Source organism: Lepidochelys kempii, chromosome 20 (assembly GCF_965140265.1).
Source record: "Lepidochelys kempii isolate rLepKem1 chromosome 20, rLepKem1.hap2, whole genome shotgun sequence".
In the NCBI taxonomy this organism is placed as follows: Eukaryota; Metazoa; Chordata; order Testudines; family Cheloniidae; genus Lepidochelys; species Lepidochelys kempii.
The window spans coordinates 4,656,206-4,727,398 of NC_133275.1; the positions used below are offsets into that span (position 1 = coordinate 4,656,206).

The 71,193-nt window shown below is 49.3% G+C and overlaps 1 protein-coding gene across 2 annotated transcripts; it reads left to right on the forward strand.

Annotated features, from left to right (window-relative positions):
* Positions 1-950: 950 nt before the first annotated feature.
* Positions 951-51,971, forward strand: FAIM2 (Fas apoptotic inhibitory molecule 2). Of its 2 annotated transcripts, XM_073318640.1 has the most exons (13): positions 951-1,234; positions 4,841-5,030; positions 13,105-13,208; positions 13,967-14,031; positions 14,558-14,611; positions 17,945-17,995; positions 18,732-18,771; positions 20,142-20,179; positions 21,425-21,512; positions 22,344-22,439; positions 27,209-27,262; positions 30,366-30,511; positions 51,953-51,971. In XM_073318640.1, exons 1-13 carry the CDS (start codon positions 1,220-1,222, stop codon positions 51,954-51,956), a joined length of 945 nt encoding a protein of 314 aa, XP_073174741.1. In that variant the 5' UTR covers positions 951-1,219; the 3' UTR covers positions 51,957-51,971. The 2 variants fall into 2 exon arrangements, with proteins under 2 accessions (XP_073174741.1, XP_073174739.1); XM_073318638.1 differs by lacking the exon at positions 51,953-51,971 and having other exon boundaries at positions 953-1,234; positions 30,366-35,970.
* The last annotated feature ends 19,222 nt before the right edge of the window (positions 51,972-71,193 follow it).

Sequence of the window (71,193 nt, forward strand, 5' to 3'; positions counted from 1 at the left end):
TCTCACCCTGAACATTCCAGCTGTCCAGTTGAATTCATCTGTGTAGCTGAATTCATCTGTCTTCATTCAAACTCTGTTGTTTCTAATTTCCCTCCAGATGATCGATCATGTTAATAACAATCGCTCCTAACGCAGCAGGCCACAGAGCTGGGGCCCCTGAATGTGGGGCTCCGACCCTGGCTTGTGAAGTCCCCGCTGAATCCCTCCTTGCGTTACAGGGGTGGGGCTGAGTTGGGTCTGGGAGTGGGGGCTCCATCCATTGAGCTGTGGGGTCCATGACCCCCTGCCTGTGTCACAGAGCTGGGTCTGAGTTGGGGGGTCTGTGTGGGGGTTGCACCCCGTTGCGGTGAAGTTCCTGATTCCCTCCCTATGCCATAGACCCGGGTTTGAACTGGGTGCGTGAGTGGGGGCCATGAGGTTCATGATCCCCTCCCTGCGTCACAGAGCCGGGGCTGGGATGACACTGGAAGTGAGCCGCACCAGGGCGCATTTCACTCCTCAGTCTCACATTATAGAGCTTGTCTCTGGCCTTCCTTTGAGCCCGGAGCAGCTCAGGGGCAAAGCAGAGCCTTTCACTCCAAAGCCGTCCGTCCCTCTGCCAACAGGGCAGATGGAGACGGCATGTGCGACTGGCAGGGCCGCTGGTTTTGGCTGGACGTATTCCTGGGGAGGTTTCATCACATGACATAATCCTTCATTAAAGATTAATCTTTAATGCCTAGAGATGCCAGGACAATCCTGGAGGGCTGGTCACCCTAGCGACGGTGTTGCAGTGCCTTGGGGAATTACTCCCCCCCCCTCCTCCCCGGGCTGCGATTGGCTCTGATGTGATGTAGCAGAGAAAGAGATGCTGCAGGAAGAGCATCCCTTCTGCATCCTTCCACTCCCCCCCCCCTCCCAGCTCCATCCTGGCACTTGCTGGGTGGATTTTGTCCTGGCACGTGATTGCATCCTCCCCCCTTTTTGCCTGGCTTCCTTCCCCCGTCCTGTGGAGTGGAAATGGTACAGTCCTTTCTCCAGCAGACTGGTAGCTCGGTGGATGTTGCTGGAACGTAAGAGCATCAGCACAGGCTGGCTTGACTGCAGCGAGCAAACCTATCACCAGGCGGGCACAAGAGAGGCAAGAGGCGTTCTCTCTCTGCTGCTCCTAGAGCTCTGCACAAGGGTTGGTGCCCAACTGTCGGTGTCCCAAGCAGGAGAGCATCATCCGTGAGGCACGATGACCCAAGGGAAGGTAGGTCGGGACCCAAACACCAGGCTAACCTTTCTACCCCCAAACTTTGCAAAGGGGGAATGGGACTCTTTCGGCCCAGGGAATAAAAATCGTAGCGTTGAGATGGAGCCGAGACCTGGGCGTCCTTGCACTGCCCTGCTGCATCGTGCATGAGTCGGGGGCCTATAACAGAAGGGATCCGGCAGGGAAATGGAATGGAGGGTTATATCACTGGGAGGTTATAGGGTGAGTGTCCCGATACAGTCTGTATTTGTGCATAGCCCCATGGTATCCTGCCCGTGCCAAGTTGAGATCCATCCTGGCGCTTTGTGAAGGTTATTTTTTCTGTACCACCAGCAGATTGGCTAAAAAGGAGAAGGTATAACCCCTCGTCCCCTGGCATGTAATTAATGGAATGGGGGTGGGGGGAAGGGGGTTGTGCTTTCCCACCCTCCCACCCACCCACCCCTTCGTCGAGAAATCAGTTGCCATGGCAATGCAGCATCCTCTGGTTACCACATATATATATATATATAATCTTGGATACTTCTGGGCTGCAGGATTCTCTCTGGCTGAGTTTTAGTTCTGAGCCCACACGGACATGATGTGCTGTCACTGTATGTACCAGATCAGTGGCTGCCTAGATGTAGATGGTGGCCAGCTACCCCGCTGTCTGTGCTGCAGCCCCATATGAGCTGGTTACATAACCCCCGGCCGATATGTATCCAGAGGTTACATAACCAGCAAGAGGTCTGTCCTGGGACAGCGAGATATGTTTTCTTTCTGGGTCACTATGGCAAGGATGCTCCTTGATTGGCAGGGGGAGAGTCAGAGCCAGTATTCTGCATGTGGTCGGTACATGCTCTCTCTGATGGGATGCAGTGGGAGTCTGAATACAGGAGAGGGTAGATGCTGGGGTGGGTACCAGCTCCTTAGACAAGAAATCATTGCATGAAAAGACCATTTTGCAAGGACTCTGTTCCTCTTCCTCACCTTCCGTGGGCTTTTCCCCCATTTGAATGAGGTCATCTCATCCTGGCTCATGTGGCGTTGATGCAATGTCTGCCATTGGTTGATGAGGGACAGTTGTCATCTCTGATCGGTTTATACTGGTTTTGCCAGCTGGCGATTGGTTCTTGTTGTGCTGTGACGGATTTATAGTGGCTTTTTCTAGCCAATGATTGGCATTGTTTGAGTTCACCTGTCCCGTCATTGGTGCGGTCTGAGTTGAGATTGCCAGTGACTGGTGCACGTTGAGATGACACAACCAGTGATTAGTTGATATTGGGTTTATCTAGTTGTTGGCTGGTGCATATGGAGCAAGCTTAGCCTGCGATTGGTGCGTAGTGAGCTGGTGTAGTCTTTGAGTGGTGTTTGTGGATACAAAGCAAACTGTGGGGCTGGCATGTAATGGGCTGGTACCATCTGTAGCTGCTTTGCCCTGTATTGTGCTCATTGTCTCTCTCTATACAGGTACATATCCTCTCTATGTGGGTACATTTTTGGCTCTTTTATAATTTTGGGATTGTTTATGAGCCCAAGCCTTCTTCCCTTAAAGTCAATGACAAGCTATCGTTGATTTCAATTATCCTATTCAAGGATATTATTTCAGTAACTAGGATGGCGAAAGATTTCTTTTAAAAATAATAGCAATCATACTCATCATAATACCTACTTATATAGCACTTTTCAATCCCAGATTTCAGAAGGCTTTGTGAACTCGGTGAGTACCATTATCCCCGTTTACAGATGGGGAAACTCAAGCACACAAGAGGGGATGTGACTTGCCCAAGGTCACCCAGCAGGTCAGAGCTAAAAATAGACCCGCGTTCTCCTGGGTTCCAGCCCAGTGCTCTGTCTGCTAGGCTAGAATGCTTCCTATGCTGGGCCACGTCAGGGGTGGTGCAGGAATATTTAATCCTGACCCAGCACAGAAGTTATGGGCTTGATGCAGGAATTACTAGGTGCAATTCTCTAGCCCAGGCAATGCGGGAGGTCAGAACGGATGAACATAATGGTTCTCTCTGGCCTTCAAATCTATTATTTAAATGGTAGTTTCAAAGAAACTGCTGATGAAAGTGGATCTGCTTTATGTCCAATTGTATGGGCCCCATTTGAGAACAGAAACAGAAAGTTCCTGGAGTGCTGGCTTAGAGACTGATGACAGTGGACAAAAAACACCTCAGGGCTGATCTACAAATATATTTAAGGTGCCTAACTCCCATTGAAAGTCACTTTTGAAAATCCCACAAGGCAGCTATCTGCATCTTTAGGTGTCTAAATGCCTTTGTCAAGTCTGGCCCTAGGTGACTTTCAATAGGACGTAGGTTCCTAAATTACTGAGATGTTTCTGAAAATTTTACTCAGTGTAAAGTATGGAGGCCAGAATTTTCAAAACTGTCAAGTAGAGCTGGTTGATTTTTTCTTGTCTAAACCTTTTCCTTGTGGAGGGGAGGGAGGATATTTTTTTTTTTTGCCCAAATGAAATTTTTCATGGGTAAAATGTTTGGGTTTTAGTAAAAAAAAAAAAAAAAGGGGGGGTCGTGGTGATGGGAATGGTGGTTTCTTTTTCTTTGTCGAAAAAGTGAACTTTTTTGTAGGAAATGCAGGGGAAAAAATCAATTAAAAAAAATGTCCCGTGGTCATTAATTCACATTTGGCATCCAGCGCTAGTGCCTAGTGATTTTAGGTGCCCACCATGAGATGCCCTAAGGCAGTGAGACTCAGACTGAGGCTTGGGAGCCGCAAGTGGCTCTTTAATGTGTCTCCTGCGGCTCTTTCCAGCACATGATATTAAAATACTGTGTGATTTAATTATTAACCAATCTAAGTTATTAACCAATCAGGATGCTTTTACTATGTTATTAACCAATTGTAGTTGATAAAATAATAATACGTGGTCAGTCATTTAGCTGTGAGAATAATAAATATATATAGTCTATGAAGCAATCAATTCACATGACTATGGCTTTTTTGGGTAATGTTGATCGCTAATTTGGCTCCTGAACCCCCGAGGCCTGATTATCACTGCTCTAAGGGTTCTGATGGACAGAAGACTCTCCCTCAGTCATTTCCACTGGCTGTGCCTCCTCTCACGCTCCGTTGCTTATAATTTATTATCCTCTGTCTCCTCCCCAACTGATTTATGGTTTTTTCCTCTCCTCCTTTCCTCTCTTTCTATCCCTGGTTTGCCCTTTCTTCCCTCCATTTCTCTTCTCCCGCTCCCCTCTTCTCTCCTTATATGTCCCTCGTTGGCCCTCTCTTCTCCTCCATTTTGGCCTCTCCCACTCCATATCTGTCCCTTATTGGCTCTCTCTCCTCCTCCATTTTGACCTCCTTCCACCTTCTCTTGGGATGGGGCCTGGCGTGAGGTTCTGTTCACCCTCCACTTTCCAACCCTGAATGTTACTGAGTGTACCGGACTGAATTCACCCAAAGGCAAGATCCAAAGCCCATTGAAGTCGATGGGTGTATTTCCAATGACGTTGATGAGCTTTGGATTAGGCCCAAACCACAGATGAGTTGCCATCTGTGATGTGTCAGCTGATGGTTCCAGCTGTGAGGTTGTTCTTATTCCCTGTCATTCTGTTGTGGCTATTTTAATCCTGATTTCTCTTTGCCACGCAGCTCTCTGTGAATAACAAGCCTCCTAACTCCGAGGGACAGCAGGGACAGGGAGAAAAGAAGGACAATGCAACCGCCCCCTCGGCACCTCCGACGTACGAGGAAGCAACTTCAGGGGAAAGGATGAAAACGGAGGCATTCTCCCCTCCACCGTCTGTGCCCCTCCACCCCAGCTGGGCTTATGTGGATCCCAGTGAGTACTCGCTTGCCCTGCATTGCTGTGAAATTCACTCTGCCAGTTTATTGTCCCTGTTTTACTGATGAGTGAAGCTGAGGTGCAAAGACTTGGCCAAGATCACAGAGCAAGTCAGTGGCAGAGCCAGAAATAGAATCTGGGAGTCCTGAACCCCAGGCCTCTGCTCGAATCAGTAGACTCCACTCCGTCTCGGAGCAGGGGATAGAATCTAAGAGTCCTGACTGCCACTCCCCTGCTCTAACCACTAGACCCTACTGTAGGGGTGGCCAGCCAGTGGCTCCGGAGCCACATGCGGCTCTTTAGCGGTTAATATGCGGCTCCTTGTCTGGGCCCCGACTCCGGGGCTGGAGCTACAAGCGACAAATTTCCAGTGTGCCGGGGGGTGCTCACTGCTCAACCCCTGGCTCTGCCACAGGCCCTGCCCCCACTCCACCCCTTCCCACGCCCTCCCCTGAGCCGGCCGTGCCCTCACTCCTCCCCAGAGCCTCCTGCATGCCACAAAACAGCTGATCGGGAGGCGCTGATCGGCAGGGCTACCGGTGGCGGCTGGGAGTGGGGGTGGGGGCTGCTGCTGACGTGTTACTGTGGCTCTTTGGCAATGTACATTGGTAAATTCTGGCTCTTTCTCAAGCTCAGGTTGGCCACCCCTGCCCTACCCCCCTCTCAGAGTGGGGGACAGAACTGGAGTCCTGACTGTACAGCCCCTGGTAGGGCTGATTTCTTAGTAAGCGAATAGCTGGTTGTGTTATAGTGAATCTTGGGTCTTGTCTTTGGTGGCTGCATCTGACTCCTGGCTTGTTTGGGTTGAATTTCCAGGGGTGTGTGTGTGTGTATGGGGATTATTTCTGTTACATCCTGTAACTGCATCAGTAGGGCTCCGATGAGCGTCCATGGAGACCTCCTGCTGCAGGGAAGCACAGGGCTACTAAGTCGCTGGGCTGTTTATCTGGAGCTCCCTGGTGACACTTGCACCTTGACTGCCTCTGAATCTTTCTCCCTCATCCCCTTCTGCCTCGGTGAACATGTCCGTAACAGAGAGGCGATAAATAACCTGTAATTGCGAGTTACAAGGTTATAAATACACTGGGGGATTGCTTTGATCTATCGACTCCAGACCCATGCAGTTTATGAGCCTGGCAGGATTCCCACGCTGCAGCTGTGTGCCCGGTTGTACGTGCCATCATATGGAGTCCCCCCCACATAGCCTTTCCCTGGCAGCTCCCTTGCTGGCCACCACTTTCCTATTATTCCAGGTCCCTTTCCTCTTTCTCTGATCTCTCTGACCCCAGCCTGGCTGCAAGCTGGGGGATCCTATCCTCGGGCTGTGTGTGTGACGTTGCATTGTGTTGCATTGACAGGTACTGTGTGACGTACGAAGTACCTAGAGGCAAACCTAAAGGCACTGAGCGGCGCACAAAGATGCGGCTTGGTTTATTTTGGCGTGGCAGGCCAAACAGTTCCTGCCCTGCCCTTGAATAGGCAAGAGCACTGGGTTCCCCTTATTAGCAGAGTGGCCAGATCGTGAGGCTCTCACACAGGTTAAATTCTCATTGACTTTGAGTGTTTGCCTTGGTAAGCAGTGAGTTAATGGGCAAAGCAGGGAAAGAAGTGGCAGCATCTGGGAAGCAAGGAGGGAACAGCACGGGCTCCGGCTTGTACTTTCCCCTGAGGGTGCTCAACACCCACTCCGCCCCAGGTCCCACCCCCACTCCACCCCTTCCCCCAGGCCCCCACCCCTGCCCTGCCTCTTCCCACCCCCGCTCCACCCTGGCCCCACCCCACCTCTTCTCCACCTCTTCCTGCCCCCTCCCCCGAGAGAACCCCCTCCCCGCTCCTCCCCCTCCCTCCCAGCACCTCTTGCACATTGCGGAAGAGCTGATCACGGCAGGCAGGAGGCGCTGGGGGGGGGGTGGGGAGTTGATCTGTGGGGCGGCCGGTGGATGGGAGGCGCTGCGGGGGTGGGAGTGAGCTGGTTGCCAGTGGGTGCTGGACCACCCGCGGAGTTGGCGCCTGTGGTGAGCAGGCTTAAATGGCAGGATGGCCTCGTGCAGGGGTGGTAAATTATTTTTTTGTTGAGTTCCAAATTTCTTGGTCAGGGTATAGTCAAGGTCCAGGCTCCAGAGAAAATAATAATAAAAAAAATAACAATAATGATAACAAGTAAATAAAAAGTTTTCCGGGTCTGTTCAAAAGTGTCTGGTGGGCCAGATTTGACCCGCAGTCTGCCTACCCCTGGCCTAGTGTTTAGGGTGTGAGCTAAGGATCTGGGTCAAGTCCCTGCTCTGCAACAGCCTTCCTGGGTGACCTTGAGCAAGTCACTGAGCCTGTCCGTGCCTCAGTTTCCCATCTGTACATTGGAGCTCATATAGCACCCTCTGGAGCGGTGTTGGGAAGATAAATGCATTATAGATGGAGAGGGGGGATTTGATAGCAGCCTTCAACTACCTGAAGGGGCGTTCCAAAGAGGATGCAGCTCGGCTGTTCTCAGTGGTGACAGATGACAGAACAAGGAGCAATGGTCTCAAGTTGCAGTGGGGGAGATCTAGGTTGGATATCAGGAAATACTATTTCACTAGGAGGGTGGTGAAGCACTGGAATGGGTTACCTAGGGAGGTGGTAGAATCTCCTTCCTTAGAGGTTTTTAAGGCCCGGCTTGACAAAGCCCTGGCTGGGATGATTTAGTTGGGGTTGGTCCTGCTTTGAGCAGGGGATTGGGACTAGATGACCTCTTGAGGTCTCTTCCAACCCTAATCTTCTATGATTCTACGAGGCATTCAGATTGCAGGGTAAGAGGAGCTGTATGAGAACCATTGGGAGGTGAGCTTGCAAGCCTGGATGACAGGGCAGGTGGCAGTGAGGGAAAGAAGGAGGAGAGGAGAAGCTCTTTGGGGAGATATGAAGCTGTGGTGCTTGACACTCTTGTGTGATGGCTGTGGCCAACCCAGCAGAGACAGAACAGGGCTAACCAGGTTAGTCTGTATAGCTTGAGCTGGCAGCTGTAACAGACTCATGTCCTCTCTGGCATGGAGGGGGGGGTGGGCGGGCAGAGCCGGCGCTAGGCATAAGCAGACTAAGCAATTGCTGAGGGCCCTGAGCAACTCAAGGGGGGACCCCATCTGCTTTTTTATGTCTTGCGTGTGGGGCCTCCCTCGAGAATATTCCTGCTTAGGGCGCCCAGTGGGTGAGCACTGCCTCTGGAACCGGGGGCAGGGCACACATTGACAAGGGGGTTTAAACCTTTGGAACTCACTGTCACAGGGGGTATCCTTGAGACCGGGATTCTAAAATAATAGACCATTCATAACATGTGCACAACATAAGAGAATTACAAGGGTAACAGCACTTCAGGCCGCAGAGCATATGACAACAGCTGTTCTTGAGGGCTCCCTGTGGACCACATGGTATTGCACAAGAGGCTCCGTGCAAGGTGGTGTTTTTCACCTTCCCATGATGCCATGGGCACTAAGCTCACTGGTGGGAGCTGGGATACAGACTAGACAATTAATTGATCTTTAAATATTCATGGTAAATAGGCCCAGTGGCCTGTGATGGGATGTTAGAGGGGGTGGGATCTGAGTTACTACAGAGAATTCTTTCCTGGGTATCTGGTTGGTGAATCTTGCCCACATGCTCAGGGTTCAGCTGATCGCCATATTTGGGGTCAGGAAGGAATTTTTCTCCAGGGCAGATTGGAAGAGGCCCTGGGGGTTTTTAGCCTTCCTCTGTAGCATGGGGCCCGGGTCACTGGCTGCAGGATTCTCTGCGCCTTGAGGTCTTTAAACCATGATTTGAGGACTTCAATAGCTCAGACATAGGTGAGAGGTTTATTGCAGGAGTGGGTGGGTGAGATTCTGTGGCCTGTGTTGCGCAGGAGGTCAGACTAGACGTTCATAATGGTCCCTTCTCACCTTAATATCTATGAATCTAGATGGTTGACTGGGTTTGGCAAATCCAATCCCTGAGCTTGCTGTGAGTGACATTGGAGGTGGATTGTGTAGCATAGGCTGGTGCTAAGATGTGGTACGTTGGATTATGGAGGGCTGAGTTGAATTTACCCGCACCCTGGGTCTGAGGCCGAGAACAGAAGAGTTACTGGACTTCCAGCAGCGAGGACTGCAGGCTGAGGCATTTGGGAGACAGGGACTCAGGATCCTGGGTTCTATTTCTGGCTATGCCAAATGTTCCCCGTGTGACTTTGAGCAAGATATTTAGGCACCTACGCCCCTCTCTGTGCTTCAGTGTCCTCATTTGTAACCTCCAGATGTTGACACCTGCCTGCAACACGAGGGGACTGTGGAGCTAAATTCGGAATTGCTTGTAAAGATCATGGAGAGCTTTGGATGGGCCGGGCTAGGGAGATGCAATATGGCCTTGGTAATCTCTTGGTAAACACTTCCTTCTCAGTGCCAGCGACTCTCTCCATTTCCCTGGGAGGTGCTAGAGAGGTGCAATATGCTCTTAATCTCTTGGTAAACACTTCCTTCTCAGCACCAGCCGCCTCACCAGCTACAAGATTTTTGTCATCTGTCCACACCGTGATTATTATCAACAGTGCCATCGGCTTCCAGTCAACTCACTTATCGTATTTACATCTCAGTGAATTATGTGAGATTGATCAGCCTCTGGCATTCATGGTACTTCTCTATCATCATTGTCTCTGTATGTGCCTGCCTGCCTATGTATCTGTCTAATTATGGTATTTCTCACTCTGTCTACCTGATCTGATGTACAGTATAGGATGGACTAATGGTTTGAGCACAGAGCTGGGAGCCAGAGATGACTGAATTCTAAACTTGACTTGTAGGCCTGTTCTGTGCCTCAGTTTCCCCATTTCGGTTATCCCTGACCCTCTCTCACTAGATGGCATTGCCTAGTGGCTAGAACACTGGACTGAGACTCAGGATGCCCAGGGTTTATTCCTGGCTCTGCCACTGGTCGGCTGGGTGACTCAAACAAGTCACTTCCCCTCCCTCAGTTTCCTCATCTGTAAAATGGGGATAATGATACTGACCTCCTTTGCAAAGTGCTTTGAGATCTAGTGATGATAAGAGCTAAGGATTATTATTCTGCAACAGCATCACTGGTTGCCACGGCTACTGTTACATCACCTCCTGCCCCCTACTGTCAACTCAGTCATCCAGATAGTCCCATGTATCTGAGGATTTCCCTGCTCTTAACCTTCCCATACATCAGGGGTGACATTTGCTGCAGGCCTGGCTCATGTGCACTAAACCTCAGTGATGATCCACGGGGCAGGTTTGGTTTTAGAATCATAGAAGAACCATAGAATCATAGAATATCAGGGTTGGAAGAGACCTCAGGAGATCATCTAGTCCAACCCCCTGCTCAAAGCAGGACCATCCCCAACTAAATCATCCCAGCGAGGGCTTTGTCAAGCCGGGCCTTAAAAACCTCCAAGGATGGAGATTCCACCACCTCCCTCGGTAACCCATTCCAGTGCTTCACCCCCCTCCTAGTGAAATAGTCTTCCCTGTTTGGGTGTCCTTATAGGCAAAAAGGGCCTCTTAATGAAGAGCTCTCCACGCAGGTGGTTTGGGAAAAGGTGTAGAAGGGACCTGGGTTCTCTCTGATCTCGGCTTAGTGCCAACTCACTCCATGACTGTGGGCGAGTCAGTCAGCCTCCCTGTGTGTAACTCACACCAGGGGCAGGGCAGAGGCCCTCCTTGAAAAAGCCGTCTGTGCCTCTGGGATGAAGTTATCTCCAGGGAAATGGGCTGTCACAAGAAGTGAGGCAGGCACCTGTTAATCTCAGGCCATTAGACAGCGCCAGGGGATTGCAGAGCTAGTTTAGCAGAGTGCTGTGGGTGACAGGGCAGATGCATCCATGTGGGAGTATTTAACATTCAGTGAAAGGTGAGGCTTCCGGCCATGGCTGGAAAGTAAGGGTATAATCTGAGGCCTCAGGGTAGCTATTAAAGATCCCATGACATAGTTCACCCTGTGTCTTGGCCACACTTCCAGTTTGGATAACTGGTTTCCACTTCTATAAATTCGCCCCAGAAACAGGATTCTGCTCCGCCTCTTGTTTGCTGTTCAAGAGCTGCTGCCCCCCCCCCCCGCCCCGGACACGTTTGAAACTTTCTTTTGATTTCATTAAAAACCAGTTCAAAAGCACGAAAAATGTTTTGACTGGATCGAGACAAACCAGTTTGTTGGATACAAACACATTTTTTCTTTTCGCTTTTCGACTTGCCGAACTTTTTCAAAAAAGGCTCGTTTTCTGTCCGCCTGGACACATTTCCCCGCTCCTCCCCCGACTTTTCAATCCATTCGTCCCCCTCGTCCCCCGTTGTCTACCCCCAAGCCGCAGGATACAGCCCGACGGTCAGGTCCTGGAGCAGCCTTCAAGTGGACCATTGATCTCCTGGCGTGGCAGAACTCGTCTGGGCTCAGTGGCCATTGCCGCCAGTGTTCCGAGGTTAACGGCTCTTCAGCTGAGTTTGTTGAACCAGAACGGGGACACACTTTTTCTTTTCTATTTTTGAGTTGTGGCTTCGTTAATCAACAGCTGCTTTTTTTTTTTTTTTATTACATTGGATTGTGACTGTTTATGTTGTCACATTCGGCAACTCCCAAACTGCTCGCTTAACAGACTTAAAACTTTCCATGCTCAAAGGGGAGGAAGGGGAAGGTTTCCAGAAAGGTATTCCCTTTCTAACAGTTACAGACCGCGGAGAATACAGGGCCCAGTGCTCAGCTCATCAAAGGTCTTTTTATGCCTCTCCGGCAATGTAAAGTGGACTCACAGTGGGTTTAAACTACCCCCTGAGAATCTGCTTTTGTGGAGGGCTTTGCCAGCTTAGGAGGTGGGTAGGGAGCCTGGCCAGAGGACACTATGCTGTGACAATTATCTCTTTTTCAGAGCCTATAGGGAGCCATGAGAGGTTAGGGTAGCCCAAAGGCTGCTCTAATATATACTGAGACTGGGCAGAGCCCTGCACAGTCCCAGAATACAGAGTGCAATGGTGGCCTAACGCCCTCTCGCCATGCCCAAGTTCAGGTAAAGATAATTAGGTGGGCAGTGTTCTCCAGGGCTCCCATCTGCGGAGTGGGTCACTGTATGACGTCAGCATTTCTGCTCCAGGACTCCCTCCGTGGGCTGAGGCACAAGGGTGTATGGGGCCATTTCTTCTTCTGTGGGACCCCCACCCAAATGTGGTACAAGAGAAGGTGACCTGGGGCTCATCCTTGGGGAGCATGAGGAGTTGCCTCGCTCGGCCTTGAGATCCCCATCCCCACAACACACAGCAGCTGAAATGTCTCCCAGCAGCCAGTTTGTCCAACGTCCTGTTGAAGGGACTCTTTCCTTCTGCTGAACGAAAGATGCCAGGCAGGCCGGTCATGTCCCACAGCTCCTGGTTGGCACCTGATTTCTCTGCCTCGGGGTGCGTTACAATGGAGAGGGAAGTCAAGCTCCGGAAGGCAACCGGTGGCTCTGCATTAAGTCCTGCCCGCCCACACCCTAGCATATGCAGTTGTTGCAGGGGGGCATGCTACTGTTCCGATCCTTTCGGGCCAGGGCAGGGCAGCTCCCAGGAGATCTGCACCTTTAGTTCTCCTCCTCTGCAGAGTGGCCCTTAACACTGTTGGAGCGTGGACAGCAAAACGCTTGTGCCTCTCAGCTAGGAGCTCCTGGGGAAGAGTCTTTTCTTCTCTTGCCCTTTCCTTCGGTCTTGATTTGTGTCTCAGGCCAGACATGGACTGAGGTAGCATCTGAGCTCAGGCAGGATTGGGAGGCAGTGGATAATTCGGAGTCAAAGCTACAGGAAGATGTCCTTGATATGGTTGGCTGGGTAGGAAGATCAAGGGCTCAGGAAGACAGGGTCTAAGCTGGGATGCCTAGCAGAAGTATCTCCCTAGGCTGGCAGTCCAATGTGTGTGGGAAACCTTGAGGTTTGTGTGTGGGGGGGAGTAATCCAGGCCTGCTATAAACTTTAATCCACCCCTGGTTTCAGACAACACCCCAGTGCCCCCTGGGGAAGAGGCAGGGCACAGTTGGGGTGAGGAGCAAAGCTGGGAGGTGTCATCTGATGTGCCTTTCTCTTTCCAGGTGCCAGCCCAAACTACGGCAGTGGAGGGTACCCAGGGGACACGGAGCTACTCACGACCTTCAACTGGGATGACAGAAATGTGCGCAGAGTTTTCGTCAGAAAGGTACCACCTGGGACAGCCTCCCAAGCTTATGTAGGGATGCGCCAAACCCTGGCTGAAGCTAATGGGCCCCAAGAGGAGGCGGGGAGGCGGCGGGGGAGAATGAAGTAAGACACAGCTCCACGGTCCCTGCCAGCACAATGATGCGCTAGCCTGGTGCAGGGCTTGGATGGCTCAGGCTGGTGAGACCCAGTGAGCGCCGTGCTGCAGGGCCTTAATGCTAATGTCAATCGGGGCACGTTCAGATCTGCGTCTGAGCTGCCTGGCTCAGGCCCACCTCTGCCCACTGTGGAGGGTGAGCCCCGAATGGTTAGTTAACGGTGTCCTGTTGGATCCTGGTGATACCGCAGGGCCGTCTCCATCACGCGTTTGGAACACATGTTCTTCAGGAGTATTAGGGCAGCAAAATGGTTCCTGGGCCAGATGGCGTCAATCAGCATAGCTCCATTGAAGTCAATGGATCTGACCCCCAACTGGGGTAAATCTGTGGAGCTCCAGTGAAGTCAATGGGGCCAGATCCCCAGCTGGTGTAAATTGGTGTTGCTCCACTGAAAGCAATGGGCCAGATTGCCAGTCGGTGTAAATCACACAGCCTAATTGATGTCAATGGAGCCACGTACATCACCTGAGGAGCCGACCGAGGATTTCCATCAGCGGAGGCTCCAGCCTCCTTCCATAGGGGAGCATGGGGGCGGAGTCTGCCTCTAGCCAGGCGTGACTGTTGACCCGCACTGACAAGATGCTGTGGTTTCTCGTTTCAGGTCTATGCCATTCTTATGCTCCAGCTGTCTGTCACAGTCAGCATTGTGGCTCTCTTCACCTTCTGGTAGGTTTCTGAGTTAGCAACAATCCTCAGCTCTGACGTCTTACTTGTGCACATGGGTATCTTTTCCTTGGGTATCGGTCACTCAGGTCCTTGAGTAGCTTTCACTTGGTCATTATCAGTTACTTGGCTACCTGGATAACTTTCCCTTGAGTGCTGTCCGTCACTCAGGTACCTGGAAATCTTTTCCATGGGTATTAACTGGCATTGATACCCGTGTATCATTTTATTGAGCGTTATCTGTCACTCTGATACCTGGATATTTTTCCCTTGAGCATTGTCAAGTCAGCCCCAGATATGCGGGTATCTTTCCCTTGGGGAGAAGCTTATCTATACTCAAGTAAGCAGGTCTCAAGCTCCCTGTAGCTCGGATAACTTAGTGTTTTGGGTGCGCATAGATCAAATTACATTTAGATCTCGTACTAGATCACCGTCACTTGGAAAAGTTCAGCAACTTGACTGTGAAGTGATTGCTGTTCCATGTCCCGTGAATGACCCCCCCACACTTTTCTTTCTCTTTCTCCTGCAGTGAGCCAGTCAAAGGTTATGTCCAGTCAAACCCAGCGTGGTACTGGGCTTCCTAGTAAGTATCTAATGCCTTTTCCCATTCAGAAATGGTAGAACCGATTGTGTATGGCTGAGTTTATTTGGAGGCATTTTTAGAGCCTGCTGCTGCATCTGAACACCTACCCCACATGCAGGAGAGGAAATTCACCTTTGAGACGAGAACAAACATGAGCTTGTGAAAAACAAGAAGTGTACACAGGAAACCTCAAAGTAACCTTAGCTGGAGTGTTTGCTGCTGTGCTGAGATGAGTGCAAACAAAACACTTAACGCTATCAAATGTACTGCAGGGCACTTTAAACAAAATATTGTTAGGTCCCACCAGGCAGCCAGTTTTGAAATATCACCGGTGTTGCTGAATTCAGTAGAAGCCAGAGCTGAGAGGATTTTCCAAGCTGCAGGGTGAAATGTTCAAAAGCGCCCAAGTGGCTTAGAAGCCTGACTCCCATTGACTTGAGGTCCTAAGTCACTTAGGCACCATAGACAAGTTTACTCATAATCTATCACTTTTTAAATTGATGAGAAAGACCAGGTGGCAAAATTCCACTGTGCCTTCACAAACAGGAGGTCAGACTGGATCAGAGGTGGGCAAACTATGGCCCGCGGGCCACATCCGGCCTGCGGGACTGTCCTGCCCAGCCTTTGAGCTCCTGGATGGGGAGGTTCATCCCCGGCCCCTCCCCTGCAGTCCCATGTCCTCACTGCTATTTTTAGTGAGCCAGTTAGGTCAAGCTAGTGTGGGTATGTCTACATTAGCTGCAAAATCACATCCCTGGCCGCTTACTTGTGCTTTGCCTGTTGCCATATTGGGGCCAGATCCTCAGTTGGTGTAAATGGAAGTCAAAGCTGCACAGATTTACACCAGCTGAGGTCTATCTTTCTGTCAGCCATTAAAGAATGCAACAAGCATAAAGGAAGAACGGAAAAGTACGTATGAGTCTGGATTGGAATGCACTGGATTCAAGCTCAGATCCCACCCACGGCGCATGCTGACCAGTCATCCGGCCTGAATAATCATGGAGAATGTATCTTTTTAGCTGAGCCCCGAGGTGTTAAAAATATTTGCCCATGTAGCATTTCCTGTGTCCTCTGCAAGGTTAGTGTCTGCATGCTGGCAGTTAATTAAGCAGGTGGAGTGTGAGATGCAAATGGCCATTAACAGGCCACGCTGAACCTGTTTCTTGTTAGTTCACACCCAAAACCCAGAGGTGAGAAAGTTGGAGAAAGACCCAAAATAGCAGCAGAAGGAGGAAGCTGGTGATGATGCAGTGTTCATGCCCTTAAAGGATAACATGTTCTCCTTAGCACTGGGAGCAAGGTTTGGTAGATCTGAGAGAGCCCCTTTTGAGAAGTGTGGATTCAGATCCTGTTCCAGATCTGAGCTTCTAATTAGGACCCATACTTGTTATCAAGGCAGGTTCCCCAGATATCTCTCCAGCTGCCTTTCCATCTCCTGGCCTCCTCATTTGTCCATATTCTTCCCTCGCAATTCAGGGAACATACCTGATGCCAGTCAGTGTTCTTTTGCAATCCCTACTTTGGGGAAAGGATCCTGGATCATGGAACTTCTGTCTTTCCTTTCCTTTCCTTTCCTTTCCTTTCCTTTCCTTTCCTTTCCTTTCCTTTCCTTTCCTTTCCTTTCCTCCACTCTACTTATCTATTCTTTCTTTTCTTCCTTCCTTCCTTCCATCCACCCACACATCATATCTCTCCGCTATCCATTCTATTGATCCTGTTGCTTTATTTATTCCCTCTGGGTCTGATTCCCATATATACTAAGAGCCCGTTACACCGCTCTGGCGGTGGAAAGGGGCCTTACGGTGGTGTGATTGTAAAGTCCATCCTCTTAAAGGTCCGTTTATACTGCCAGAGAGGCAGAATGAGGCCTGAGGGTAATGAAAATCAGGCCCTCTCTCTCTCTCTCTCCCCCTCCCCCTCTGTCTGTGGGAAGCCTCCTTCCACTCTTCCATGATTATTCCAGTCCCCAGCACTTTCTGTGGCTTCTTCCTGCAGGACCAGACCACAGATCTATCAATGGTGCATTTATCAAAGACTGTGAGGTTTGCCTCCCCGTTCACGTTCCTTATTTATTAGACACATGAGCGGCCAGTTTTCTGATTACCATCAATGCCTTTGGAACCTGCCTTCTCACCTACCGCTGGGTTGCCTGAGGCACTAGAGGTTATCGGTTTATCGTTACAGGATAGCTGTCGACCCTGTGGAAAAACACAGGGCCGTGTGATGCTCTGGGGAGGGATGGAGGATCCTTTTGTTGCTGGGAGAGGGTCAACTCTCTGGAGATGGTCAGTTCTGGAGATGGTCAATTCTCTGGAGGCGATCAGCTCTGGAGATGGTCAACTCTCTGGAGATGTTCGGCTCTGGAGATGGTCAGCTCTGGAGATGGTCAACTCTCTGGCAATTTGGCTGCTTGGTTTGTGGACCAGTTTAAAAGGTTTTGGGCTCTGTGCGGTATTCTCCCCTCAGATTCCTTTTCTTGTTGAATTTATTATTATTATTATTACTTATTTATGTATTATTGTAAAGGAAGGAGAGTCTGGTGGTTGGGGCACTAACTTGGGATTCAGGAGACTTGGGGGGCTGAGTTCTTGCCCTGCTACAGACTTCCTGTGTGACCTTGAGCACGTCACATAGGCCTAGATCCTCAAAGGTATTTAAGTGCCTAACACCCGGTGCCCAAGTATACCTCTGAGGATTTGGGCCTTCCTCCCTCTGAGTCCCAGTTCCCCTTCTGTGAAATGGGGGTTTATAGCACGGTTCTGCCTCAGAGGAGTGTTGCAATTGGAGACTAGGGCAATGGATGCCATACAAATACCGTAGGGTATGTCTACACTGCAAAAAAAACCCCGCCAGTGCTGAGTCTCAGAGCCTAAGTCAACTGACGCAGGCTCGCCCTCTGGGACTAAAATAGCAATATAGACATTCAGGCTCAGGCTGGAGCCTGGACTCTAAGCCCCACCCCTCTTGCCGGGTTTCAGAGCCCGGGCTCCAGCCCAAGCAGGGATGGTCACACTGCTCTGTTGAGCCCCGTAGCACAAGTCGAGTCAGCTGACCTGGGTTCTGAGACGTGCTGCCGTGGCGCTCTTTCTGCAGTGTAGACGTACCCTAAGAATAGGTCTTAAACCTCCTCCTTTCTCCAATCTGGATCTGGATGGTAAAGCCATTTCCCAGGGTGTTCTAAGGGAGTTCGGCTGTATAGCACCCTGGTGCGTCAGCAGCAAAACGCAGCAGGAACAATCAAGCCCGAGAGCGCTCCCTCTCCCATGTCAACCGCATTCAACACCAGGTTCTTCCTCCGTCACCCATCCTGTGTGTCTCTCTTCTTTCTCACAGTGCAGTGTTCTTTGTGACATACTTGATCCTGGCTTGCTGCTCCGGACCCAGGTAAAATACTTCCTTCTGCTTTAAACAACCCAACGAACTGACGTACTGGTGCTTGCCTATCATGGCTCCAATCCCGTCTGTTCCTGACTCAAGGGCTGCAGCACAAGCCAAAGTTGTATCTCCGAGCAGACGCAGCCCAGATTCTGCACTGTCTGTAGCAGAGGGGTTGCAGGCATGTCTGAGTGCGGCGGTATAGCAGGGGTAATGCAGTTATGTCTCCTTGCCAGAGATTCACGGGGGCCACGTGCTCCTAGCCAGCAGACATGATGCAGCTGTGAGCTGGTGCACGGAGCAGTTGTGTGTTGGCGCATGGCGGGGTTGTGTGCTGACACACGGGGCAGTTGCGAGTCGCTGCGTCAGAGCTGCAACTTGGGAGGAAAAGTCAAAGTTGGATTGTGACTATAATAGCAGAGGTGGTGCTGTTGCATCTGGGTGATGCACCGCCATAGACACTGTTTATTATTATAGGGTGAAAACGCTGCCGTCTTGTCCCAGAGCTGGGGATTCCTGGTTGCTTCGCTGTAATAAAGCGGATCCATCTGTGTTGCAACGTAGCAGTCCCCTGGGCGCAGCGCTATAGTTACCCAGCAGAATTAACGTCCCGTTGCCTCACCGGCATGTGCTGCACGTCTAATTCATTATGTAATTCGCGTTATGCAACCCCTTATGCAATGCCTTTAAACCACTCTGTTCTTTGGATAGTGTTGCTGACTGGCTCTTTTCACCTCACTTGCAGGAGGTACTTTCCATGGAACCTGATCCTCTTGAGTATCTTTGTAAGTAGGGTACCTGCACGGTAACTGACCTGCCCTTTTGGAGTGTCGTCAATTTCACAGAGATTAAGGCCTCCAGAAGGGACCATTAGGATCATCTTGTTCACACAGGCTGTAGAGATTGGCCCAGTAATTGCTACCTTAAACTCAATCCCTGCTGGTAGAACTAGATAAATTGAGATGGGGGGGGGGGTGCTCTGTAAAAAAAATAAATAAATAAAATTTAGGAGGAGGCTGGCCCAGTGGGGCAGAGGGGTATCTGGGTCCCATGCAGCCATGTGGAACTATGAAAGCATCATTCTTAGCCCTACGCATTGGGATGTACCCTCTTAAACCCCGCTTAGAAGGTTAGCATCCATCATCCAGAAACAGTCTCCATTAGGGCACCTGTTAAAGAGGTTTCGCTGCCTTCTTGACCACGCTGGGTGCCACGACTGGAGGAACTGAAAGACGTCTGCAATAAATGGGTGCCTGTCTCTGGATGGAGCCGAGCATCTGTCCGTAGTAAGCGAATGCAGCTTGCAGCGCTGCCGTAGCTGAGGGGGTGGATGGGGAGCAAAATGGGGCCAGATTCAGGAATGCCAGTTTCATCTTGGTTCCCAGCCTGTGGGATTGCAGCACCGCCCCATCGCAGCTGCCAACTCCGGTCTCTGGGTCGGAATAGCTTCTGCTGCCCCTCCGTGACTCCTAAGTGGTCCACATAACTAGGGTTGCCGACACGGTCATATTTAAAAACTGGACACTCCAGCAGGAGTGCCGGAACCTCCCTTGCACCCCTTTTCCTCCTGAGGCCCCACCCCTGCCCCACCTCTTCCCCCCAAAGCCCTGTCCTTGCCCTAGCTCTTCCCCTGAGGCCCCACCCTCGTCCACTCCTCTTCCCCCTTCCCCCAGTCACTCGCTGCTTTTCCCTTCCCACCCACCCCTTCCCGGGTCAGGAGGGACTTGCCTGCAGAGTCGGGGCTGGGAGCTGCAGCCACCCAACGAAGGCAGGAGGCAGCCCTGGATGAATAGGGGCTGGAGCGGGTGGTGACCCGGTGTCTCTCCACCTCTTCTACGTGCAATAACCGGACTGTGGGTGTCCGGTCAATAGATCTGACCGGACACTGTCAGGTCCCCTTTTCAACCTGACTTTCCAGTTGAAAACCAGGCAACCGGCCGACCTACAAGTAGCCTCACCACTGGGATAGGCCTGGACGAAGCCTACAGCCTTAGTGGCCAAGGGAACTGGAAAGCCTTCTGCAAGACCACCATTCTGCCTTCACCCCCCTGCCTCCATGAAGGACAATTATGGGACATCTCTGAGTAATTATTCATGGAGTAACTAAGTGCGTCTCCCAGTACTAACGGTTTCTCTTTCTCCCCCCCATCCCTAGACTCTCTCCATGTCCTATCTCACTGGAATGCTCTCCAGGTAGGTCAATCCGTTAGGCATCAGATTTCTTTTCCTTAGTTCGGCTCCATGTTCCAGCTCTTCCCTACAGCCCCCTGCCTTGGCTTCCCACGTTAGAATGATCTGAGCAACACCGGCCCTTTGTTCCTTTCTGAGCTGCTAACATAGCCAAGCAAAACCTGACCCTTCCTTTGACACCAGCTGCGACCTCCGGAGGAAGCCGGTGTGAACTCCATGTGTTTTGCCAACAGCTGGCTGTGGGGAAGCTCAGATCAACTCCAGCCCCAAAGAGAGCCCGCCCGCCACCACGCGTCGTTGCAGCGGCATTGGCTTTTGGGGAGTCCACTGCCACTCCTGTTGCGGCATTTCCAAGCAGGAGGTGCTGTCAGGAGAGGGGTGGGAATGCTGGCTCAGGGCTCTGCCATTCCCATCCTCTCCCAGCCGCTGTGTAGGGAGCAGAAGAAGTGTCTCTGGGACAGTCCCACCTCTCTTAGTGCAAAGCACAGAGGGACTATTAACAGATCCAGGCTCCTGCTGGAACAAAGAGGGATCGAGGGAAGCAAATTGCAGGCTCAAGGCTGGCCATGCCAGCAGTTTTCTTCCATCTATAGCAGAAGGAGAATCCACACATCAGTCATTTCTCAGGCTTTTCCATACCTATCTAGCCAGGAACCCCCACTGTTTATGCAAAAAGAACAGGAGGACTTGTGGCACCTTAGAGACTAACCAATTTATTTGAGCATAAGCTTTCGTGGGCGACCGCCCACTTCATCGGATGCATAGAGTGGAACATATAGTAAGAAGATATATATTTATATATACATAGAGACAACATGAAAAGGTGGAAGTAGCCATACCAACTGTAAGAGGCTAATTAATTAAGTTGAGCTATTTTCAGCAGGAGAAAAAAAACTTTTGTAGTGAGACTCAAGATGGCCCATTTAGATAGTTGACAAGAAGGTGTGAGGACACTTAACATCCATGCTCAAATAAATTGGTTAGTCTCTAAGGTGCCACTAGGACTCCTTTTCTTTTTGCGAATACAGACTGACATGGCTGCTACTCTGAAACCTGTCAATATGTGTAATGACCCAGTCACTGTTTATGGGAAGAGCAGGGTAATCTCAACCCCTGGTGCTTGTTTGCCTGACCCTTGCTTTATCAGCACACCTCTGCTAAGCCCCCCTGGGAGCTCCTAATTAGCTCTCTCCTTCCATCCATTTGTGGGATCTAATTAGAAATGGGGTTTCTGTGTTCCTTTTGCAGCTATTACAATACCACGTCAGTTCTCTTGTGCCTAGGGATCACAGCCTTGGTGTGTCTTTCCGTCACCATCTTCAGCTTCCAGACCAAGGTGAGACTATCCCAGCCTGTTGGGCAGGGGATGCATCTCAGAGCGGGGAGGGAGATCTCGGTAGGGAAAGAGGAGCTGACATTCATGCAGCAAATGGTTTGGCCAGGAAGTATGTATCTGGGAAAGCGGCTAAAGGCCATGGGGGTGTACAGGAGGGAATGTCTGACAGGGATGGGGGTTGTAGTATGGGTCCTGGGGGGTCTTGGATTTTGGGTGCGGTGGGATGACAATGCTGAGGTGCATAAGGATTGGATATAGGTGGGGAACTGTATAATAATTATAGGATTTGGAGTTATAAGGTCCAGAGTGTGATGGGTGCTAGGCTACAGGATTTGGGGTGTAGGTGGGGTATGTTGAGTCCTGGGCTATAAGGTTAAGGGTACAGGATTTGGGGTAGGCTATAAGAGTGCTGGGCTATAAGAGAGGGTTTGGGGTATAGGTGTGGGTATGAAGGGTGCTGTGTATAGGTGGGGTCTGATGGGTGCTGGGTAGGGGGCTTGGGGTTGAGACAGGGTCTGATGGGTGCTGGGGATGGAGTTTGGGGTCTAGGTGAGGTTGATGGGTGCTGGGTACGGGATTTAGGGTATAGACAGGGTATGGAGGGTGCCAGGTTTGGGGTGTAGGTGGGGTCGATGGGTGCTGGGTATGGGGTTTGGGATATAGGTGGGCTAGTGACTGACAGGGCGATGTGTGTGATGCTGGGTGAGTGGCTGGGCAGGGGGCATGAAGGAGCCAGCACCTTGTCGCTGAGTCCTGCCCTATCAGCCTTCACCTTGCCCACCGCCAGCGCCCCGAGCCAATCAAACCGACGGCCCCTTTTTACCTCCACAGTTTGACTTCACCTCCTGCCAAGGTGTCCTCTTCGTCATGCTCATGGTGCTGCTCTTCAGCGGGATCATCCTGGCCATTCTCCTCCCCTTCCACTACGTAAGTGACCTCTCCTCTCTGCGGACCCCAGGCTGCTACCATGGTGCCTTCTCCACAGGGAGGAGGTGCTTGCTGCTCAGCGTCAGATGAGGATGGCCCATGGTGCAAACCACGATGCAGCCTGATTCCTAGTTAGGAAGGACAGCCTCTCTTATTTGGGCATGGGGGTTAAAGGTGGGGAAGGACCTCCCTCCCCCACTTTGGCTGCTTCCTTGTCCTTCTCCAAACTCCGGGCTAAGCTCATCCCTTGGAGTAATTTGGATGCGTCTCCTGCTGGAGTCAACAGGTTCTGATCTGAGTTACAGCTGTGTCTACCCAATGGCGTCACACTGGATTGACACCAACGTAATCCAGATCAGAGTGACTCCGGGGGTACGTATGTGATCTGAGCAGCATTGCCTCTGGAAGGAGCGAATATTTCCCTCTAGCGGCCTGTAAGTGGGTGTGTCCCTCTCGCTACCCATCAGTATGTACATAGGCGCTGACTCCGTGTGCGCTCCGGGGCTGGAGCACCCACAGAAAAAAATTCTGGGTGCTCAGCACCCACTGGCAGCCCCATGGGTCAGCACCTCCCTCTCCCGCCCTGCTCCTCCTGCCCACTGGCGCTCCTGCCGAACAGCTCCTCCCCCTCCCTTCCAGCGCCGCCCGCCCGCCGTGATCAGCGGTTCCGCGGCCTGCAGGAGGCGCTGGGGGGAAGGGGAGGAGCGCGGGCAGGAAGAGGCGGGGGAGGGGGTGGGAAGAGGTCGGGCAAGATGGGGGCTTGGCGGAAGGGGTGGAGTGGGGGTTGGGCCTGGGGCAGAGCGGGGGCAGGAGGAGGGGGGGCGAGGTGGGGGCTTGGAGGAAGGGGTAGAGGCGGAGCAACCCCAGGATCTTAGTAAGTCAGCTCCCATGGGTATGTATGTAACTATTGCTACCTTTAGCCACCCGTAAGTGGATACATCCCCATAGATGCCCATAAGTAGGAGAAGTGTGGGGCATCTAGGCACAGCGAGGCTAGACAAACGAAGTGATGGCTCAGGGTGATAAACGAAGACTCTGAGTGAGCCAGAACCCACAGTAATTTGCCCCTTTATCAGCATTTTCCAGCCGCTGTAGAATTTCCAATGAGGATAAATTGCTGAACGAGAGCTCCCGCAAGGAGGGGGTGGGCGGAAGCAGACACAAAGGCTTGGAGTTTGGGGGCGCCGTCACAATCAATCGTGTTAATAATCGGGCCACCAGGAAGTGCAAACAGCTGAGCTGCCAAACCTCCCATGGGTCAGAAGCAGCTGCCAAGCGCGGGCGAAGGCAAAGGCAAGGAAGACTGGGGAGTCGCCCGGGGTGTCCTATCAAGGAATGAAGCATTCCAGCTCCCCACTCAGAAAAGAATTGCTCCAAGCCACTGTACGTTGGTGTTGCTGATTGGTTCAAACCAACTGGGTGTAAGATTGGAAGCTCTGTGGGGCAGGGACTATTATATTGTTCTGCGGTTGTCCAGTGCCTAGCTCTGTGGGGTCCTGGTCTGTGACTTCAATGCATATAAAAGTAATGAAAATAACGAATAACTCCCCGATATCCAGTCCTGCAGCGGCCCTTTCTCCTCCCCACAGGATCTGAGTAACTCCCCCTGAACCCCATGGAGTCACTCTGGATTTACATCAGTGTCACTGAGTAGCAGCGACTTGAACTGCTTTGGGGAAAAAAAATCCCCTCCCCACCCCCGCTTTGCTACTGCAGAGTTGAATAAACAGCCAGACCTTTTAAATCTCGGAGCTGAATATCAGCTTAGCGATTGTATTCAGAAAAAGCTAACAGATAAACTCAGGAAATTGCCCGTAGCTGGTTGACGCTGGGAACTGAAGGAGGTGATAGACAAGCCAGGTGCTGTGGGCAAATGTGATTCATTGTATCTAGCCCCATCCAGGGGGCAGCAGTGTGCCCGAGTGGTGGGCATACTAGACTGGGTCTCAAGAGACCTGGGTTCTATTCCTCCTGCTGGGTGATCTTGGGCAAGTCAGGGCCCCTCTCTGTGCCTCAGTTTCCCCATCTGCAAAATGGGGCTAATGATCCGGCCCTCCTTTGCAAAGTGCTTTGAGATCTACAGTTGAGAAGAGCTAGTTTATTATTATGCATCTAGTTTTCTCATCTAGTCCCATACACATCTATCTAGCTAATTTTCCTTCCTATGCACTGAACCAGATTATGTCCTAGGGATTTTTGGGAGTAGCAGCCCAGAATACCTGGAGGTTCAGGTCTCCCCTCCCCACCCCTAAATCCTCTAAGCCGTATAAAGCTCCATTCCCTTGTGGGTGGATGTCAGCCGTCAAAGATGGACATGGGGGACTTACTAGAAATGGCCCCAGTACCGCATTTCAGACTGTCCAATGTTGAGAAGTGGTGAGTAAAGAGCTGGGGTTGTGGTTCAGGTCCACATCGAGAACTAACCCCACATTGGAGGGCATCAAGACTGGGATTTTCAAAGTACCCTAAAAAAGTTAGGCACCCAAATCCCTTGAATATCAATGGGATTTCAGTGCCTAACTCCCTTAGGGTATGCCTACACTGCAGTTGGAGGTGTGATTGCAGCATATATAGACATACCTGAGCTAACTTTAATCTAGCTCATGCACAAAGCAGTTGCAGTGAAGGTGTAGCAGCCCAGACTTCAGTGTGGATGGGCTGAGTACGTACACACAGGCCCAGATTGCACTGAACCCCATGCAGCCGTGGCTCTACTGGTCCCTGAGCTAGCTGGAGTCAGGTTCGTTTGGGTTCGTCTGTGTATGTTGCAATCACTCTTGCGACTGCAGTGTGGGCATTTTTGGAAACCCAGCTCATGTGTTTTCGGTCCCTTTTGGATTAATGCCAGACGTCCTCATTCGGCCCCAACCTCTGCCCTTTGTGACTTGCCTGGGAGTGGCACTGAGCCTAGGCTGACACTCGAGTAACCGATAACGAGATCTGCTCCAACTGAATTAAAGGATTTGTTCCTTCCTGGGAGATTGGGTTGGCTGAAAATGATGACCTTTGCCCCGGTGTCACCGAAGCGAAAGGTACCAGGAGGTCCTGACTCCCATTCTCCCACTCTAATGACTACACCATATTCCCCTGCCCGAGCTGGGAAGTGAAGCCAGGAGCCCTGGCTCATAAATCAGCTGCTCTAACCAGTCCAGCACACCCCACTCTGAAAGCTTGGCTTAGAACCCAGGAGTGGCTTTCCTGTTAGCTGCTTTCACCACTGCACCGTGCTGCCCCCTCAAAACTGGGTGTAGATCCTTGCGCCCAGTTACATGCTTTAACCACCTTCCCTTCTCAAAGCTGGGAATGAAAGCCTGGAGTCCTGATGGCCAGTCCGCTGGTCTAACCACGGCACCACACTCTTCTTCCCATTCTGGGAACAGAACCCAGGAGTCCAGAGGCCCAGTCAGTGACTCTGACCCTTGCCCTGTATTCCCCTCCCCAGGCAGAGAATAGAACTCAGGAATCCTGATACTTAGGCCCCTGTTCTAGCCACTAAAGCACTGGCTACTGATCAGTGTGTTTGCATAAAACCAGCCATATCCCAGGGCCACGTGTGTGCGGCCAGCTCTTGTCACGCTCACCTACCTCGCCACCCTCCTGCCATCACCCCTTTGCCGCCATGTTTTCTGTCTCTTTCCACTCCGGCGGATGCTTCTGGCACCCGACGCTGTTCACCTGCAACAACGGTGTTGGTTGTTCCCGACCGACATCCTGCTACAGGTGGCTAATGACGGTGATTGATTGCAATGCGGGGGAGGAGGTGCTGGCATCCCAGCCTTTGACGTCTTGCTCTCGATCCAGGAGCTTTTATTTTGCAATTCTTCTGCGCTGAGCGCTCAACAGACGCTGGGAAATGTTGACAAAGGAGGACGTTGCCCAGAGTCTGGCAGCCTCCATTAATCGCTTTGGGTACCGCAGTTGTTTACTTGTATCTGACTGGGCTCTAGCAGCTTTCCCAGGGCTCCCCAAGCAGCTGGGCACGTTCCTCTAGGCTGGAGACGGCTGCATTCATCTTTGATCGCAGCTGCTTTAAGCAACTGTCAGCACTGGCCTCTGAATGGAACCTGTTCTTTCTTGAAGGCCACGTTCTTTAGCTGATGACTTGAGGACATGTAGCTACGAAGGCCAGTGATTTCAAAAGGGGCGTCTGATGTGGGGTGTCTCAGTGTGAGATGCCATGGATGGCAGAGCATTCGCCATGCCAGCTGAAGTCAATGGCAGCCTGGGGTGTGCACAAAGTGGGGGGAAGCAGGGGCACCCCCAATAATCGTCAGGGGCACAGAACTCCTCCGGCCCTGGGGGTGGGGGGCAAAGGGGGAGAGTGAGCTCCTGCCGGGGCAGTGTGTGTGTGGGGATGGATGAGGGAAGAGCGAACTCCGACCAGGCCTGAGGGGTGGGGGGAGAGGTCCTGCCTCTGAAAGTAAGCCCTGGGTGAATCAAGTTGGGCACCCAAAATCCTGATCCATGTGGTCCCTTTTCTAACTGTAAGGCCTAGGTGTGTGTGAGATCATGCCACTTCTTACGGCTCATTGTGATCCTTCTGTCACTGGCTCCTGTGCTCAGTGTGATCTGGTGGTTCCTTTGCTGGCTTAGGCGACCTGGGTTCTACTCCCATCTCTGCCACAGCCTTGCTGGGATACTGTGGGCCAGTCTCTGTGCCTATGCTTCTTTCCCAAAACTGTGTCCTCCATGTTGTGAGTCAAGCCCTCCCTTTTTGCTGGTCGGGTTTCTCCCTAAAGCTGACTGGTGTATTTGTCTCTTTCCTTTAGGTGCCGTGGCTCCATGCTATCTATGCCGTGCTGGGTGCAATTGTCTTTACTATGGTAAGTGACGCCGAATCCCAAGGAATGGGAGATTGAACTTGGCCAAATCAATCAATCAATCAATCGGGTAGCAAATCGCCTGTCCCTTGCAAGGCAAGACGAGCAGGGGGAAGGAGGTGGGGTGTTTGTACTGCAGAGCAACAGGGACGTGTTTTGGACTTTCCCTTCAGGAGACCTTCATGTCCAAAGGTGGATGACAAATAACAATCCATGGGATCATCTGGGCCTAGTCCCTAGTGTGCCTGTGTCTTTCCCACCACATCAGGGCAGCGTCTGGCCTGGCTGGTGGCCCTGGTTTAAGGCCAGTCATGGTATGGAATAGCGACGGGAGTGAGGTTCATCAGCACAGCTGGGAGAGTAGTTCAGGATGGAGGGGCCTTGGCAAAGCGGTGTGTGTCTCTGGGGGTGAAGCGGTCAGGATTGGGGCAGGGAGGCAGCGAGGGGGAAACCTGCTGGTGACGGAGCAGGCTGGGAGGAACTCTGCAGAGCTCCAAGAAGCAGAGACCTTCAGTGTTGCCCAACAGGGGCAAGAGAATGATTTGTTTGGATATTGATTGGGAGTGGGAGCTACAGCTAGACCTTCGTTACCTTGAAAGGGGATTGAACTTCTAAATTCCTGCCTGGAGGGTGACCCAGACCGAAACGGGCCACTGTGGGGCCAAGGAAGCCCAGTCACAAGGGGGCGCTGGAGGGAAGGGCCCCCTGCAATCCTGCATCCTGCCCCAAGGTGGGGCCCTTGACAAGGGGCACTAGCAGAGCTGTGGGTGCGGGCAGCCCGAGACTAGAGTAGCAGAGTGTGACACGGGGGCAGGATGGACATCGCTTGGCAGAGCCATGTGTAGAATTTAGGACTGAGATAGCAGGCGGAGAGGGGTGCTCCATTGCAGCCCGGGAGGGGTGGACGTGGTGTCAGAGCTGTGGGTCCCATGCAGATCTCCCTGCCCCCACTCCCGAGGCCCCTACCCTTTTGGGTCAAAAATACTTGCTTTATTATACCAAAAACAAACGTTGGGCCCGTACACGAGGGAGCTTCCAGGCAGCTTATCGAGCAAGTGTTTCTCCAGAGCGTACATTAGCAGAACCACGTTTGCCGTTCGGAAAGCAGGAAGCACCCGCTGAAGGTGCCACCCCAAATGGGGGGTCAGGAGGACAGCTGCCTTGGGGCGAGGCTGTGCCATCTGGGCCTGCGGGGAAATACAATAGCAGTTGAGCAATTCTTTTAATAGCTAATAAAGTCAGTTATGAAGAACTCAGATGTTTTACGATCGCCCTGTAAAATGTGCCCAGGGTTAAATGGGATATAACTGGCTCGTAAACATATACAATCAGACCCTCAACTGCTGAAGCTGATGGACCGGGCCTCTCGGGCCAATTATTATTTCTGTCACAGAAGCCCTTAGGAGACCCAGACCCCATTGCGCTGGGCATTGCATCTTCACACACGCTGCCCCAAAGAGCATAGTGCAACCAGAAAAGGTGCAGGGATGCGGCGAAAGTTGATAGATGAGACAGACGTAAGGTGGTAGGGGGAATTGGAGGCTCAGAGGCCAGCCCAAGGTCACACAGGTTAGCAGCAGAGCCATTCAGGTCCCTGATTCCCCACCTCCTAGACCGGGCCCCCTCTCTGCGCCGTTTGGCAAAGTCACCCAGTCACCGTGGGGGGAGGGGAAGGGTATAATTCTTTATAGCTGTAGCGTGACTGTGCCTGGAATGTTGTGCTGGGTTTGGGACAGCACGTTACCAGGCGGGTATTGCTCAAGTGGGAGGAAATGCAGAGAACAGCAACAGAAACAATCCCGGGGCTGGGGGAAGGGACTCGCAAGGAAGAATCAGGCTCCTTGGCCAAGCGGCAGCCAAGACGGGGGGGCTCCGGGGGTGAGGCGATGGAAGTCCCTGAAGGTAGTTAGCACCAAGGAATTGCTGGGGGTGGGGTATAACCGGGAGGAATGGAATGAAACTAAGAAAGGAGGTAGCATCAGCATAAGTTGCTTGACCATGAGACCTGTGCTGCTGCGGAGTTGTCACCCCAGGGGACGTGGCCAAAGCTCCGTGGGTTAGAACCTGCAAACTGGACAAGACAGAGCCCTCGGTTGTACGCGATGTGGCTCGGGGCCAGGTCACTGTGGTGAGAGAGGGCAGCCCTGCTGGGTGCAAAGGCACTGGCCTGATGGCATGTGAGTTGCCCTGGGGTTATCAGAGAAGTCCGTGGCAGAGGTGGAGTGGAGCCAGGCAAAAGTTTAGTAATAACCTGAAACTCATAGAAACAGTTGCTTAAGGATTGCAAAGCTTAGGAGGTCATGAGTTTCAGTAGCGAGCCTGCAGGGTCCCTGGTTCTAGGCCCCCCTCACCCTTGTCCCCCTGGAACACAGTGACCCTGATGCTTTCAGTCACTCCAGTCCCCTTCATCTGCATGTCACCTCATCTGTTGCTGGTACCAGACTCTAGCAAAGTGGGTGCATGCCAGGGTGGCACTCAGACAAAGAGGTTTAGCTGACCAGTGCCTGGCTGCTGTTTAGCCTGGAAATTAAGATTGGGTTCTCAACTCCCACATGGAGAGAGCCCTCCCTCCTTATCCTCAGCTGGAATTGAATTGCCCAGCGCTATGGGCAGGGCTGGAGTGAAACCAGTTTGGGTCACTGTTGTGACCTGCTTCCATGAGCCATACTGGGAGCTGCATCCTTAACAAAACAGCGCATAATTCCTCCTGCATCTTCGACCACCTTGGGAATAATCCAATGCACTGCGGGATAATGGGGTGGTAGCCTGGCCAAATCTCCTTTTGGAGTGTAGCAATATTTATCCACTCCCCTACACAAGTCACCCAGCAGGCCAGTGGGAGAGTAAGGACTTGAACCCAAGTCTCCTGAGTTCCCATTTGCTGCTTTGCCCGCTGGGCCATGCTGCCTCTCCATGATAAAGTTTTGAAGTGTTGTCATGGGGTGGTAAACAGCAGCTGAGTTCCACCCAAGAACCAGCTGCATTTTAATAGTGGGTATAATTAAGCAATTCTCGTAGCTGTTGATTGGGCTCCTTGGGGGCAAAAGGGTCCTGTGGCAAGCATGCGATGTCTTTGTGGGTCTGTTTTCCCTCTCTCTCCCCTCAGTTCCTGGCATTCGACACGCAGCTGCTGATGGGGAACCGCCGGTACTCACTGAGCCCAGAGGAATACATCTTCGGAGCCCTCAATATCTACCTGGACATCGTCTACATCTTCTCCTTCTTCCTCCAGCTCTTTGGCTCCAGCCGGGAGTAAGTGCAGTGAGAAAGCGTCTGTCCTCGCCCGGCGAAACAGAAAAATGTTAAAAAAAAAAAAAAAAAAAAAAGAGGGGAAAATTATAGCCAACCTTTCTGGTCCCTTTGCCAGCTCCATTCCATCTACTGAGCAACCTCCCTGGTTCCTTCTGCAGCCTGTACATATGCTGTTAACCCTTTGTGACCCAGAAAGCAAACTGGAGTGGAAATGCTATGCTTCCTCCCACCCCCTGAAATCAAACCAGAGCAGGGTCGGTAGTGCCGGCAGGGCAGAAGTCTGGGCTCTCCCATTTGCAAAGGTTCCCCTTCTGGCTTCGGGACATTATTGCATGTAGGCACGGTATGCTGTGTGCTGCTGAGATGCAGAGCCTGGCTGTGAAAGGGGAAAAGATGGGGGCTGGGAATTTGTTGGGGTCCTGGCAGGAGAACCAGCAGCTGAACAAAAGAAGGGAGTAGGTTAGGGTTCCAGGATTGCAAAGGTATCCACCTTCCCGCCTCCGTGCGCAATCTGAGTCATGTGATTCCAGTAGAGACGCAGCCTAGAAGTGAATGGCGCCTCTTGGTAGTCCCGCTAGCAGTCATCCACCTGCTGCGAGAAGAGCAGCCCCCTAAGAGACATCCCCAGCACCCTCCAGGCCTTCCTGTGTCTCCTTTCTACCAGACCACGAAACTGAGAACCCCCTTTCCTCCCATAATGCCTCCCAGGCCAGGCTGATCACTGATGTGGGACTCACCTACCCAGCCAGCTGCCTCAGGGGGTGAGTAGATTGGAGCTGTCTGAGGGATGGGCCCCAGGCGGGATTGCAAACAGGTGTCAAGGGGTCATGATACCAGCTTGCCCTTTCTATATCACTAAATGGGGAGGGAAGATAGGTCCCAGTTAGATCCTGGCTAGATGGGAGCCAGGTCCTGGAGTCCTAGGATGGAAAAGGTGAAGCACCAGCCTATGCAAAGCCAGGAATCCTGTGTCCCTGGGGAAGATGGCGAGATTGGACGAAGACCCTAGGGACTCATGGATTCATTAGTGTCCTACAATAATGGCTTCGAACTCTAGATGCTCCATCGTACAGTGCATCCGGGGTCACCACCACCACGAATGCAGTTGTATTGCTTGGTGAGCATGCACAGCTTGGAAGGGCAGAGAGGTGTCTGCATCACACCCTGGTGGTACTGCACGGATGCCCCCATGCAAGCTCCCCAGACTGCAGATTGGACAGCAGGTGCTGGAGAGGTCTTCTTTCTAACCACTGGAGAGCATCACATCCACCAGCAGGGTTGGGTGGCATTAATGCTCTTGAACAAGATTCCCTGACCCCCTCCGTCCTCCATCGCAGCAGGGCAGCAGAAGGTTCCTTCTCCTGAGGCGACTTCTGAGATGCTGAAACTATGGAGCTTGTAAACACTGACGTTACATGAGTCACCCAAGAACGGGGTGCCAGCTGCAGGTCCCTTAAAGCTGGATCTCAAGCAATTGCCAGGCCTGCTACGTGTGAGCTGGCACAAAGCATGACGAGCTAGATGTTTCTTGCACTACCCTTTGCTGGTGAGCAGATGTTTCAGCACCTCTCCTCAGAAGGCACTTAGTACTCAAGGAACAATAGCTGACGTGCGGCCTGTCGCTAAGGAGAGAGAGTCTGATGAGTTCTGCAGGGACAGAACCAAATGAAGTTGGACCAAATACCAATATCCCCGTTTAAAAAAGTCCATTCTACCAGCGTGAATAACGTGGCAGAGGAGCTGATCTAGGGTTATCCTGCCCCATTGTTACATGTTCAGGGGAACCCAATGCAGTTTTGAAGAAGGAAACTGAGGGATACACCCAGGAGTACCCAGGAAATACCCACATCATTTAGTGAGGGCTACCGAGGTGGCATTCCAAGAAACCACTTGGAATAGAGTGCCAGGTCTTAGTGTGCTTGTGCCAGGTTGTAGGACCCTGAGGACAAAAAGAGCTGTCCTGCTGACTCATCCTGGCAGCTAGATCAGGTGGATCCTATTAGCCTCAACCCAGGATATAAAAGGAATTTTTGAGTGTCTCCCTGAGACAGAGAAAGCACTAGGGTCAGGAACAGAGGAGGCCCTTCAGGGAGCAGTTGCAGAAACAGCAAAACTCATGCGCAAGCTCCGGTGAGACGTTTCTAATTGTTGTTATGGACCTTAAAGGTAGAGGGGACACTAGGAAAAAGGGTAAGTTTGGACTTGAGCCTGGATGTGTGAGGAGAAAAGGGGGAATGCCCATGCTGCTGACACAGAGTGGCACCCTGAGAAATGCCCACTATCCGGATGGATCACTGAGGATGACCCAAGAACCACCCAGGCGGGGCTCTCTCTCACAGAACTAACTGAAATGCCAGGTAGTGAAAGCAGCCTCTTTGCTATTCAGCTATCCAGGCCCTTATTTTCAGCTCCCCTGCCCTCCAAGCTGGGCCCTTTGGACAACCCCGAGTGCACCAGTATCTTTCCATCTTTGCCCTGTTAATATCCCCCATTTGGAAATCAACTGGCTAATTAACGGTAGGGCCCCAGGCTGAGATAAGATAAGAGGCATTTAATGCTTATTTAAAAGGCGATCTCTCCCCTGATAGGGCCCTTTATCTGAAATCTCCCTGGGAAGACCAGGGCATGTGCGTCAGCAGGTTGCTTCTAGCCATTCCAACCCGCTGGAGGGGGAACCTGTGCCAAGATCTCCATACTGTACATTCCTTCTCTGCTGCTGTCCTGCTTCCCAGGCATGCACACGCCTTCCACACGTGCCTCGGCCCCGCGCTGGGCGAAGCAGAGGAAAGTTACTGTGCACAGGGTTGTAGGAAGTAAATCTCATGTTCCTTTACTGCGCCTCTGCTGATCCCTTATGTTCAGAGATAATCCTGCTCTTCCCACACCCCTGTCCCTCCCGGTTCCTTATTGCCTGATCCAAGGACATCACTTTTGTACACATTCAGGACACAGCGCGGGCACTCTACCAGGGGGATGGGCGTCTGTGGAAGGCTCCATCTGCAGGGACTTAGAGATGCGGCAAAGTGCAGCCCCTCTGAACTTCACAGCGACAATGCGGGAGAGTTGATGGTGTCGTTCTGGATTTACAGCAGTGGGGACAGAGCACAGGATTTGGCCCCTCTGGGTTGTATGTCGACATGTCAGTTGGAGGTGTGATTGCAGCTCGGGTAGGCATACCTCTGCTGGCTTGAATCTAGCCAGCGGGGTTAAAAATAGCAGTGAAGCCCTGGCAGGGTGGACCCCGGCACGGGCTAGCAGTGTGAGTACATACCCTGGCTTCCAGGTGGGCTTGAACAGCCCGTACTGCTGTTTTTAGGTGTGCTCGGTGGTTGAGGGCAGGCCTACCTGCCACCATTACAGTATAGACTCCGGCTGGGTCAGCATCCTGAGAGATCTGCTGGCAGAAAGTGGCAGCTGTTTACTCAAGTTATACTTCTTGGTAATAATAATTAGCACTTACCGTCTTCAGAGCTGTTTACAGACATATAGGCCAAAATCATCAGCAGTGGCCAGTGAGTTTTATTATTATTATTTTGTGTTGCCGTAGCCCCTGGAGCTCACAGATCAGGACCCCATTGCTAATGGACGGTTAAAATGCTACGAGTTTGATTCCCTTACATTCTGGGGAGATCAAAAGAGCAGAAGAGATAAAGTGCTGGCTGCAGAAGCTTTCCAAGCCGGGACCCAGTTCACCATGGCCCTGCGACATGACTCTTCATTTACACCAGTGCAAAGTGGGCACAAAATGCAGGTGTAAATGATGACACATGGTGCAGGTTTAGCAGAGAAGCAGGCCTGATTACTACCAGGTGAAAGGAGAGAGCTGGGTTCATACTGGTCCCAGCACAATTTGCTTCTTAACATATTCGCCCTGCCTGTCTCCTTGAGAATGAGTTCTTACAAAAGACAACCCCTAATCCACAGATTCCTTTATTTATGAAATCCCTATGGCCTGCAAAGGAAGCTGCAAATAGGCTGTTATATATTGTAGCAAATCCATGATCACATTGGCTCTTCCTAGATGTTGCTGCACTGCACGCAGTGGCCATTTAGAACTTCACAGTGACAGTAGGGATAGACCATGGATCTTTCTAGTCCAAAAGCCCAACCCACTGGGTGAAAGGAGAATCTCCATTAGATGCTGGCAGTATAGGGCCTATGACACACATATGAATTATGTTTCTATCTTGTAGAGTGTGGTGGTGCACGTATATATTAACTGGGTCAGTGCAATATCTTGCACAGGATGCTGCAACCCTTAATACAGAGAGGAGGGTGGAGGAAAGGAAATAAGTGCCCTGACAAAGAAAATTATTGAGCACTTGGAAACAGGGGACAGATGGTTTGAGGGATGCGATTACAGGGGAGAAATTGTCTGGATATCCCCCTCACCCCCTAGTCGAACCCTCTCTGCAAGGATCTTAGCAGAAACTGAAAACACAGTTTACCTCATTACCTACCCCCAGACAGCTACTGCAGAGAAGGGCAAATGCTTCCCTCTGCACCTAGGCCAGGGCTGATTTTTTGAGGCATTAGCAACCTCCTGAGTTGCAATCTTCCAGCCTGAGAAGGACCCGGATGTGGACAGTCACATACTTTAAGGAAAAGTCCAAATCCAGGTCCAAACTTTGCAGCTGCCTCCCGTCTCTACAATGGGTTGAATCAGAACCCTGAATCCAAATGCCTCCTGGACTTCGGGAGAAATTTGGATCTGGCTCCTGGTCCAAACTTTGCCCCCTCTCTCTACAAGCGGCTTGATCCAGATGCCAGGTATACTTTGGGAGAAGCCCTGATCTGGATCCCAACGTGGCCACTTGGCCCAATCTCTTCTGCAGTGTGGAGTGATTCACCTTTCACCACCAAGGCCTGACTTGCTGCTACTGCAGTGGAAAACACCTGCATGGCACCTGCTCGTCTCTCTCCAGGGGAAAACAATTAAACCAGAATAGCTTGCTGCCCCTTTGTGTTTCTTGGTGGAATTGCAGGGGCTCTCATCCTTGCATGTCCCATCTGTTCCGGTTGCTGCTGTCACTGATGCTATTTAGCCTCCTCTGTGGATTTCAGCCGATCCAGCTCTCCAAGCAAGGGCCTGATCCTGTTCCCCGTTGAAGCCAGCAGCAAAAGTCCCTGGCGCTTAGATACAACAGGGATGAGGAACATGTTAGCACCGAGAGGGACGAAGTCTCTGTTGGTTTCAGTGACGCAGGATAGGGGCCCTAAGGGAGACATATCAGAGGGCAAGGGCTGGGTTTTCCCTACAGGGGCTTGGGTGATGCGGGATTGTTTGTCTCCATCCATACAGCTCTTCTTGCTCTGCACTTGTTCTCGAGCCTCGAAATCCCAGCTCCACCTGTGACCAGTGCACTCCTCCCTCCCTCCTTCCATTCCTTTGATTCTGTTGTAAATAAAATTTTGTATTTTCTCTGGACATTGCTAATAAATTGTTGCAAAACTGGGAAGATCCTTGTTTTTCTTTCTGGTGGAGGCGAGGGTGGAGGCAGAATAATGTACAGCAGGCTTTGTAGATTAGTTGTTGTTTTTTTTTTTTTTTAAGGCCAGAAAGAACCTTTAGATCATAGATTCTAAGGCCATATGGGACCACTGTGATCATCTAGTCTGACCTCCTGTATAAAACAGGCCAGACGATTTCATCTGCTTACTCCGGGATTGAGCTGAGTAACTTGTGTTTGACTAAAACATCTCTTTCCAGAAAGGCATCCAGGCTTGATTCAAAAACTTCAAGAGATGGAGAATCCACCACGGCTGTATCACTCTCAGTGTTAAAACAAAGAGGGCCTTATTTCTCATTTGACTTTGTCCAATAATCACCCTCAGTGTTAAAACAAAGAGGGCCTTATTTCTCATTTGAATTTGTCTGGCTTTAACTTCCAGCCTTTGGTTTCTGTTCTGCCTTTCTCTTCTAGATTAAAGAGCTCTTTAGCAGATGATATTTTTCTCCCCCTGAAGCATAGGCGCCAGCTTCCTCTGGGCCCACGGGGTGCTCAACCCCTCGCTCAACCCCAGGCTCTGCCCCTTCCCCCACGCCCCCACCCGCCCCACCTCTTCCCACCCAGTTCCGCCCCCTCCTCCCAAGCATGCCCCATGCCCACTCCTCCCCGTCACTCCCAGAGCCTCCTGCATGCCTCAAAACAGCTGATCGCGCAGGCGGTAGGCGCTGGGAGAGAGGGGGAGGCACTGATCGGCGGGGCAGCAGGCGGGCGGGAGGTGCAGGCGGGAGGGGGGACCTGGCTGCCAGTGGGTGCCAAGCACCCACAAATTTTTTTCTGTGGGTGCTCCAGCGCTGGGGTCAGGGCCTATGCCCTGAAGGTATGTATGCACTAACCAAGTCGCCTCTTCTTTTGGATAAACTAATTGAGCTCATTATATATAAAATTTTATTCTCATAGCAAAATGACTAAGAATTATTATTTTATCAACTACAATTGGTTAATAACATAGTAAAAGCATCCTGTTAGATTGGTTAATCGTTAAATCACGCGGTGTTTTAATTTCCTGTGCTGCAAGGAGCTGCAGGAGACATTAAACAGCCACTTGCGGCTCACAAGCCTCAGTCTAAGTATCACTGGTGTAGGGGTGTGTGTGTGTGTGTGTGTGTATATTGCAGTTATTAAATGTGAAACCTATCATGGGACAGAATTCCTAGAAAGGTAACTGACCTGGGTCATTGCCATATAAACATCATTCTATCCATTACCATATATGAGAGGGATAATTAGGAACTCTCAGTGCTGAAGCCTGTTATGATCCTCAACAGAGTAAATTGCTGATGACTCAGGCCGCTTTCGACACACACGGCTTCTTGCGCAGCAGTGCTAAGTTAGCTCGGTTTCACCCTTGTTGTGCCAAACGCAATGTATAAGAGCCGATGATTTGCAGTGAGGGAAGGTGCGTGCCTGGGCTCAAAGGAACTGCCATCTGGGATTGAAGCAGTGGTAGGACAGAGGCCAGTATCAGCTGGTTCAAAGGCAGGTGCAAGAAATCCTAACGTGAGTTAAGGGGGTACCCTGTTTACTGGATTCCCCCTCAGTTAAAGGTTGGCTTACACCCTCAAGCATGAGGGCTTATATCACTGTGCACTGAGGGGTGTACTACCTCGAGAAGGCATGGTATGGAGCAGACAGCCAAGAGAGCTGGGGTGCAGTCAAGGAGCCCCCGGCTCTGGGCTATATAAACTGGGAAAGGAAGCTGAGCAAGGGAGGAGGGAGTAGGAGCCATGCTGGCTGCTATAGGGTGCAACCCCCCCCACCCCCACCCCCAGGTCACTAGCCTGACCTGGGCCCTCGTGACTTTGTTCAGAGTAGAAGTTTGGTTGCTCCAACTCAAGGCTCTGTGGTAAGGACCATGTGATCTGGGTTCAGCGGCTCCTCCCCGGCGTGATGCCGAAGGGAAAGGGAGAAACCTGCCCGTTCAGTTTGTTAAACATAAAGGTACGGCTACACTGTAATTAGACGCCCGTGGCTGGCCCGTGCCAGCTGACTTGGGCTCGTGGGGCTTGGGTGGAAGAGCTTTTTCATTGCAGGGTAAAGGTTTGGGCTGTAGGACCTTGCGAGGTGGAATTGTCCCAGAACTCAGGCTTGCAGCTAGAATGTCTACACTGCAAATAAACAGCTCCTTACCACAAGCCCTGTGAGCCTGTCAGCTGGCACAGACCAGCCACATGGTTTTAATTGCAGTGTATACATACCCGGATCAGCGGGCAGCGATTGATCCAGCTGGGATAAATCTAGCCTAGATGTGATAAATTGACCCCCGAGAGGTGCAGGCGGAGTCGACGGGGGAGCAGCCGCAGTGGACGCACCACGGTGAAAACACCATGGTAAGTCAATCTAAGTATGTCAACTTCAGCTACGTTATTCACATAGCTGAAGTTGCATAACTTAGATCAATTTCCCCCACCCCTCCTTCCCCCTAGACCAGGGCTAAGAGAACTAGGAACTTTGCTAGCTGGGGTTGGTTCACAGGCCTTCTTAAAGGGGACATGGGTTTTTTTTGTTAATTTGTTTTTTGCCTCCCCTTTCTCAGATTCTGTATACCCTTCTCCATTTTTATTTACGCGTATTCAGTATAACAGCGGATGGTCTCATTTGCCCCAGAATTCTCCAAACCTTTTCGAATCTTGCTATGCTTTAGTTCACAATATCTTAGGCCAGTGGTTCTCAACCAGGGATACATGTATCCCTAGCGGTACACAGAGATCTTCCAGGGGGTACATCAATGCATCTAGATATTTGCCTAGTTTTACAACGAGCGACACAAAATGCACTGGTGAAATCAGTGCAAACTAAAATTTCATACAAACAGTGACTTGTTTATACTTCTCTATATACTATACACTGAAATGGAAGGAAATGAATTAGAATATGAATATTGGAATATTTTCTAATTGGATGGCAAAAATAAGAACGTCAGCAACTGTTCAGTACTCGTGCGCTGTGACACTTTTGTATTTTTATGTCATTTTTAAGTGAGGTGAAAGTTGGGGGTACACAAGACAAATCAGACTCCTGAAAGGGGGACAGGAGTCTGGAAAGGTAGAGGGCCACTGGCTTAGGCCAATGAGTTCCAGTGGCGAATTGAAAAGAATTCCTTAAAGGCACAGAGCACTCCTCATCTCAGAGGATCCAAACCCGCAAGGCACTTTCCCCAACCTCTGAAATGCAGCTGCCTCTGGGGGTGGAAGGTAGTAGCCGTCTAAATAGCACAGCAATGCATGACAGAAAATGAGAACAATATGGAATCCAGCTGAAACTAAAGAAGAAAAGGCATGTAAAAGCAGGATGGAATGACCAGCATTGCCATTGGCTAAGGAGAAATAATACCAACATGCAAATAGCGATAATTCATTGATTAACTGAACCAGTCCTTGGGAATAGGTCCTGAGAAGAAAGGCAGATCTTGGGGGATTTGAGAGAAGCTGAGTGAGTTGAGAAGGGGAACATTCCATTCGAATAACTGGATGCCACCTGTTAAATCTGGATTTATTGTGGTTAATACAACAGGAGCATCGACGAGCCCTAACCAGGTTTGATTCCCCCCTGTTTGTCACTTGCCCCACCCCCATGCTGAGACTGCATGGGCTTTACCACTCCAATCTGTGATGCTAGTGTGCTTAACATTCCCGTAACATGTAGATTTAAGCATGCATTATACTCAGGGGTTAGTTCTTGTATGGGAAGTAAGTGATCCTCTACTGAAGCTCCGGGAAGGTTTTCTTTGCTGCCACATGGCATGATCCAATGCCTCCTGTAGCCACTGTGGTCCAGATCCTCAAAGCAGGTATTTAGATTCCTAACTGTGGTTGCTTTCAGTGAGCATTAGGCACCTAAATGGTCATTGGATCAGGTTTATAGGGACCTGAAACCCTTGTATGGTGCGGCCACACTTTGTGATTTCCCCTAACCCTCTTCCTCTATGTGATGGGGCATCTGCTCACACTGGCCCATAAGGGGTTAATAGAGCCGTAGGGAGCCTGCACAGGAGGCAGCCAATTAGAGAAGGGCTGTGAGGAGCAACCAATCAGGGCCAGGCAGGCCCATATAAGAAGGGCTGCAGGGCAGAGCAGCTTCAGTTGCTCCCTGGAGCTTGAGGAGGGACAACTGGCTTCTTTGCAGCAGGAGGAGGAAAGATGGCACCTTGGACAGACCAGTGCTGGGCAGGATTGGGGAGTGAGAGAGAACTCCTGGATGGCTGCTAAGACTGGCATAGAAAGGCCCGGAGTTAAGAGCAGAGAAGGTGCTAGAGCTGCGGGGAATTGGCCCAGGGAAGTAGACTGTGGGGTTGGAAGGAACACAGCGCATGGCTGCCATCTACAGGGTCCCTGGGCTGGGACCCGGAGCAGTGGGTTGGCCTGGGTCCCCTCCCCCTAGCACTGAGGAAGCAGCTGGCCTGTCAGACTGCAATACTATCCCCCGGAAGCGGACGCCTTGGTCCTTGGGGTGACACAGGTCCAGAAGCAAAAGTGACGGTGGGCGAGACACCACCGGGAGCCGACATACCAACCTGTGGAGCTGGTCCATAAGATGACCAGCAGGAGGCACTAGCATGGTGAGTCACACCTGAACTCCCACTTCCAATGGAAGTGGGATGTGGAAAAATGAGGCACATTGGCTTTCCCTGCTGCTGTCCCACAAATGTCAGGGGCTTTAGCTATGTGCTATATAACTTAGCAGGGCCTGGTATCTGGTTACTACAATCCTCTAAATATTCTATGTTCTAATATATTATATACTTGTAGGAATTCCTAGAAAAGCAACTGACCTGGGTCATTGCCATGTAAACATCATTCTATCCATTAACATTTATCTAGGAGGGAAACGCTCTGTGGTGAATCATGTTCTGATCCTTAACAAGAAAAGCCTTTTCTTTTCGTGGATACAGACTAAGACTAACATGGCTGCTACTCTGAAACCTGATCCCCAACAGAATCAATTGCTGATGACTCGGGCTGCTTTTGACACTTGGCCTCTTGAGTGGCAGCGTTTAATTAGCTCAGTTTCACCCTTGTTATGCAACCATTAGCTATAACAGCAGGTAATTCTCAGAAAGGGAGGGTGGGTGACCTGGCTCCTGGGAACTGCCGTCTGGGATCAAAGCAGTGATAGGATCCTATGTCTGACAGTAGCCAGTAGCAGCTGCTTCAGAGGAAGTTGCAAGAAACCCTAACCTGAGTTAAGGTGTCTTCCAGGGTGGATTCTTCCTAACCCCCTCAGTTAGAGGTTGGTTTATGCCCTGAAGCATGAGGGCTTGTATCACCATGTGATGGGGTGTACTACCTCTAAAAGGTACGGTCTGGAACAATGTTCCCTCTAACTTTTGACAGGCCATGTGTGCAAAAAATTTCTTCTGTGCAAATTGTTGTGTGCGTGGTGTTTCACCATGTGCGTGGGGTTTAGGATCTGGGTGCGTGCGCACACGTGCACAGCTTAGAGGGAACAGTGGTCTGGAGTGGATAGCCCAGACAGCCGGACCGCAATCAAGGAGTCCCTCGCTCTGCCCTGGGGGCTGGGCTATATAAACAGGAAGAAGGAAGTTGAGCAAGGGAGGAGGAACTTGGAGCCATGCTGGCTGCTATAGGGTGCAACCCCCAGATCGCTAGCCTGACCTCGGTCCTCATGCCTTTGTTGTTCAGAGTAGAAGTTTGGTTGCTCTGACTCAAGGCTCTGCGGTAAGAGCTGTATGATCTGGGCTCAGCGGCTCCGCCCCGACCTGATGCCAAAGGGAAAAAGAGAGAGCCTGTCAGTGCACTTCATTTAATAATAAGGGCTGAATGTGCACTGAAAACGTACAGCGACATCAATAATGCAAAAAACCCACGCCCCTTTAGAGACATAGCTATGGCGGTGTAGACAGCGCTTGGTCGACGGAAAGAATTCTTCCGTTGAACTAACTACCCTCTCTTGGGGAGGTGGATTAACTACAGCGATAGGAGAACCCCTCCCATAGCTGTAGTGAATGTCTACACTCAAGCACCACAGTCGCACAGCCTTAGTTTTAGTTTTAAGTGTTGGCATTGCCTAAGAGAACTAGGAATTGCACTGGCTGGGGTTGGTTATGAGGCCTTCTCAAAGGGGATATGTTGGTTTCTTTTGCTAATTTCGTTTTGGCCTCACCTCTCTTGGATCCTCTACACAGGTCCACATTTTTATTTTCTCCTGTGTATTGCAACTGGATGTTCTCATCTTCCATAGATTTCAGAGGAGCAGCCGTGATAGTCTGTATCTGCAAAAAGAACAGGAGGACTTGTGACACCTTAGAGACTAACACATTTATAAGAGCATAAGCTTTCGTGAGCTACAGCTCACTTCATCAGATGCATAGACTGGAACATATATATACAGATAAGTTGGAAGTTACCATACAAACTGTGAGAGACTAATTAGTTAAGATGAGCTATTATCAGCAGGAGGGGGGGGGGGGGGAGGAACAAAAGAAGAAAACCTTTGTAGCGATAATCAAGATGGCCCATTTAGACAGTTGACAAGAAGGTGAGAGGATACTTAACATGGGGAAATAGATTCAATATGTGTAATGACCCAGCCACTCACAGGCTCTATTCAAACCCAAGTTTCTCATTGGAGTCTGTTTTTGAAGCTTTTCTCTTGCAAAATTGCCACCCTTAAGTCTTTTACTGAGTGGCCAGAGAGGTTGAAGTGTTCTCCTACTGGTTTTTGAATGTTATGATTCCTGATGTCAGATTTGTGTCCATTTATTCTTTTGCATAGAGAAGAGGGAGGGGGGATTTGATAGCTGTCATGGAGTCCCCAGGCGATGCTCTGGAACTGCTCCCCATGAAGCCAGTCAGGACTCTGGGGAAGTCTCCTGTCTGTGAGCAGACTGTCTGCAGGACACACAGCTCACACAGCTTCCTGGGTCTGACCTCGGAGCATTCAGCATCCTCTGCCCCTCCGTGCGCTTCCCACAGCGAGTCCGCTCTGGCGGGGCTCCTGGGGAAGCCAGAGGGTCCTGCATCCCAACTTCGCAGTCAGATGTGACTCTCAGCCAGCCAGTAAAACAGAGGTTTATTAAATGACAGGAACATGGTCTAAAACAGAGCTGGTAGGTGCAGAGAACAGGACCCCTCAGCTGGGTCCATTTTGGGGGGCAGTGAGCCAGACAACCACATCTGCCCTTCACTCCATGTCCCAGCCAGCCCCAAACTGAAACTCCCTCCAGCCCCTCCTCCTCTGGGCTTTGTTCCTTTCCCGGGCCAGGAGGTTCACCTGATTCCCTTGTTCTCCAACCCTTTAGCTCTCACCTTGCAGGGGGGAAGGGCCCAGGCCCTCAGTAGCCAGGAAACAGGGTGTCGGCCATTCTCTGTGTCCAGACTCCTGCACACACCTGCCCTCTAGGGCTCTGCAGTGATCATACACCCTTCTCCCACCACCTAGATACTTAAGAACTGCAAAGGGGAAATTGAGGCACCCCCACACTATTCAGAGGAAACATTAAGAACAGTCCCACTTCGTCACATCAGCGTCCCCCCTAACTTGTCTAGGATTTTATCGGTGGTAGGCATCGGACATGGTGATGGCACTGAACTTCCCATATCCACACAGAACCGGATCGACCCGTCCTTCTTGGGGACCAGCACCATGGGAGTGGCCCAGGGGCTGGAGGACGGCTGGATCACCCCTAAAGCCAGCATGTCTCCAACCTCTCTCTCCAGGTCCTGGGCTGTTTTCCTAGTGACCCTGAATGGGGAACACCTGATGGGAAGATTGGCTCCTGTTTCCACCTGGTGAACAGCCAGGTTAGTGAGCCCGGGCCGGCTGGAGAACAGCTGCCGGTGTGAAGGCAGCACCTCTCTGATCTCTGCCTGCTGGGCAGGGGTTAGCTGGTCTGAGAGGAGAATTGATTCCAGCGAGGGGTCAGCCCCCACCTCAGGGAGGAGTCTCACCAGGGGATCCTCTCCCTTCTCCTCCCACTGCTCACACCCAGCCAGCCCCAACTTCTCCCTGTCCCAGTATGGCTTCATCATGTTGACATGGTGCACCCAGTGGCGGTGTGCCCGGATGGACAGTTCCACGACATATTTCACTTCATTTACCTGTCTGATGACCTTGAAGGGGCCATCCCAGGCATCTTGCAGCTTGTGCTTCCTCATGGGGATGAGAAGCATCCCCTGGTGCCTGGTAGCCTAGAAGCAGGCACGTGCTGAGCGGTTGTACCAGACCTTCTGCTTCCCCTGTGCCCTGGCTAGGTTTCCCCTGGCCAAGCCCATGAGCTCCGCGAGCTTTTCCAGACAGGTCAGAACATACTCCATCGGGGGAGGCCTTCCCCCCGCACTCGTCCCTCATCAAGTCGAGGGGTCCCCTCACCCTCCTCCTATTTCCGAAAGGGGAAAACCCTGTGGATTCCTGGGGCACTTCCCTGTATGTGAACAGCAGGTGGGGTAAATACTTCTCCCAGTCCTGTGGGTGCTGGTCCATAAAGGTTTTCAGCATCATCTTTAGGGTCCCATTGAACCTCTCCCCCAGCCTGTTGGACTGAGGGTGACACGCCGAGGCCCAGGTGTGTCAGACCCCACACTTCTCCCACAAGCACTGGAGCAGGGTTGACATGAAGTTGGACCTCTGGTCTGTAAGGACCTCCTGGGGGAACCCACTCTGCTAAAAATGGTGAGCAGCGCGTCTGCCACGGTGTCTGCCTCCATAGAGGACATGGCCACTGCCTCGGGGTAGTGCAGAGAGAAATCTACCCCCACCAGAATGTATTTCTTCCCCGACCGGGCTGCCCTGCTGAGGGGCCCCACTATGTCCATGGCCACCCTCTGGAAAGGCTCCTCTACGATGGGCAGAGGTCTCAGAGCTGCTTTACACTTCTCCTGGGCCTTCCCCACCCTCTGGCAGGAGTCCCAGGCCCTGCAATTCTGTTGGATGGCGTCAAAGGCCCCGGGCCACTGAAAGTTCTGCAGCAGCCTCTGCCTGGTGCGCCAGATGCCCTGAAAGGGGAATATTGTGGGCCAAGTACAACAGTCTGTGGTGGTACCTCTGGGGGAGGACCACCAATTGCCTCCTGGCTTTCCAAGGTTCAGTTGGCCCTGAACCAGCCCATTCCCGGGACAGGAATCCCTTCTCCCACAGGAATCTCTCCCGGCGGTCCTCCCCCTGGGGTCCTGCACCATTGTGGCCAGCAAGGGCCCTCCGCTTCTCTAAGGAGTGATCCTCCTGCAGCTCCATCTGGAATTCGGCTGCTGGGTTTGAGGGGACAGCCCTGGTTGGCGGTGCCTCAGTTTCCCCACCTTGGGACAGAGGCTCTGGCCCAGCACTGTCAAGCCCTACCCTCGTGCTTCGGTGAGATCCCCGACCCCAGCATAGCCTTATCGACTGCAGCCCCCTGGACCCGCGGTGCCCCCTCTCGGTGGGCTTCTGCCCAGTTGACACCCCGCGGGTTCTGCTTGGCTGCCATTTCCTCCGTCTTCAGGCATTGAGCCACCTTGTGTCCTTTTTGGCCACAGTAATTACATTTCAGGTCCCTCAAGTCCCATGGGGGGTCGGCCTGCCCCGGCCTTCAGGGGCACCTGTGAGTTGGGCTTCCTGGAGTCCCACCCTGGGGAGGTTTCTGTGTGACTCCCCTTCTGAGTCCCTGATGTGGGTCTCCCTCCTGACCCCTATCTGCTGTTCACAAACTCATCCACTAGTGCCCCTGCACTGCCCAGATCTTTAGGCTTCCGGTCCACTAACCACATCTTAAGGTCTGGAGGGCAGATGTCATACAGCTGCCCCAACCCCACCAGGTTACACACCTCCTCTGCGGTAGTGGCCCATGTGCCCTTCCCCCACCTACAGAGATATTCCCCCAGCAGATTGGTGACCTCCTTGTAAGTGACACCTGGGGTCTTTCGTACACCCCGGAATTGTTTCCTGTACACCTCGGGGGTCAGTTCAAACTTCAGCAGCAAAGCCTGTTTGAACAGGTCATAGTCCCCCATCTCAATACCATCCGTTTGGCTGAAGGGCTCTATGGCCTTGGGATCCAGCAGGGGGGTCAGATAGTGTCATAACCATACAGCTCAGGGTAGCCTAGAATTCCTCCTTGCCTAGTGTTGGCCCATTCCCAGCTTCTGGCAAACAGAGGCTAGGTACACTTCAGAGCTTGGTTTGCATCCCTGCTCATCCTGACTAATTCATGAACTTATCTAGTTCTTTTTTAAACCCTGTTATAGTCTTGGCTTTCACAACTTCCTCTGGCAAGGAGTTCCACAGGTTGACTGTGCATTGTTTGAAGAAATACTTCCTTTTGTTTGTTTTAAACCTGTTGCCTATTAATTTTGTTTGATGACCTCTAGTTCTTGTGTTATGAGAAGCAGAAATAACACTTCCGTATTTACTTTCTCCCCCTTAGTCATCTCTTTTCCAAGCTGAAAAGTCCCAGTCTTCTCTCTTCTTATAAGGAAGCTGTTCCATACCCGTTATAATTTTTGTGGCCCCTTTCTGTATCTTTTCCATTTCCAATATATCTTTTTGAGATGGGGCGACCACATCTGCACACAGTATTCAAGATATGAATGTAGTGTGGATTTATATAGAGGCAATATGATATTAATTCTGCTTATGCTCAAATAAATTGGTTAGTCTCTAAGGTGCCACAAGTACATGTTTCCCGGTACCCTACATTATACGTGGGCCCCCAAGAATAAGCTTGTATCCTATGTTTGCACAGCGTAGCTGTAAAGTCTACCACTTGCTGTAGTGCAGTTGATCTTTGACACTTAATAGCTGTGATGGATAAATTGAAATGACTTTAATGTTATTTGCAGTGCCTGGAAGTTGAAGCTAGAAAAATGCAGAATGGAAATCAGGTTTATTTTTAACAGTGAGGATAACTAACCACTGGAAAAATTACCAACTGTTGTAGATTCTCCATCAAATTTTGGAAAGACATCCAATTTTGATTTCAAAAAGATCTGCTCTAGATCAAATGGGAATTAATTCATGGCAGTCCTATGCCTTGTGTTTTACAGAAGATCAGCCTAGATCAGTAGTTTTCAATTTTTCTTCATTTGAGGACTCCTAAAAATTTTTGAATGGAGGTGCAGGACCCCTTTGGAAATCCTAGACATAGTCTGTGGACCCCCAGAGGTCTGCAGGTGACAGGTTAAAAACCACTCCTAGATTATCATAATTGTCTCTTCGGGCCTTAGAAATCTGCGAATCTCCTCATTTTTCGTCTGTAGGGTTGATATTTTTAGGAGGAGAGTGACACTCAGAGACTGGCTCAAAGGGTCCTCCAACAAACCTTCAGTTCTTTCAGCATCAGTAAACTGGATTTAGAAGGCAACTATGGTAAGTGTTTCTTTGCTGGCTTCTAATATTCATGCAGGGAACTGGACTAGATGACCTCTCGAGGTCCCTTCCAGTCCTACAATTCTCTGTTTCTATTCATGGTTCCTGCAAAGATACAGTGAGAGACCGCTTAGATCTTTGAAAGTATGAAAGTATCTTAAACTTGGTTAAAGGAGGGAGTGGAGTAACTTTCCGCTATAGGCATTAAGTTTGGTGAATATATGCTTCTGTGTATTAGAGCAGCAGTTCACAACTTCTTTCATTCTGGGACCAAAAACCAGGTGCAGTGGTGGTCTTGCAATTCAAAACCACACAAACGTTAGAGGCAATAAAGGATGATGTGGGTCAATATCACAGCAAGAAACAATACCTAGGTTTTGCAAGGTGGGTGTGAGACTGGCTGGGTAATATGTTGGGTTGGGGACTGGGTGTACTGAGACAAATGCTTCTAGGCAGTGTATTGGGTGCAGATACTCTACATCATGCCCCAACCTTTGTGAGCCAGGAAGGCTGGAGTGGGGGCGTAACTCAGCTGTGTGTGGTTTGTTTTATTTATTTAGTGTATGCAATCCGGCCAAGCTGCAGCCTTCTTATCAGTCATGTTCAAGGCATGAAGACCTCCAGGAAGTTGCCATTTTGCAGTCCTCCACAGTGTGTGCATCATGGTTTGTGGGTTCCCACATTGACCTAGTGGACTATGTCCCCCAGCTGCAGCATGTCTGTGGTCTGGAGAAATGGATGATCCAACTAGCAGATCAAATTTGCTGTGTGGGGTACAAACTGGTTACAAAGCTACAGTCATGTCTTGTGCAGCCAGGGCCTAAATCAGTTTCCTGGGGATCATCCCAGTGAAGTGACTGTTCTTATTAAGGCCCTGTCCTTGCCATAATTCATAACTGACGTTATTACCAGTGGCTGGCTCCAAAATGCGTTTTGCTACAGACGCAACATGGTTAATATCCTGTTAGTACGAGGGCTGTCAAGCAATTAAAAAATGTAATCACGCACTTAAAAATAATAGAATACCATTTAAATATTTGTGGATGTTTTCTACATTTTCAAATAAATTTATTTCATTTACAACACAGAATACAAAGTGTACAGTGCTCACTTATATTTCTTTTTTATGACATATTTATACTGTACAAAAAGACAAAAGAAATAGTGTTTTTCACTTCACCTAATACAAGTAATATAGTGCAATCTCTTTATCACGAAAGTAGAACTCACAAATGTAGAATTATGTACAAAAAAATTGCATTCTCAAACAAAACGATGTAAAACTTTAGAGCCTACAAGTACACTCAGTCTTACTTCTTGCTCAGCCAATTGCTAAGACAAACAAGTTTGTTTACATTTGCAGGAGAGAATGTGTCCATGCTGATGATGAGTTCTGCTCAATAACGATCCAAAGCAGTGTGGCCCAACACATGTTCACTTTCATCATCTGAGTTAGATGCCACCAGCAGAAGGTTGATTTTCTCTTTTGGTGGCTTGGATCTGTAGTTTCCACATTGGAGTGTTGCTCTTTTCAGACTTCTGAAAGCATGCTCCACACCTCGACCCTCTCAGATTTTGGAAGGCACTTCAGATTCTTAAACCTTGGGTCGAGTACTGTAGCTATCTTTAGAAATCTCAGATTGGTACCTTCTTTGCGTTTGGTCAGATCTGCAGGGCAAGTGTTCTTAAAATGAGCAACCTGTGCTGGGTCATCATCCGCGACTGCTATACCAGGAAATCTGTGGCGGCGTGCGGTGAAACAGCTCAGGGGGCGCACCACTCTCCCCCAAGGAGTTCAGTCACACACATTATATTTTTAACAAGTGTCATCCGCATGGAAGCACGTCCTCTGGAACGGTGGCCGAGGCATGAAGAGGCATACGAATGTTCAGCATCCCTGGCATGTAAATACCTTGCAATGCCGGCTACAAAAGTGCCATACAAACGCCTGTTCTCACTTTCAGGTGACATTGTGAATAAGAAGTGGGCAGCATATCTCCCGTAAATGTCAACAGACTTGTTTCTCTCCGTGATTGACTGAACAAGAAGTAGGAGTGAGTAGACTTGTAAGGTCTAAAGTTTTACATTGGTTTGTTTTTGGGTGCAGTTATGTAACAAAAAAATCTACATTTGTAAGTTGCACTTTCACGATAAAGAGATTGCACTTCAGTACTTGTATGAGGTGAATTGAAAAATACGATTTCTTTTGTTTATCATTTTTACAGTGCAAATATTTGCAATAAATAGAATAGAGTGAGCACTGTACCTTTTGTATTCTATGTTGTAACTGAAATCAATATATTTGAAAATGTAGAAAACATCCCAAAATGTGTAATACACAATAGAATACCAATTGAAATGTAACTGTGCGATTCATTTTTTTAATAATTTTTTTTGAGTTAATGACGTGAGTTAACTGTGATTAATCGACAGCCCTAATTAGTACCATGGTCAGGTAAGGGTGCTGCCCTCTCCAGAGGCATAGCCAGGTGTATGGTGTTGGTTTGAGGCATTGGGGACTTTTTCCCCCCTTAGTAGTTCATGGATGCACGGGCTTGGTGCTCTGGAACCAGTGAATGAAGTTCAGGGCTTGTCTACGCTTCCGCTTAAGTTGATGTAACTTATGTCGGTCACGGACATGAAAAAGCCACCCCCCTGAGCTGTCCGCACCGGCGCTAAGTCAGTGGGACACACACTCATTCTGTCATAGCTTCCACCTTTCGCTGAGGTGGAGTAATTATGCTGATAGGAAAGCGCTCTCTGGTCTTCATAGTGCGTTTACAGTACTGCCCTACATTAGCGCAGCTGCAGTGAGTCTGGTGAAGACTAGCCCCCGGACCAGGACCCTCTTGCAGTGTGACTACCCCTCGGGGCACACTCTCACTAGGACAAGCCTCCTGGGCTTCAGCTCCTCCTTGGTCTGACCTCGGAGCATTCAGCATCTCTGTTGCATGCCATAAGCTCCCTGCAGTGAGCCACCTGAATAGGACATCTGGGGAAACCTTACACGCCCTCCAAAGGGGCCATGCACCCCCGACTTCAGCAGTCAGGAGTGACTCTCAGCCAGCGGTGTAAAACAGAAGGGTTTATTAGTTGTCTGGAACACAGCATAGAGCAGAATCTTGTTAGCACAGAAAGCAGGAAGTTACAGCAAAGTTCATCTTGAGGAGACCCAGAGCCACGGGTTCTCCTCCTGAGTCCCAAACCAGGAGTCTGACCAGCCTCCAGCAGCCCACCTTCAGTCACACCCAGTTGCCCCTCCTCCATCCTGTATGCTGTTCCCCAGGCAAATCGGTCACCTGGCCTCCACCTCTCTTTGTTCTCCAATTCCTCCCACTGGCTCTTGCAGAGGATGGGCCCCGGCAATCAGTTGCCAAGATACAACTATTGTCTGGGCCCAGGGAGCTAGAAGGCACTTGCACCTTCCCTCTCGGGGTATCTGCAAAGGTCACACACCCTTATCCCACCACCTAGATACTTGTGCAACACAATGGGAAAACTGAGGCGTGCACAGTATTCATACAAACACTAAGACACTTCCCACTTCGTCACAAGTAGCCATTTGTCCTAAGTACCTATGTCAGTCTTTCTCAATGGCCTGTCCCTCAGATCTCCCCGACACTGTTTAGAAAGGCTGCAAGCTTTGGATTCACCAAGGGCAAGTCATGCCTGACCAGCCTGATTGCCTTCCAGGATGAGATAACTGGCTCTGTGGATATGGGGAAAGCAGTGCATGTGATATATCTTGACTTTAGCAAAGCTTTTGGTACGGTCTCCCACAGTATTCTTGCCAGCAAGTTAAAGCAGTACGGATTGGATGAATGGACTATAAGGTGGGTAGAAAGCTGGCTAGATTGTTGGGCTCAACGGGTAGTGACCAATGGCTCCAAGTCTAGTTGGCAGCTGGTATGAAGAAGAGTGCCCCAGGGGTCAATCCTGGGGCTGGTTTTGTTCAACATCTTTATTAGTGATCTGGATGATGGGATTAATTGCACCCTCAGCAAGTTTGCAGATGACACTAAACTGGGGGGAGAAGTAGATACACTGGAGGGTAGGGAAGGGTCCAGAGTGACCTAGACAAATTGGAGGATTGGGTCAAGAGAAATCTGATAAGGTTCAACAAGGACAAGTGCAGAGTTCTGCACTAAGGAAGGAAGGAAATCCCATGCACTGCTACAGACAGGGGACCGACTGGCTAAGCAGCAGGTAAATGCAAAAGGATTTACTTCAGAATGCCGTGCTTCTGCCAATCCTTAGCATGTCACTGCTGTACAACTAGTTAATTTGGTAGCTTCAAGGGTTTTTATAGTAATGTTTATTTCCAGCTCACTGTTCTGCATAAGTATAGTCATTAATATGTACCGGCCACTCTGCCCTACTGATTGCGCTTTCCTCATTTTTAATGGAATATTCCACTCACCCAAAATCCGAAGTGAATTTGGTTGGGTACACACAATGAGTGCCAACTTAGCAGTTTAGCATTTTTATCTCGGCTATTAAAAATTGATGGCTTAACCCCGTTAGAGGGCAGCTCCAGTACCTAGTATGCTTTCACTCTTGTTAATTGTGTTGATGATGAACTTAGATCTTGTTTTACAAAATGTTTTCTTTTGTCTTTTTATTCCTTCTCTTCCAGTTGATGCTTTGGATCCAGAGAGGTTAATACAATGTCCCTATGATAAGTATCATCGAATCAGGGCCTGTTGGTTTCCCTATCATCTGATAAAGTGCAGGAAGGTAGGATGCATCCGATGAAGTGAGCTGTAGCTCACGGAAGCTTATGCTCAAATAAATTGGTTAGTCTCTAAGGTGCCACAAGTCCTCCTTTTCTTTTTGCGAATACAGACTAACATGGCTGTTACTCTGAAGGTAGGATGGGATGTTAAGGTCTCTAATGCACTTGGGAAATCATGTTTTTGTAAATGCTTATGCATGGTGAGCTCGGTATGCTGTGATGCCTTTTGCTAGAAGGATGCCTTTACTTGCTATTAGGCTGGAAGAAGCCGTCTTTATTTCATATTTATATCGCTCATCCATTTACCACTTAGTAAAAGCATCCAGTTCATATTTAGTAATGCCCTTCAGATCAGTGCATTTACCCTGAAGAAAGGTGAAACAGGTTCTTCAGAATACCTAGCTCAGTGATGGGATCCTATTCTCTTCCAACAGTTCACTCATGGGACCAGGCTATTTACTTCCCACTTCAGGCAATGGAGCAAATGCAGCCAGTGTTATATGGATGCCTTCTGGCTGGCCAAAGCAGAAGTGATCTGATGTTGCAGTTAATTCTTTACTTTGCAATCAGAGCAGGAGAGCTGCTAAGCCATCTTTTTTCATCTTGCTAATAACTCTATTCAGTGTACATCTGTCTGCAAGTCCCTCTTCGCAGTCTTCTATCCTGGGCGAGAATGCTGTATATTTAAGAGGAGAATCTGCTCCTTTCTTTTGTCCTCTCAGTCTAGTATCTTATTTTAAGCTCTCCAGTGCTAGTGTATATTAGTTGTACAGGTATAAGCACACTTATACTGGTATAACTGCTTCCACGAGTTAAGATGATGTCCTGGTATGATGGTATTGGTTAGGAATCACACCCCTAGCCAACATCACTACAGTGATAGAAAAGCCATGCAGAGCAAGCCTGAGCAGTGGGTTCGTCCTCTTTGTATTCTTGCTCTTTTCTAAGGGTAAAGGTTCTTCATTCAGTGGGGGACAGTAGTGCTCTTCTATGTCCACACTAGTTTACCTATACTGGCAAAATGCTCCCAATATAGACGTGGCCTCAGCTGGAACATTGAGTAACTTCCCTCCTGTTTCAGAAGGGTTAAATTAACTGCAAAGACTTAAGCTCTAGTGCAGGCAGAGACTTATCATAGAATATCAGGGTTGGAAGGGACCTCAGGAGGTCATTTAGTCCAACCCCCTGCTCAAAGCAGGACCAATCCCCAATTAAATCATCCCAGCCAGGGCTTTGTCAAGCCTGACCTTAAAAACCTCTAAGGAAGAAGATTCCACCACCTCCCTAGGTAACCCATTCCAGTGCTTCACCACCCTCCTAGTGAAAAAGTTTTTCTTAATATCCAACCTAAACCTCCCCCACTGCAACTGGAGACCATTACTCCTCGTTCTGTCATCTGCTACCATTGAGAACAGTCTAGAGCCATCCTCTTTGGAACCCCCTTTCAGGTAGTTGAAAGCAGCTATCAAATCCCCCCCCCTCCTTCTTCTCTTCTGCAGACTAAACAATCCCAGTTCCCTCAGCCTCTCCTCATAAGTCATGTGTTCCAGTCCCCTAATCATTCTTGTTGCCCTCCGCTGGACGTTTTCCAATTTTTTCACATCCTTCTTGTAGTGTGGGGCCCAAAACTGGACACAGTAGTCCAGATGAGGCCTCACCAATGTCGAGTAGAGGGGAACGATCACGTCCCTCGATCTGCTGGCAATGCCCCTACTTATACATCCCAAAATGCCATTGGCCTTCTTGGCAGCAAGGGCACATTGTTGACTCATATCCAGCTTCTCGTCCACTGTAACCCCTAGGTCCTTTTCTGCAGAACTGCGGCCAAGCCTTTTGGTCCCTAGTCTGCAGCGGTGCATGGGATTCTTCCCTCCGAAGTGCAGGACTCTGCACTTGTCCTTGTTGAACCTCATCAGATTTCTTTTGGCACAATCCTCCAACTTGTCTAGGTCCCTCTGTATCCTATCCCTACCCTCCAACCTATCTTCTTCTCCTCCCAGTTTAGTGTCATCTGCAAACTTGCTGAGGGTGCAATCCATGCCATCCTCCAGATCATTAATGAAGATACTGAACAAAACCGGACCCAAGACCGACCCTTGGGGCACTCCACTTGATACTGGCTGCCAACTAGACATGGAGCCATTGATCACCACCCATTGAGCCCGACAGTCTAGCCAGCTTTCTATCCACCTTATAGTCCGTTCATCCAGCCCATACTTCTTTAACTTGCTGGCAAGAATATTGTGGGAGACCATGTCAAAAGCTTTGCTAAAGTCAAGGAATAACACATCCACTGCTTTCCCCTCATCCACAGAGCCAGTTATCTCATCATAGAAGGCAATTAGATTAGTCAGGCATGACTTGCGCTTGGTGAATCCATGCTGACTGTTCCTGATCACTTTCCTCTTGTAAGCAGAATCGGGATGAGCTCCACCCTGACATCTGGTGGTGAGGTGTGGCAAGTTGTGGAAAAGAACTTCAGGGGCCGATCTCATTTGCATAGGCACACCCACCCAGCCTAGAATGAGGCCATAGCTGCCCAAATGGTCACTTTGGCTGCTGTGGGATCCCCATTGTCTCTGTTATTGGGGCAGGAAGCATAAATTGTTATTACCCTGATTATGGGAATCAAGGACAGGGGAACTGTACTTGGCCTTTTGTTATGATGGAGGGACTCGCCATCAACTAAGTAGCACTCACTAGGCAAGGGACATGGGTTCCAAAACGCTGTGAAGGGAGAGAGGCTGGGGATGGGTATTAATATTTGGTGGCATGCCCCCCCCCCTCTTGTGAGGGCTTTACATGCTAATTGCACTTCCTCCTCTTTCCACTATAATTCTGATTCTATTAGGAGTCTAGTTACAGGCTGCTGAGCTGGCTCAACCATTAGAAGAAAACCACTCGCCCCCTTCAGGCGAACGCCAGGTGGCGAAGCTCCAGGCCCAAGGTGACAGCATGAAGCAGAGTTCAAATCAGAGTCCTGGTGTTACCGTAACACCGGCATGGCAGTCGGTGGCAGGTTGCCAAAGCTCAGGCTCCAGGCCCCGCCCTGCCCTCACCCTGTAGCCCCCTTATCGGCCAGGGAGAGCCTACAGATAACGAGGGATCAATGAAGAGCAGCCGCCCTCTATCCCACACAGACGAGCCCGTGATGCTGTTAACAGCCACCCAAGGGACAAAGGGTGTTGGATCAATGGGCCCCAGATTCCTGCCAGGGCAGCCATCTCCTCTCACTCCAGATTCCTGCCAGGGCAGCCATCTCCTCTCACCCCAAAGCTCTGGCACAGAAGGAAAGGCTGCCTGGGAGAACCCCTTGGCAGGGAGCTTTGCTCAGGACGCAAGGGTCCCTCTGCCGGCTCTCGTGCAGGGTGTCCACTGAGGCATGGGGCAGAAGCAGTCAGGTTAATCCAGCTCTGGATTGCCTTTGCACTGCAGCAGCAGCCTCTGAAGACTGATCAGCAAGCGAGGTCACGCCCTGATAAGAGGGCTGGACAGACAGATGCTGTGTGGAAAGGCCAAGCAAAGTGCCCGTGGCCTTCCCCACCCCACCAGCCCAGCCTTCCCTGCCCAGCATCTGCCAATCCCAGCCTAGCCTTTGCCCCTTCTAGCCCACCGCCCATGCCCCCCATGTCCCAGCCCCCCAATATTTCCCACCCAGCACCTGCTTCCCCCAACCCAGCCTCCCGCAACCAACACCCCCTCAACTTCCCACCCAGTGCCTGCCACCCTCCTTCCAGCACCTGCTGCTGCCACCGCCCCACCCCCTTCCCCATAAGCCTTCCCTGACACCCTCAGCCAGCCTTCCCTCCCCCCACCCAGTCAGTCTTCCCCACTTGCCACCTCACTCTCTCCAGCCTGCCCTGCCCCACCCAGCATCCCACCCCACAACCCACCCTTTCCCACCCAGTGGCTCAGCTAAGCCTTGCAGCTCCCCTCATTAACAGTGGCAGCTACTTCAGAGGACATCTCTGTGCTGGTTGTTGCTGGCGTACTTTGGAGCTAATAGGCACACAGAGCCCACCATCTATGCAGCGTCACCAGCTTCAGAGCTCAGAAGTGAGGCCCCCAAAATCATGGGATTACAAAACTGATCAGTTTGGGTTCTTTATTTATCCCTCCATGGAGCTGCTGGACTGTGCTCCCCAGCCATGAGCACTAGACACTGACTTCATTGGCTAAGCAAAAACTGGAATTCTCACAAATTCACATGACTCCAGGAGCTGGGACTTTAAGAAAGCCACCAGTTCTCCTGAGAGTCAGTGACCTTGGCTGTGCTCAGGGGAGGCTCAGCTCTGTTCCCAGGTGCCCAGCTGTGCCCTGCTTGGGAGCACTCTGTCACAAGCGTGATACTGGGGAGAAAGGAGCACACAAGGGGCATGGCCCATGCCTGAGAGACAGCTGGACACATTTCCATGTGCAGCATCAGGTTTAAAATGTACCAGACCTTAATAAAGTGGGAATTTTCTGTAACATTTTAAAATAATTCTATGCATGCCTCAGTTTCCCTCTGTACTTCACACTGTTACCCAATGGGTCTGGAGGGTTAAAATGCCCATGGGGCAAAGCAGGAGACATGAGGTTCCTGGACTTTCAGAAAGCCTTTGACAAAGAGCCTTTGGTGGGGGTCCTAAGCAAAGTAAGCAGTCACGGGATAAGAGGGAAAGTCCTCTCATGGATCAGTAACTTAAAAGACAGGAAGCAAAGGATAGGAATAAATGGTCAATATTCAGCATGGAGAGAGGTAAACAGTGGTGTCCCCCAGGGATCTGTACGGGGACTAGTGATGTTCAACATATTCATAAATGATCTGGAAAAGGGGGTAAATGGTGATGTGGCAAAAAGTGCAACTGATAGAAACTTACTCAAGACAGATAAGTCCAAAGCAGACCGTGAAGAATTACAAAGGAACCTCAGACAACTGGGTGACTGGGCAACAAAATGGCAGATGAAATTCCATGTTGGTAAGTGCAAAGTAATGCTCATTGGAAAACATAATCCCAACAATACATATAAAATGAGGGGGGTTTATCATATCAATGATGAGCTGTTACTACTCAAGAAAGATCCTGGGGTCACTGTGGATAGTTCTCTGAAAGCATCTGCTCAGTGTGCAGCAGCAGTCAAAAAAGCGAACAGAATATTAGCAGGGATCAGCACTGTCGACTCTGGGCCTGCAGAGGGATCCGTCAAGTCTGGTGCCACTGGACCCTCCTGCTAGAGAGTGCCAGGTGGAGGAGCAGGAGCTCCCTTCCATCCTGGACACGTTTGAGGTGGCCAGGGACTTGATTGCCATGATGGCACCGCAGTTTCCCACCAGGCAAGATAGACCTCCGGCACCACAAGGCACGGCGCCGTCCAGAAGCAAGCCCATGATGATGAAGCTCTGCTCGCCTTCCCCACGACACCATCCTCCGACACTGTCCTGCTTGGACCACCCTGCCAGATTGGCTGAAGAAGTTAGCTGTCTGGTTCTTAAACTCAGCAGCAGCAGTCGCTCGCTGGGTGCTCAGTGATTCTCTGCCTCCCTGGGTTCAGCTCTTGCCAAGCCCTGCTTCTGCTCTGTTCCTCCACAGCTTCAGCCCAGATCCTGTCCTACACCCAGCCTTGCTCCTGCCTCAGAACCAGCCCTGCTCCCTTCTTCCCTGCCCCCGGTGATCCGGTTCTGACCCTTGGCTCTGATTCCTGACTCCGACTCTCTCTTGATTCTAGAGTGACCAGATATCCCCATTTGATAGGAACAGTCCTGATCTGGGGGTCTTTTTCTTATATAGGTTCCTATTACCCCACCCCCATCCCAATTGTTCACATTTGCTGTCTGGTCACCCTACTTGATTCTTGGCTCTGGCATTTGGATTCTGACTCTAGTTCGAATCTTTGGATCTGCTTCTTGGTTTTGGCCCCGTCTCAATCCCTGCTTTTGCCTTTTGGACACTCACCACTAGGCATGACTCCCAGTCTGACCACTATGCCTGACCACCTACAACCCGGTCTCCTGACATGTGCTCAGTCTGGTTTGTGGTTTAACCATCTGATGAGTTCCATGTAACCTTGTGCATGTCTTTGTGAGGAAACCAAGTATCACCAATAATCAGTGCATGTTACTGCATAGCGATTCTCAAACTGTGGGTCGGGATCCCTTTTTAATAGGGTCACCAGGGCTGGAGTTAGACTTGCCTGGGCCCAGGGCTGAAGCCCAAGCCTGAGCCCTGGGAAGCAGGGCTGAGACTTGGGCTTCAGCCCTGGGATCAGGTTACAGCTCCCCCCACCCCTTGCCTGGTCCTGAAGCCCTTGGGTTTTGACTTTGGCCCCTTCTGGCCCGGGGGAGCTAGGGCTTGGGCGGGTTCAGGGTTTGGTTCTCCCTCCTGGGGTCGCGTAGTAATTTTTGTTGTCAGAAGGGGGTCGTGGTGCAATGAAGTTTGAGAACCCCTGTTATAGCAAGTTCTCATCTTTCTCTATTATCGTTTGCTATCCTAATGCCATGTGGGAAGTCGTTTTGTTTTGCTGTATGGGGTGGCTTGCTGCATCAGGGCCTCTAGTGGTGGAGCACGTATGGGCTCTGGCTGGGAGTTCAGATGTGGGAGGTCAGTGGGGACACTGGGGCATGGCCACTAGGTATCTTGAGGGGATGGAAGACCACGAGTGTCGATGAAGCCCCCTCGCACTAGGCCCAGGTGTCCTTGCCCACCCCCTCCGGCCTGGAGGCACTCGCAGCAGCTCTGTGTACTAGGCCCAAGTACAGCTCTGTGTACTAGGCCCCCCGCCTGGAGGCACTCGCAGCAGTTATGCTGAGGATCTGCAACAATATGTTGCAGAGTCAGACTGCCTGAAACTAAACAAGGCCAAACAGGACAGATATGGAAGAACAATGCTGAATAAAGCAGCTTTATGTATGGTTTAACAAATGATACAGAGAACAAGGGAACTAGCTGGGAACTGGATTGGCTGGCTATATGGATACTTAGGGCAGCTTGCTATTGGATAGGTATGCTGGGAAAAAGGATGTATAAAAGCCTGTGTAACTTCCTGCTCTGGGTGCAGGATTGGAGATTTTATTCTCCCTGTACCTTTTTGCAGCTGTAAATAAACTTTTCTGCTTCTTCACCCCTTTGTGATTATTGGGTGTAGCACACCGGGTAACGAACCAACCTCTCGGCACTCGGTCCTGGCAACAATGCAACAATGCCGGCAAAAAGTGTCATGTTTTCTCTAGTGACGTGCTAACATATTTTGTCACCAGGATAAATAATTCTAATGAATTACCACAGATTTACATTGGTGTAACTGAAATTATGCATTCAATATCCTGTTTCAGGTTAGTAAAAATAAAAGAATGCTGTGGGTTTTGCGGACATGTACAAGATACAGATTTATAAAAACAACATGAAAACAGGTAGTTACGCTGGGGAAAGGGGAAGCCTTATTGAAGCTGTTGGGCATACCAGTTGTCCTTTATTCAGGATCAATGTAAAAACAATCAAGCTCTTTTGTGGAATAGATGGCTGACTTAATAGAAGTCACCATCAAGTAAAGCTGGAATAGGAGTTGAGCCATACAGTGGAAGGGGCTTTCACTGGGGTCTGAATGCAAATGCAGGTGGATGGAGTTTGGGGCAGAGGGGGGAGGAAGAGAGGGAGTGTGACACGGCAGAAGCACAAAGGAGCCCCAGGGAAGTATTTGTAGTGTGATCTCTGAAAAAGTTGAGAGAGAGAGCGAGAGAGAGAGCGTGCACGCTTTATGGTAGACTGCTGAATAGAAAGAGGCTTGGAATTGTGAGCCAAGAAACTATTCGTGCTGTCGTTAGGGAAATAGAACTTCGTGTACATTCCTTGTAAATAAACAGGATTGTGTCAAAAAAATACCTGACTCCATCATCCATTTCTCCCCCTAATGGAAACAACTCACAAGACCCAAAATATTCACTAATTGCTCAGGTCAAAAGGGATAACAATATTGTGAATTCTTTTGTTTTCCTGTTCTTAGATAAAGAATAGACCTGCTTCAGTAAAGAACCATAAACACTGAAAATACTGTTTTGTTCTCTCAGAGCTAGCTCACAGTAGATCTAGAAAATAAGAGTGTTTGTTGTTACACAATCCTTAGAATTCAATTACTTGCACAAATCATTTTAATTTTTCTCTGATTAGGATTCAAAAATAAGCAATTAGATATTCTGTATAGTGTTTAGGAAATTTGTAGGATTAAAATCAGCATGTATTCTGTATACATGGCTTTACCATATATGCAACCTCACATCTACACAGGAAAGAGGACCACATTTCCTGAAGCAGTTTCAAACCACTTCAAGCTAGGACAGTTTAAAGCTACTTTATGTTTCAAATGTGAATGGTGTCCGCTGTGTCAATTAATCTTTTAAAATTATGACCATGATCTAAGATCCACATTTTCAGAATTTTCTTACATCATTCATATGTTTGGATGAATAAGGCTGCTTTCCTGAACTGCGGTCCATATTTGGAACTGTCTTTATAGTGTAGACTCAACCACCCTCCTTATACAGTTTGGAAGTTGTTCGATACTCCCTCGGGACCAGATTTACTCTTCTTTACACAGATTTGGGCCCTAGTCGGGGAGCGACGTACTCATGTAACCGAGGAGCAGAATTTGGCCCTCCTATGGGTTCAGTCTCTCAGTTAGGCCTGTCTTTTTATCTTATCTATTGATATAGCATCCATCCCGAGAGTAGAAGAGCAGCTGTCCCATTTCAGACAAGATACATCAATACCTATATTGATTATTCACAATGGAGTTTTTATCTTTGTTGTACTGTTCCTTTTGAGAAATAAGAAAACAGAGTAAAAGTAAAATGTACTTTTTCTCCCAAATCTATGTGCCATTCCTGATCTTGATTGAACAGGGGAGAGCGTCTTTCCTCTGGATTAAGAATCCAGCTGAGACAACTACCCCAGCCCCACACATTCTACAAGGGAATCCAAAGTCAGAGCAGTGGCATTCAGTGAAGGGTAGCTGCTCTCTTTGAACATCCTGATAGATGAAATAAAGGACTGGGGGTCATCATTAAAAGTAGCTTAAATGGGAGCTCAATCCCCAGAGCTATGATTGCCGAATCAGGAAAAAACAAGAAAGTACGTCCTCTCAGGGATTGGCATATTCAAGTTTACAAGAGAGACGATAAAGACTGGCCATGACGTAGAAAAATCAAAATTCAAGTTCGCCAGTAAGAAAAGAGCCTGAGTAATAGTCAGCTAAAGAATGGAAGGGACCAGTTGACCCAGGAAGTTACAAGAGCCTTTATTAAAATGGAGAGCTACTTTTGTCCTTCTGTCTGCTTGCTTCTGGCCAAGGTTGGCTCAGGAATAGAGGGGGAATCTCTTGGGGTCCAGCAACTCTGCTGGCTTGGGAAAGTGTGCACTGCATCACCCACTCCTCCCTGTGTGAGACAATCTCTGTGCCTCTGTTTCGACAGTTCAAAACCCTTAAAAATACCTTTCTTTACAGCTCAATACAGAAATTGCCAGAACCTAGTCCTGTACTTTTTTCTTTAAAAACAAACAATGAAATGGGGATGTTTGCACGACAATGATATGAATCCATGTCTGTATTTTTATATCTTTAGACGCTCAACAAATATACAAAAATCTGCATTAAAATAACAATTAGTAAGTTTGCAAAACTGAGCAATGGAAAGTTTGGAAATGCCAGGATTCAGGGAGTCTGAGTCCTGTGCACGTGCATTTTGACACAGCTTTTAATTGCACAATTGTCCTATTTTTTTCCACAGGCCCCTCATTCAGTGACCATTGAAGTGTTGTTTGTTGCTTGCCTTCAGATGCTGTGTACATACTTCTGCAACGTGAACACATCAAGTCAGGTTCCAGGTCGCAGTCCTTCTCTTCCAGGGGCTCAGTGGCCAGGGCCCAGTATATCTAAAATATCAGGTAAATCCCTGGGATTAGGGTTGTGGCTGACAGGGCCTATTTCTCAGGCACCATGAAGTTTTCTACTCGAAGGATGAGGCTTGTCTGTGCAGTAGATAGAGCTTTCTCAGGGGACAGTCTTTGACAGGAGAACAAACTCCCATGTCATTCTGAGGCTATTAGAGAGACAAGGTGGGTGAGGGAGAGGGTGACCAGATAGTAAGTATGAAAAATCGTGATGGGGGTGGGGTGGGATTGATAGGTGCCTAAACCCCGAATATCTGGACTGTCCCTATAAACTTAGGACATCTGGTCACCCTAGCTGAGGTAATATCTTCTGTTGGACCAACTTCTGTTGGTGAAAGAAATAACCTTTCAAGGACCTGAAGGAGAACTCTGTGCAGTCCTTTCACCAACAGAAGTTAGTCCAATAAAAGATATTACCATGACAGATGTGAGTCATATTATTAATGTACTAGAGGAAGCTGCTCAGATACTTCATTGATGAGAACCGTAGAAAAACCTAGACAGAATAAAGTGAAGGAGAAAGAGAGAGCCTCTTTCTGAGATTATCCTTTTCCTTCTCCCTAATGATCCTATTTGCTAACAAAGATATACATTCTTAGTGCTGTTGTGGCTTTGTGCAGAAGTGTGAATTGTCTCAGTAGATTCGGATGTATTTTATCTTTTAGGCAAAGATATCGAAAACAGGGAATACAAACAACACATGTTATGCAAACCCGCACCACTAGGTGACAGCAGATACGTTGAGTTGTCATTAGCTGAGACTTTTAATAGAAGGAAAGGAATAGCTCTGTAAAATCAGGATGGTAGATACCTTACAGGGTAATTCCATTCAAAACATAGAGAATCCCTCTAGGCAAAACCTTAAGTTACAAAAAAGACACACAGACAAGAATAGTCATTCTATTCAGCACAACTCTTCTCAGCCATTTAAAGAAATCATAATCTAACACATACCTAGCTAGATTACTTACTAAAAGTTCTCAGACTCCAGTCCTGTTCTGTCCCCAGCACAAGCAGCAGACAGAGACAGAGACACAGACCCTTTGTTTTTTCTCCCTCCTCCCAGCTTTTGAAAGGATCTTGTCTCCTCATTGGTCATTTTGGTCAGGTGCCAACGAGGTTACCTTTAGCTTCTTAACCCTTTGCGGGTGAGAGGATGTTTCCTCTGGCCAGGAGGGATTTTAAAGGGTTTACCCTTCCCTTTATATTTATGACAAATGCATTTTCTGTATTTACCAGCTTTGTTTTCTTGCACCCTCAGTCATTTTGGGCCTTGTACATAATGTGTATAAATGGAATATTTATCATCCTCTCTGACTGTAACGTGTTTTAAGTGATGGTATATTGTCAAGCTGCATTCAGTATGGGTTGATCTGTTGATCCTCATTAGTGAGAGAAGTGTATGAATTACGAGCCCAAGCAGGATCCCGCTGCTCATTGCTGCAGCTCAACTTGCACTGCTGCAGAACACTATTTGTGTGTGTGCACAAGGCTTGTGTTGTGAAAACCTTGCCCCCTGTAAATACACTCAAAGTCAACCTCTGATCCAGCTCTTGTCAAATGCAGCCAGTTAACATCACAGTGACCACGGGTGTAAAGCTGTGGCCTCCTCCTTTTGAGGGTCTACTGTTGCCCAAGCTCTAAGTCAAGCTGAGGCAGTGTTGGGGTGATGAGGTGCTAATTTATGAGCTCCTTGATGCCTGCACAGTTTTTGTCATGGCTTTGCCACACATACTCTTGTTCTGTTCTTGATCTTAATCTATTCTGTGGCATTACATAGTTCATGGTGTTACTTGTCACATGCATGAACACTCTTCCCATCACTGGTCCATCCGTAGTGGACTTATATGTGGATGCCTTGCCCGGATGGTAACAGCTGCAATGAGCAAGCATTCTTACAATTACCTGTGCTCCTACCTGATGCTGCATTTTTGAAAGGCCCAACTTTATGGAGCCAGGTGTAGACAGTGAGGGGTGCAGAACACCAGCACAGAGACAGGCAAACTCTCTGTGCTGACCATGCCCTTAGCTTCTTGCAGAGTGGCCTGCTGTTTATGTACTAAAACTGGAGTAGGCCTCAACGGTGTGCCACTGGATACTTTCCATCTTGTGCAAATGTACGAGTCCCCAGTTTACACAATGGCATGGAACAGGGGCTGAGTCACATCAAACCCTGAATCAGGAAGAAAGTTCCCGAAATAGGTAGCTCTATATTAGTTATCTGCTGGTACCTGGTCAAAGGGGGCTTTTTTGCTTGCTTTATTATCCTCTTGTCTGTTTGTTGTGCTGTTAAGATGTGTTAATTAATTAATGACAGTTAAGGACCATCTTGTTCTCTGTTTCTACAGGTCCGAGCGCAATGGGATCCTACTCTGTGACTGGGACTGTGAGGCAGTACTGCAATACAAATAATCACATGCTGATCTCCAGAAATATTTTTGTACCGTGGCCATCCCCACTAGCTTAAGAGATTAGTCACGGAAAATGGAAGTTTGTGAACCTGACATCTGCAGTTTAACTCAGTCCCCTTGTCTCCTGCACTGAGTGTTCTTTCTGCTCAATACACACTCAATGGTAGGCATGCCCACAGAATAGGGTTATGAAGATGGGTCTCTGGGAGGCTTTGATTTCCTCTACCATGGGATGCTATTGCAGGAAGGAGGTTTGCTGGGAAGAGATGGGGTCCGTCTGACCAAGAAGGAGAAGAACATCTTCATGCACTGACTCACCAACCTTAGGAGAAGAGCTTAAAACTAAGTTCAGAGGGGGCAGGTGAAAAAAGCCACCAGGTAAAAAAAGGTGGCCTTAATAGAGGACTAGCTGTGTGGGGAGAAGTAGATGTGGAAAATTGCAGTAGAATTATAGGAGAAACAAGAGGGAAATCCATGGGGGCATCTGCTTAACATCTTAGATGTCTGTACACACAAGCAAGGAGGAATACTAATGGGGAATAAACAGTGAGAACTGGGAGTTTTAGAACATAAATCTTAACTGAGCTTAACTGCATCACAGATACTTGATGGGATAAATCTCATGACTGGACTATTGGTATAGAGGGCTATAGCTTGTTGAGGAAGGACAGGCAGAAAAAAAAAGAGAGGACATATTGCATTGTAAACCTGTTCTGAGGTCCAGAAGGAGGTGAGAAGCAGACCAGTTGAAAGTCTCTGAGTAAAGATAAAAGAGGGAATAAACAGGGGTGAGGTCCTGGTAGGGGTCTATTACAGACCACCAAATCAGGAAGAGGAGGGAGAGGAGGCATTTCTAGAACAAACAACAGAAATATGCAAAACACAAATCCTGATTGTATTGGGGGACTTTACCTACCCAGACATCTGCTGAAAAAGGAATATGGTAAAACCCCAAATTACCCAATAAGTTTCTGGAATGTACTGGGGACAATGCTTTGTTTCAGAAAATGGAGGAAGAAACCGGGGGGACAGCCACTGTAGACTTGATTCTGACCATCAGGGAGGAGCTGGTTGTGAATGTGAAGGTGGAAGGTGATTTGGGTGAAAGGGATCAGGAAGGATAGATTTCATGATTCTAAGGAAAGGAAGGAATGAGAATGACAGGAGAAGGACTGCCAAAAGCAGACTTTAACATCCTCAGAGAATTGGTAGGTAGCGACCCATGGGGAAAACGTCTAAGGCATAAAGGAGTTCAGGAAAGCTGGCAGTTTCTCCAGGAGACAATATTAAAGGCACAACTGCCAATGCAAAGGAAAGAGAGGAAGAATAGTAAGAGGCCAATGGCTCCATCAGAAGTTTTGTAATGACCTGAAAATCAAAAAGAAATCCTACAAAATGGGGAAACATGGACGAATTACTAAGGAGGAGTACAAAAGAATAGTGTGTCCGTGTAAGGGCAAAATCAGAAAGGGTAAGGCACCAAATCAGTTATACATAGCAAAGGACACATGTCATTGTAATTCTTTTTCCATATGGTTTACTGCAAAGAGTGTCATCACTCTGAATGCTTTAAAGGCAACATCATCTCCAAAATCAAGTGTGGGCTCTACATATGGCCATACAGATGACACCACACTGTATTAAACACAACAAAAAATAATTTAGTTGATTTGTTTGGCAGGACATGGAAATGAAGAATAAATTTCAATTCATTTTAAAACAATATAAAAATCAAGATTTGTAATACAGTCCAATAAGATTTCATCAAGCTTTTTAATCAACCAAATTAAAAAGCAAAAGAAACCAACCACCCACACTCAAGTGTCACTGTGCATTCCAACCAACCACCCACACTCAAGTGTCACTGTGCATTCTCCAAGGCAGTTTCTTCTCTTTCTTTGTTCAGTGCTTTTATTTTCTATCCATTCAACCAGGAGCAGATTTTCCAGTAAAACCAATATTGGAAAGTGTGGCAAACTGAGAGAGGGACGGAACCAAAATTCAAAACGATTTCGAGCGAATGAGAAATTCTACACTGGAGCAAATTTAGCCACCTATTGGACTGCGTACATGGATGGGCCCAGATATTGAAATGTATTTAGGTTCCTCACATCTATTGATTTCAGTGCGAGTTAGGAGCCTAAATACCTTTGAGACTCTTGTCCATGTCATCACAGCACCTACCTGGTCAGCAGCAGTTTATGTGCTATGTCACAGTCACAGCGATGTCATAATAGTGCTTGCAGAATCTTAACTGGCTATTCCGGACAGGACAGCCTGAGAGGCCAGCTGCCTATCAGTACTGGAGCTCTTTGGAGAAAGGACTGGAGGAAGTGTTGAGGAAAGATTAAAACATGAATAAATTTGTGAGTGATCAGGAGGTAACCGACAGAGGTAAGGGTCAGCATTGTATTCTCTATATCCATTCTATATTCACACACACATTTAGAAAGCATAGGCATACAGATGAGCTGTAATGTTCTCCATTTGTGTGAGCAGAACCTCAGCTGCTGTAAACCAGTGTCCCTCCTTTGACTTCCTTGTAGCTGTGTTGATTTACACCAGTTGAGGAGTTGGCCTACAGCCTCTGGACCTGGAAACTTTCCTGAGAATCTGAGTTTCTAGGGAATGTTATGGGGGAGGTCTTCCTTCTTTTCTCCCAGTTGTTTTATGTTTGTTATGGGTCCTCATTTTGTGTCTTCTGCATCCATAGAGCCAACTCCATCAGCGATAGGGGAAATTAGAACAAAAAAGGCAGAAGGACTTCTCCTCTAGCTGTCTAAATGAAGCTCTGCTTCTATCTTAAATGCAAGAGAACAAAGCATGGGGTCACATTTCTTAGCAACACTAGTGCTCCTCATCCCACACAGATGGGCAGAGTAGGTTACAGTCATGATTCCGTTTGCATCTGGGTGTTACAACTGAAGGATGCAATTTGCATAACGGATGGGCAATCACCTAACCTCAAGTAGTCTTTCCTGGGAAGGGGAAATCTTGTTAGTTCCTCCTTCATGCTTGGAATGCTGTTACAATGGAGACAGATAAATACGGCATTTCAGATTTCTTGTGAAATATTAAGTCTCCTGGAGAATTTCTGCCCTGAGGGAAGAGTTACATGGGAGATCAAATCCTGGTTTTTTTCATACACCAGCTATTTCATTGTTTCCTAGAGTTTAAGGCCAGAAGGGACCATTAGATCATCTAGTCTGACTTCCTGTATTTCACAGGCCACTAAATTTCACCTAGCAACCCTACACTGAACCCCAAAACTTGTCTTGGACAGAAACATTTCAGTCTGTAGGAGACAAAACTGTTGTGTGCCGTCGGCAGAGGACAGGAGAGACTGAGGTTCCACCAATGCCTGAGGCCCTTGCAATGGCCGAGAATTGATTGGGTCAGATATACTCAGATTATCCTAGCAGGTGATCAGTGCCCCATCCTGCCACTCAAAGGTCCCTGCCAATCCGACCAGGGGGAAATTCCTTCCCACCCACAACTCTGGAGATCAGTTGGACCCTGAGCATGTGAGCAGGACAGCTAAGGAAACAGATTCTCTGAACCATTTTAGAGCACTAGTCCACCCTACCAGGTGTCCCATCTCCTGCTATGGTCAATCCCTGATGCTTCAGATGAAGGTTGGAGGGACCCACCCCACCCCACCCCACTCACAGCGTACACCTCGCCAATTGTGCATGGGGGTGGGGGTGGGGGGCGGGGGAATTCCTTTATGACCTCTACAGGCAACTGTACAGGGGGGAGGGATAGCTCAGTGGTTTGAGCTGTGAGTTCAATCCTTGAGGGGGCCATTTAGGGATCTGGGGCAAAAGTTGGGGATTGGTCCTGCTTTCAGCAGGGCGTCGGACTAGATGACCTCCTGAGGTCCCTTCCAACCCTGATATTCTATGAACTGGATGAACTCCGTTCCATGAGTCTTCTCTGCAAGTATTTAAACGACCATAAAAGAAGATTAAAGGCTTTCTTCAAAACAAGGGGCCTAAAGTTAAGCTTCTAAATTCATACTGAGGTCTCCAACAGTGGCCTGATTTTCAAGAGATACCGAGCCCCAAAAGTTCCCAGCATAGCTAATAGGTACATCTGGGTGCTCAGGATTTTTGAAAATGAGGCCCTGACTAAGCAAAACTCCTCAGCATGTGCTTAACTTTAGCTCTATTTCTTGGCTTAGAGTTAAATTATTATTCTGTATGCTATCAAAACTCATCAATTGACAGTAAAGAGGGAAAGGAAGATTATTTTACGTGGGGACCTACTTGAAAGGAGCAAATTTGCTTCATTATGATTTCCCCCCAAGCACACTGGGGAGTTCAGCAAACAAACCTGGTCATGAGGAGGAAGGAAGAGGATTTCCAGGATTCCCAGGTCTACATCTCACAGTGTTTGGGCTCCTGCAGAATCTTGACTGGATAGTGAATTAAAGAGGCCAGCACCAATTTCTGCTGTCAGTGGTAACCAGCCGAATCCTTTTATTTAATTTCAGGTGTTTATAATGAGGTTGTTTCCCTCCTGGCACATATGGATGACCAAGATAAGGGCAAAATTGCCCTCAGGATTGCCTTTATAGCCGAGACCAAGCTGGCTATCGTTCTGACAGTTCTGCTCGAGAAACTGCAAAAGGATGAGGTAGGGCAGTTTCATGAAATTGCATCCGCTTTCCAGGTGTCCACACCAAATTCTGCCTGACTTCATGGGGGTACAAGGGACTGCACGGGGGTAATTCAGTGTAGAACTTGGCCTGGCGCACCATCAGGAGAATCAGTATTCGCCCTTCTGTCCTCAGGCGTAAAGTCATCATGCAAAATGCTGTTCTTACAGATCAGGATGATACAATGCTCTATAAAGAGAGCATTGCCCTTTTACACACAGTGGAGTACATGGGCTGTAGACAGTAAAAGTACACCATCGGACTAGCAGTAATCTCTTCTAATAATACTTTGCCCTTCTTTAGCATCTTCGTCCAAAAATCTCAAAGCACTTCCCTAATACTAATGAATTAAGACTCACAGCACCCTTGTGAGAATGGGAAGCATTATCCCCATTTACGGATGACTTGTGTCACAGGGAATTAAGTAACTTGCTCAACACCACTTAGCAAGTTAGTGAAAGAATGTGAATAAAACCCAAGTGAACTGACTCCCTGCTCTAAAGCCTAGCCAACACTCCTTTGTTATGATGACATATTATTGAGATTATAGCATTGAAGGGACCCTTATCTATATATTTTCTACTGGGGGAATTCTGCAAGAAAAAAATAAAAATGATGCGTACAATATTTTAGAGGTTCTGCAAAATTCTGCATATTTTGTTTGTCAAAATAATACAATATAATTACACCCGTTAAAATGATTTTTGGTTATTTATTTCAAAATACCTGTCAGCAATATGTCTGTATGAATACAGACAACAAAAAGGATTCAGGAAATGTTTTTTGACAAACCAATTCCTTACTCTGCATGTTAATACAGAACTCTGAGTAATAATTCATTTAAACTCAATACAGAACCATATTTCTTGCACCCCTTAGGCGCAGTGCAAAGGCTTGGTAGAGTCAAGGGTAATGGAGGGAAGTAAATTGCTGGGAAGGAGCCTGGGTGTGAACTTGGAGCGTTGCTGGGTATGGGTGGGAAAAGTATGGAACAGTTTTTTTGGGAGGGGCAGGGAGGAATTGTTAGGCAGCTCCCCCCATGCAGACCCTGTCTGACCCCTAACCTCTCCCATTCAGTAAGGCACATCTGCCCCTGTCTCCATGTGTTCCTGCACACCCATGGGTCCTTGCACCCCCGTCCACATGTGTCCCTCCACCCCCACTCAGAAACCCACTCCCCCCATCCCCATGTGTGTTAGGGGGCTTATTCATTCACCCACTCACTTCCCTGGTCCTTCTCAGATGAACAGAGAGCAACAATACCCGAAGTCCAAAGGTGCAAACAATTCCATGTTTATTGGGTGAACTTCCAGCAAGCATGATTTCAGTTTCCTTCCTTAGTGTCCCCCTTCCCAGCTCTGACACCACAGAGCCTTACAGCTGTGTCCCTGTTCCCATTCCTGCCCTTAGCCAAACATGATTCCAATTTCCCCAGCCCCATTCCCTGTTCCCATTTCCCCCTTTAGCAAAACATGATTCCAATTTCCCCACCCCCATTCCCTGTTCCCATTTCCCCCACCCACACACCCACCCCCTCACTTCCTGATTGACTGCAGACTATATAGTAAAACTTGACTTCTGCTTAGCTGTACCTTAACCAATCCTTTTCCTGAAATTTAACTAACCAATCCTAACATATTGTAACATGATTATGTAACCAATTATATCCCACCACCTTAATTAGTTTACAGCCAGCAAAATTAATGATACAGCAGAGAGAAACAATCACAGAACCAGACAGAGATTATACAGACAAACAATGGGGAAATGGGGACTACAGTGATAGAACAAACCCAGAAATGAGGATTTCACATCCCTGCTAGTGATAAGTGAGTTCTTGCCAGACAGGATGCTTTCAAACTAAGTTTCCTTTTACATCTTCTAGGCCCTTCCCTTTCTCTGGAGGCAATAGGCATTATCAGGACAGGATTGTGTTCCTAACAGCCCAATAGCACCTTATTTCAATGTGACTAGTTGGGAATGTGAAGAGGTGACTGGTCGCGTCCCAGCTTATGGCTGCCTCTGCTGCTTAGCCAGAGGCCTTAGCCTAAGAACAGGGCCTCAGACTGTCACAGTAAGAGAAGGACCTTACACTGGCAGACAGTGATTTTCATTCTTTCTTTTATACCTCTAGAACTAGCCAAGTGA

What these genes read in the sequence shown, in the direction of transcription:
- FAIM2 (XM_073318640.1), top strand. An exon ending in TGATCCTCTTGAGTATCTTT is followed by an intron (nt 18,772 to 20,141) that starts GTAAGTAGGGTA and finishes CCCCATCCCTAG; the next exon opens with ACTCTCTCCATGTCCTATCT. An exon ending in TCTTCAGCTTCCAGACCAAG is followed by an intron (nt 21,513 to 22,343) that starts GTGAGACTATCC and finishes TTACCTCCACAG; the next exon opens with TTTGACTTCACCTCCTGCCA.